We start from the raw sequence: 60,948 nt of genomic DNA, 5'->3' as shown, positions 1-60,948 counted from the left end.
CAGTTGCAGTTGGGAAGAAGAAAGCAGTGATGGAACCAGAGCTGATTTCTATACTGTGAAAACTAGAGAGAGGTAAAGGCAATATCTAGACATGTACTCTCTCTCTTTTTCTTCTTTTTTTTTCTGTTTTATTTTGAAAATTTGAAGAAAAATAAAGGACAAAATAGTCTTTTTTGTTTTTTTGTTAATGGAATATTAAGGGATGCTAACGGTAAAGGAAGTATTAGTCAATTGTTAAAAATAGTAAGGATAACATTAGTCAATTTTCAAATAGTAAAGATACACTTAATCAATTAGCTAAACCATAAGGGTAGTTTAAAAAACCTGTCCTAATAAAAATTAAAATAAAATAAAAACAAACAAAAATATAAAAATTACAAAAAAAATATAAAAACATTTGGATACATCTATAATATATTTATCATATTAAACAAAAATAATTGTGATAAATAAATTATAAAAATATAGAAAAATTTAAAAATATATAATTTACTATCATCATTATCATAAATTGTGCACACCTATCTGTAACAAAGAAAAAAATGAAAAAAGGAACTACTATTTATCTGCATGTCAATTTGTTGGGCAGCTCTTGCATGTGGATGATGAGTTTTCTGAGAGATTCATGAATGTGCATGAAGAGTTTTCTTAGAGATTCATGAATCTTGGTCACACCATCCAACGGTGTGGACCAGAGGAGTACATATTTCTCAAGAGTTAAGAGGACGTTAATATATATGTGAAAGGGATGTATATTAGTCGACCGTTTACTGGTAACAGTGTAACCACGTGGCCGATGCTTAGCCTCCCAAACAGGGAAGTATTGTAATTTGAAAAGATAAATTGGAGGAAGTATTGTAATTGAAAAGATAAATTGGAGGAGTCCAGATATCCTGCCCACGAGAATTCTGCCGATGTTTATCGGAATCATATATGGAGAATATCTCATCGTCTGCATAGTAGGGAAAGATGTTTCCGATGCACGGGGTAGTGTATTGTGGATACTCCGGATCCGGACTCAAGTTGGAGTCGTAATTCTCGTTTATACCGTTATGGGACGCAATGCCACAATCCAGTCTCCAGAACTAGAGTAAGCTCCCGCTCTCTCTCTCTCTTATATCTATCTATCTATAGAACACAAACACCTTTAATCCTCAGTCAAATCTGAGCAAAAATTTCTGGTTTCTCTTTTAATATATACAAAGAAATATCAAGCCCCAAGTTCTCAGTAGGACATAAGATTTCCGGCTATAAGCTTGCTTGAAAATGAAGTTTTTATGGTATTGAAAACTAAAAGAAGGCATTTGGGTACTTGAAAATTCTCATTTTTCTTTAATGGGTATGCTTAGTTTGAATTTTATAATTCCTTCTTCATGATCTCTCTCTAGATTTTTTCAAGTTTCAGGTGGTACTCCTTTCATTGCGTTGGATGATAATGAAATTACTCTTTTCATTCTCTTTCGCGGGATTGTAGTTTCATGAGTAGCATACCCATTAAAGAAAATCCTCGTTTTTCTTTAATGGGTATGCTTAATTGGAAATGGCTTTACTTATAGCTCCTTCATGGTCTCTATCTGTCCTCCTCTATCTCTCCCTATCTAGATTTTTCAAAGTTCAGGTGGTACTTCTTTCGTTGCGTTGGATGATAACGGAGTTCCTCTTTTCATCCTCTTTGGTAGGATTTTAGTTTCATAAGTATTATTCTCTTTCTCTCTGCGCGTAATTTTTTTTTCTGGTTTTATGCTCTGCATTTTTTGTTCCCTTCTCTTTTTAGTTTACAAACTTCAAGGATTCTGACATAGAAGTTTCAAGCATATCCTAATTGCAATGGTTAGGCTCCATTTCTAAAACCATGTGAGTTGTTTCTTTTCTATTCTCAAAGAAAAGTTGAGATACTAATAGGATTATGTTTGAGGAGTTGTGTTTTTAATTTGTTGAATCCTGTTCCCAGTTATTGGGTTTTGCGGGTAGCCCTGGTACGAGAACTTGAGTTAATAGCAGTCTTTGAAGAGAATTCTGTTTGTATATCATTATCATCCAAGCTTTATCCCAACTATATGGGGTAGAATTCTGCATGTATATGTAAACATTTTTTTTTCTTTTTCCTTAGTTTTTGTTCTAAAATAGTCAGCCAGGTAGATGTGTTCAAGATCAATATTGAGTTTTAGCATGGAATCCTGAGGTGGATTTGTTCAATCATATTTTAAAGAAATTAAATTGGATATCTTTATGAGGTTCAATGAATGGATTTCTGATGGCTGGAATATGAGAGTTTAGTGAAATTTCTAATAGGCCTTAAATATTTCTCAGAAATCCATTAATTATGTATATAGAAAAGCGGAATCTTAGACCTTCCTATAAAAATAGCTATGTTGGACTAACCTACATATTAAACATGTTGTTAAGTACATCCCAAATACTATTGCCATTGCATAATGTTTTCTTTAGGCTGAAGAAAGAAAATAAGAAAGAGAAAAAATGGATCTCACTCTGTCATTTGGACACCTTTCGTTGTTAGTCCTAAGTTTAAGTGGAGTACATCAACGTTACTGCATTGTCAATAGTTCTTTCTGAATCTATTTTAGTTTTGTAATGCTTATATAACTTCTTCGAAGGAGTCATTGCTTGATGCAATGGTAAAATCTTGGGCTGACAAGCATGAGAATGCAGATTTGAGTCTGAGAGTGTCTACTTCGTGCAGTAAATACTGTGGGCTAGGTCCATATAGAGGAAGATTCTTGATGTGATTCAGGACCTTAATGGTAAATGATGTCAGTCTACAATAGATTTTTATGGTTTTATGTGAAATGCTTGGGGATGATTATCAAGGAAGAGCTTATCTTGTTTATGAACAATTCCCATATGCATGTGATTATGAAAATTTTAGTTAGTCCTAGTGACACTTTGAAGAATCCAAAGAACTTTGTTTGTATGGCAAAAGGAAATGATCATTCACTGGGCTTGTCAATGGGCATAGGAGAGTGGGCTATCCTGGCTTTCTGCTTCAATTATGTTCTGTCCAGCATTACTTACTCATTTATCTACTATTTAGTGTGATAAGTTAATGAGAGCTATATTCCTGTATTCAGCTAATGCTGTCAGAGATACTTTAGTCTAAGGCAAACCTGTTCACTTTCTTTTTTTTTTTTCATTTCCATTATTTTTCTCTCTCTTTGTACAATGGAAAACATGTTCTTCATGTTGCTTTCAGGCACAAGTTATAACAGTATAGGCATGGAAGGTACTACCTTGGAGTCAATTGGCCTTCCAGGATTTCCTCCTGAACCAATTACATTGCCAAAGATGAACATTGAGAGCAATAATGGACAACCAAGGAAAGATGGATTTGTTCTGGATTCTTCCAATGAATCCACTCAGAGAGGGTTGAATAGTGATTATGGTGCAGGTGCAAATGCAGCTTCAAGGGCAGAGATGATGTTTGTCACTGTTAACCCCCTCTCAGAACTTGTCTGGTCCCCACGTAAAGGTTTGAGTCTTAAATCTGCTGAGTGTAGATTTGCTGAGAGAAAGCCCTCTCTTTTGTGGGGTGGTGGAAGTAACATGGTTCTTTCACTACCACAAAATACTACATCCAAGGAAATTATTAATAGTGGAGGTGGAGGTGGACTTGGGGCAGGAGGTAATTCAATCTCATGTCAGATGGCTTCCCATTTTGAGAATTCAGATGATAGGGTTATTTTGGAAAAGTCACCTAGAAGCACTATGAACATGGGATCAGTCGGTGAAAAAGCAAGTGATGGGCATACCCTTGGTAATTATACCTATTTCCAGGAACTCACAAATCATCATTGCAATGAAATTGTGGACATTGAATAGATTTCATTTACAAATTTTAACCTTCCAGATTCATTGAAATCTTTATTTCAGTGTCTTGATGGCCCAACTGGTTGAATCTAATCCTAGTGATTTCTTTTTCAGGATCAGGTGGAATGGGAGTTTTTAACAAAATAAAAGAAGAACCAGTCCTCAATACTAATCAGAAGTTGGTTGATTATTCAGACCAAAAAGTGACACCCAGCATTCAAACTGACACTTTCAAGACTAAAGAAAATACTATTTCAAGTTTACCCAGCAATGTTTGTATGCCGGGTAAGTGCTTGATTGCATTCTTTTCATGTTTTGATGTCTAATGGTATCTCATAGGACAGCATGGTTTCTCACAGGTCCAGAAAATGAGGGGATTGCTGATGTTTTATCTAAGGAGAATGAGTATAAGCCTGATTTATCTCAAGCAGAACCAGCATGTGGATACATCAACAATGGAGCAAGCACTGACCCTTTCAGCACAAATAGACAAGTTGGTAATGTGAATAGTGGTACAGCAGACATCGCAGTTGCTTTAGCCTCTGAATTTTCCCCAATGGAACAATGTAAATCTCCCAATACTTCCATCCCAAATTTGATAACCTCTTATTGGAAGCATAAGGGTGTTTCTTCAGCTAATGATGAGGACAACAAAGATAACATGAACGAGGCTGGGTCTACAAATGTCAGTTTGGAGATACGTGATCTAACAGATGTCTTACAACCCATGAAGGGTGAAAGTTCACGTGCAGAGGTTGATGTAGCTTTATCATCACAACCTACTGAAGAAGTTAAACATTACACTCAGCAGAATGAGGGGACACTTCTAAAGGAGCAGAGTTCTTCGAGTCAAACTTCTCCAAATAATAGTGCAACATGTCTTTATCAAAGAAAAGATAAAATAAAGGCTTTGTCTATTGGAGTAGTTAAAGAAGGAAATTCAAAGGAGGAGGACAGCTATGAGAGTGTTGAAAGTTGTAACGGTGCAGGTTTGTCTTCAGTAAGAAAGCGATCATGGAGTTTTAAACAGAAATTCTTAGTTGGGGGTAAAAGAATGAAGAAACAGATCCATGAAAATCCCAGTTCATCATCTTTCATGAGGCAAGATAGCTCTTTTGTGACATGGATTTCAAACATGATAAAGGGAATATCTCGGACCGATCCAGATGTACCACCTTCCTTGGCCCTTACTGTGAGATCTCATCATGAATATTTGGGTCAGGACCAATGTTGTATGGCATGTGACAACCACCAAAGTGCCAGGTATGGAAATATGGGTTTCCAAACTACTTTTCAGGCCCTCTGTCTCCCAAGCAAAAAGATACAAGAAACAAGAACTTCAGATCCTCATCATTCAAGAGAAAATTCTAAAGAAGAAAAACAAGTAGAAAAGATAAATGACAATAAATTTACTTCAGGCTATGGTGAAGATGACGCTAAATTTGGTAAAGAAATTATTATTTCGGGTCAAAATTTTAACTTGGAAACATCTAGAGGCAGAGAGGGCACTTCAAATATAGCAGATAATTCTTGTATGCATGCTGTTGTTCCACAGGCGAAGGATAAGATAGGTGCTGCTAAGACTAATACCTCATGCAAAATTGCACATGGTAGTGTGAAGTGTGGAATAAGCTCTTCAACTTCCTCTTCCCATAAAGATTATGACCCTCCATGTGAAGGGGAAGAAGCTTGTCAGCTTAGTTTGATGGGTCCAGACAAGTCTTCAGCTTCTGTCTCCAACAGAAACAGATTCCTTGGGAGTTCATGGATAACTCGGTTTTCTACCAAAGTTTCAAACCCTGTGTCAAGTTCACCTTCATGCGAGAAAATTTCATATATGCCTATTGGGGATTTGTCTGAGAGGACAAGGGTTCTTTCTAATCCTCAGGATTGTATATTTACCAAAGACCAAAACTATGAAGATGTCATGGAGCATTCTGCCAAAGACCAAATGGATATTTTAAGTAGAAATTTTCAGAAATCAGCAGTAAATACAGCTCTATCCTTAGATTTAAAAACAGCCACAAGACATACTGATCATAAGTTGAAATCTAAATTGAATCCTATTCTTCCTTCTCAAAGATTCAAAAATTCAGGGGATATGGCTTCAGTTTTTGCCAGGAGATTGTATGCTCTCAGACACATCATAACATCAGAAGTAGCCGATAATGCAACTTGTGCAACCACAACATGCCTGTTTTGTGGCATTAGAGGTCACAACTTACAAGATTGCTCAGAGATGATTGAATCTGAGATTGAGGATCTTATGAGAAATATTAGTTCATATGTTGGGGCAGAAGAATCTCCTTGCTTGTGTATCCGATGTTTTCAGCTTAATCATTGGGCTATTGCATGCCCTTATACATCCTTTAAAAGAGGTCATTTGTATGACAATACTTCTTTGCTCAACTTCAGAAGTGAGAAAATACATCACAATTCAGAGGATGATACTCTTATCCATGGCAATGACAGAAATCTAAAGCCTTCAGAAGATGAGGATAACCAATGCCGAGCTGGCAATAGACTCACAATTTGTGATGGACAAAGTTCAAGACTGGAGACTAAAACTTTGGACCATATAGACATCAAGAAAAACTTGAGTAGAAAGACGATGTTTAAAGGATGGTTTTTGGATTCGAATCCAGTTCAGAAGTTTCTAGGGAGTAACTTTTGTGAAGGATCAAAAATGCAGAGAGTTTCTAAAGAATTTGTGCTGAATGGAAAGAAGAATACCTCAAAGTCACCCTTAAGCAACTTTATCACTAGGCAGGTTCCAGAGGTTCCAACAGGAACATTTGAAGCAATAAGGAGACTCCGTATCTCTCGCACAGACATCCTTAAGTAAGAAAAGTTTCTCTTACTAGAAGAAAATGGAAAATGATTACTTTCTTAATTTTTATTTGAAATAAAAATTAGCAAGGAAAATTTCGTTTGAAATTAACTTATTGATAGTTGGTTTTCAAAATTCTGCACCATGTTTTAATGACTTTCAAGTGCTATTTACTATTTTTATATCCACTTTTTCATTTTTTATTCTTTTGTGCATATCCACTGCCATAGATAAACAAGTAATAGGTACAATGGATATTCAAAATTTAGTCATTTTAATTTCTTATTGAAAGAGAATAAAGTAGCCATTGTTTGTATAATTTTTTTATCTTTTTAATTATCTTACATATTTTGGCCAAGTTTTCTACCTCAAATTCACTGAAATGGATCAGTGGAATTCCAAAGTTTCATCCAAAATTTAGTCATTTTAATTTTTTCACTTTAATTAAAATCAAAGTTTCACAAAATATGGTAAACCATGTTGCTGATTTGAAGAAATGAACTGTTGCATTATAGTCTAAAAATGATTATAGTAGCTACATGAGGAAGGCACTTAGGGTGTTCTACAATTGGCTTAAAGAATTTAATTTATAATTAAGCTTGAGAGACAATTTTGATGTGCTTAGGATTGAAGGCTATGATAATGTAAAAAATTTATCATGTTTATCCAATAAGAAAGTTGAGGCTAGAAATTTGAGAATCAAGGTTAGGGATTGAATAACCAACCCAGGGCAGAACAAAAATTTTCTCTTGGGGTGGGGGAATGGAAATTCAAAATAGGATATCTTTTTGCTAAGTCATGCTGAAAAAATATTTAAAGTTAAAAATTAAAGATTTGATACATCAGTCGTGCATGAGTCATTCAATAATTTACCTAATTAACTTATCACCTCTGCTAATTTTGTTTTACAATCTCTTTTTTTTTTTTTTTGACTGAAGGTGAGGTAAAATTTTATTAATTCAGAGATAATAATACAAGAGAGTCTCCCCAATCTCTTAAATTTGAATGTGCTGCAAACATTTAAGAGATCTTTATCATAATGAAAAGGAATATTTTTTATCTGTGAACAATCAATTTTGTTAGGATATTAAAAGAATATTGTACAGCTCTGTGTCTTCCACCCCCTTGTAGGCTTGCTTCATACCTATCCTCAAATTAAAGTGCATATTTACAACTGGTCCCCCATTGGAACCACCCACAAAATAGTTTCTCCCTGTAGACTCCTTGTCTAGCCAAGGCATTGGCCATGCTATTGGCACCTCTAGGCGCCCAATGAAATGTAGCATTTAGTTCAGCAGCCAAACTTTTAACTTCCCACAAGATACATCTGTATTTCCTTGTTCCCATTGCATTGCATCTGAACCATCTGACCACTACTTTCGAATCACCTTCTACTATGATGTCTCTATAATTGAGGCTTTGCCCAATTTCAAATCGTGTAGGACTGCCATCAGTTCTGCCCCTATAGAATATCCATAACCCGCAGGACCTGAATGCATTGCCATTATGAATCCACTACATCTAATAAATACTCCCCCAAAGTTCTTCTCAATGAGAGGATGTCTATGAGGTATTCAAAAATCAAAATGAACATGAAAATTTTGAAACAATTGAAAACAAATAACATAGAATTTGTAAGGAATTTTATCCAATGATATCATTAATACATAATAAAATTCTAAAAAAGTATCTAAGTTAGATCTATCATATCAAGCCAACTATGATTATACAATGCAAAAAAATTAGATTTATGGAATGAAGGTCCATCCTAAACCAACATAATAATAAAAATTAAAAAGGGTAAATTACTTATAGCTCTCCTAGGATTTCAATCAAATACTAAGACCTCTCCTCATGTTTACCTATTAACTTACCCACCCCTTGTAGTTTGGAGTTAAGTTATTTATTCTACCCCTCCACTAATATGCCATTGGTTTTAGTGACTGAAAGTAATCAAGTAACATTTAAAATTTTCAAAATTTCTATTTTACCCTTTTGGCACCTTCTTGTATATCATATAGACAAAAATAACATTCTTGTCCTTATTGAAGGGGCAAACATTGTACACTATAGCATTAGTTTGGGAACAAAAAATTAAAATTGGGTTCATAAAAATAAAATAAAATAAAGGGTGAATTGCTAAAACCTCCCCTGAAGTTGACCACTGCTGAAACCTCCCTTGCAGTTTGGTAATTGCAATCACCTCCTCTGAACTTTCTGACACAGTTGCAAGTAGACCCCTCTGTTAGAATCCTCTAACAAGAGGCACGGAAATGTCCAAAATACCCATGCAGTTACTTTTGACCAAAATGTTTATTTTCCAAAATTTTTCTATATCAATCACTATGCCAAGCACTTACAATCACTTTTCCATTTTTTTTTAATTTGACCTTCATATCAATTGCTCAAAGGTAAAATTGCAACTTTAAAATCTCTTATTTTTGTTGTTCATAAAGTTTGTATTGATTTTTTTTTTTTTTTTGTAAAAACCAGCCTTGATAGTAATCACATGGGTATTTTGGACATTTTCGTGCCTCTTGTTAGAGGATTTTAACAGAGGGGTCTACTTGCAACTGTGTCAAAAAAGTTCAGGGGAGGTGATTGCAATTACCAAACTTAAGGGGAGGTTTCAGCAATGATTATCAACTTCAGGGAAGGTTTTAGCAATTTACCCTAAAATAAGATGGTAAAACTGTAATTAGTGTTTACAAGTGAGGTAACTTGTGTCATTTTCAAAATATGTTGAGAGTTTACTCTTTCAATGTTCACCTCTCTGATCTTGTAACACAGTCTCCAAGAACAGATGGATTTGATCCTGTTCCTCATCCATCTTATCACAGCCTAGGAACTATCAATTCATGTCCCCTGATAATCTATAGATACTAGTAGTCTGAAACCTATATCAATAGACAAATACTTGGTTCTCTCAGAATACTTTGTTCTGACAGGTCATAAGCTAGAGCCATGGACTCATGGCACTGTCTCCATTCCTGAAGATCCCTCCAAACCGTCATAGACAAAGGTTATTAGGGAACATACTATAAAGTTTAAATTAGTGTACTCACTAAGAGAGTATCATAAGCTAACTTTCTGTACTCTTTGACTAAGGATCTAATCACTGCAATCCACTTTCTGATGATCCAGTCAACCTTAATTCCTCTCAATAGGAATATCTCCAACTCCTATAGCCAATGGTAACCAAATCAATCATTGAATAAGAATATCTTGGAATTTTTCTTCTTCCTTTGTGCATTAAATCATTGCATATAATAATTATCTCCACAAAACCATTACCTTGTACTAGAGGTCTTTCATGATTGTATTTCTACCTTTGTATAAACACCCATACTCTATCCTTTTCATTTTCTAAGTTATCTGTGTTTACAATTGATTGAATTTTCATTTTATGTCTCTACTAGATGGATGACATCTCCAAGTTTAGCTTTTAGTCTTGAGGGGTTCTTCCTTCGTTTGCGTCTTGGGAAATGGGACGAAGGACTAGGGGGGACAGGTTACTATGTGGCTTGTATAAATGGTAAGCTTGGAATTATAGATAAAACTAAACAACTTTTTTGGTTCGTTTGTTTAAATATTTTGATGTAATTGTTCTAAACAGACAATCAAATAAGCATTTCTTTCTTTCTTTTTTTTGTTCATTTGTTTTGCAAATTTAATTTGTCTAAATATGAAAAAGGTTCACAATGCATATATTTAACAACTAAATTTTGTTTTAATTCATTATTTTCCTTTCTTTCTTTCTTTTCCTCACTTTTTACTCTTGAAATATTATAGGGGTGTCACAAGACAGATCATTTGGGAGTTCTGATATTCCTCTTTCTGTGGATATTGGAGGTTTCAAAAGCTTAGTTGAGAGTCACTATGTCTCTAACCATGATTTCCTTGAGGTAAAATCTCATCTGAAATATAGTGATGCATTTGAAAAGTATGGTCTCTGTTATGATTGAGATTTGATAAGAATGGAACTTTATGCATTAGATAAAATAACACTATACCATTTACTAGAGAAAGTACCTTCATGGGGATCTAGAATAATCCGAATAGGCAACAAAATGAGGGACAGTAGACTAAGATGGTTTAGACATGAACATAAGGAGTACCTGCTGCCTGGTAAAGAATATTTTGATGCAAGTAGATGGTTCTAGAAGAGCTAGAGAAAGGATGAAGAATATGGATTGACTTAAAGAAGAGATTTGAGGACTCAAAATTTGAATGGGGTGTCCCCTGATAAGGTAAAATGTGCAAACAGTATTGGCTCATTTAGCTGACCCTGTATAGTTTGAACGGGGCTTTGTTGAGTTGAGTTGTTACAGTGAGAAGCTGAAAATGTTTTATTGATAAAAAAACAGATAAAAATTGAATTCATAATCCTTGAAAAAGTCAAACTTAAGCCAAATATTATGAGGAGAAATTCCCCAAGATGACATCCATGTCCCCTCAAAGCCCACCCACTTAACCTTTGGGTTCTTTCCAACAAATACATCTCACAGATATCACTGCATATTATTCTGATATACATCCCATAGATATCACTGCAGAACATTGCAAGAGGTTGGGATACATCATCAAATATTCTTATTGTTACTTTTATCTCGATAATCCTCAAACTATGGAACTAACATGGTTATCCAACATATTTTATAGATTCTGTACTTTGAAATCATAATTACCTTTTACAATGTCTTTCTGTAGCTCAGTAACAGATGTTATGAATTCTGTAGTATTCTTCACATATTGAAGTAGATATTCCACTTTGGATATGTCATATCTTATTTCAAAATTATGTGGTTCTGCATTGGCCTTCACATATTGAAGGCAAGGTTCAAAGTATCGATACGTAACGGCCGATATGTATCGTATCGGGAGCTTCCCGATACGCCCCTACAGAGGGTGTATTGGGGTTTTGACCAGTTCAGGGGGGGTGGACGGACCTTAAACTGGCCCCTCTGAACCGGACTGGAAAAAAAAACTAAAAAAACTACCGATACGCCTCTACCGGCATGTCGGGCGTATCAATATTTTGAACCTTGATTGAAGGCCATTACCCAATGTAGGTTTGTCACTTTGTAATGGTTAGATTTTTTTGTCTAATAAAATAAGGTCACTAGGACATCAAACCAAAAATCATTGAGGAAGATTAAGAATCTACACCACCAAAAAGTGTTATAAATGTCCAACGTATGTCAAGTTAGCTTGTTTATGACCATATGGCGGAAATTTAGTGACAAGTAAAAATAAGAACAATGAATATCACAAATTCACATATCCGTTATTTTTCTTTCTAGATTGATAGAACCCTAAATCAACAGGTGTCTTAATAAAATGTATCTTGTCAAACTGGATTTTTGGCCATTTTGAATTTTGGTCAACTCAATTAAACTTAACAAAGCTTTGACCAAATATTTGGGGTTACTATTGAGAAATCCATTTTCAAACATTATTCTTGCACAGAACCACAACAAATACATATTTACATTCATACATAGATGAATCTGTTCTTTACTATGAAAGAGAATGGAGTATAGTACAAGCCTACTCAACAATTTCCCCTAAACTTTATCTCTATACCCTTGTAACCATTCTCTCTATCCTCTCTCCCATGCTAAATTACTACTTCCCCATAATTCAGGATGATCAAAGAACTTATCCTCTTCCAATTTTACTGTCAAATAGTTTTGTTATATGAAATTAGACCTTCCCAGTCCGGCAACAATTGGTTTTGACTCAGAAATATGTTCATACCAATAGGGCAAGCAGTGACTCAGTTGCAAAATACTGCTCTTGATATTAATAATGCATGTAATATTATTTGGGGCTAAAGAGATCTTATGAAAAAAGTAGAATGGCTCACAAGAAATATGTCAGTCAGTTTCCATTGGGTTAGTAGATCAGCAAATGCCTTGGCAGAATCCCTGGCTAAACAAGGGGCTTCTTGGGTTTCTTTGTAATGAGTTAACTTATAGTTTTGTTTACTGATAAGAGTTGGGTCTGTACTCATCCCAATGGGGGGGCAGCATCTCATGCCTCCTCCAAGGCTGATTGCTACTCTCCTTTTTTTCCCTTTAATAAAATTACTCATTCATAAAAAAAAAAAAAATATTGCATGTGATGATGCTTCTGAAAATATTTCCTCGGTGATATCTATATAAAAAACAGTGCATTTTGGGCCTAATATTCACCTCTTATATGCTGACTTTGCCTATTTTGTAGAAATATTTTTTTTTTGAAAAGTGGTAATAATTTCATTAGATAAAGAGAAGGAAAAGGCTGTAAAGGGAGAGATTTCCTTTAAATCTGACTACAAGGGAGCATACAAATGCCAAAGAAAAAGCATAATACAAAGAACAACATCAACCAGAAAAGGTGTCATCCCACAGAATAGAACCCCAATGATCTGTGAAATGATTATACTTTAGTCCCCTAAACATCTTGTTGATCAAGGCCCACTTTAGAACAGTCCTCTCGACCTTGCCACAATGCTCCTCAGTGGGCAGGGAGACATCTTCAAAGATCCGGTTGTGTCTTTCCCTCCATATGCACCAACAGATTGCAAAAGGTAACATATTCTAGAGAACTCTTCCCCTTCTGCAGAAAGCTTGCATTCTCCAAGTAGAGAACAGAGACTCCACATCAGGAGGGTTGACCCTGGACACCCCAAACAATTTCAAATCATGAAGCCACAATGCCTGTGAGTAGGTGCAGTTTTTTTACTAGGAGATGTAGGATATTCTCTTCATCTGTGTCACACAAACATCTATTGACAAGGTACAAACCTTTACTTCTTAAAAATGTCAATGGTAGGAGCATTCCTTTTGATTGCTGTCCAAGTAAAAAAGATCACCTTGGAGGGAATCTTTTACTTCCAAATCCAAATCCAAGGCGTGGTTTCAGCATCCACAGCCAAAAGGATATGTAGCATCGAATTGACTTTGAAAATTCCAGAATTAACATGCAGCCACCAAATCTGATCTTCCACACTTGGTTGAGGTTTAACTTGTTCAAGTACTGTAACAAGGATATTTAAGATTCAATATGATTGAAAAGTTGGTTATAATATTCAATTTTCAATTAAACATTCAATACAAGGATAACATGGATTTTAAAGAACAAAGAGGTTTATTGTATACATGTAAGATGATGCTAAATTTTTGTCTTAAAGTTTTGCAAAAACTGTAATAATAAAAAAAAATATTTGTAGCCTGTTTCACCATATAGCATTTGTTTGGTTGTATATAGCATTGCTGTCCAAGTAAAATGTTCTGCTGCAGAACATTATTAAACTAACTTCAATAGTTCAATTAAGAATTTTTTGTTGTAAATCCAATTGCTTATTATTGTTTCAGTTAGGCAGTGTATAGACACCTACTACCAATATCACACCGTTCTAAGTTGTTATGACTCCTTGATGTTTTACAGGATGAGCTTATGACATGGTGGAGTACAACTGCAAGAAGTGGCAGAAAACTGCCAACTATAGAAGAATTGAAAATAAAATTTGAAGAGAGGAAGAAGTTAGGATTTTAGAAATAGAAAACTGCCAACTCTATGGCTGTCTCTCGGTTTCTTTGTTGCCAGTGTGCATTGTGGTTACCTCTATCCAAGCAAATACAAGGCGCATAATGGTAAATGTGATCATCTTTGTACATAGAATTTTGTAAATCTGATAGAATGCTTAACCATCTATTGATGGATGGCATAAAAGCTCCTATGTGAGATGCTAAATCATCTAGGGGTGAAATGTAATCTCTTCTCTACCATCTTGAGTTATTGGAAAGAATGAGGGAGAAATTGCAGTTAGAAATATGTATCTTTCACCCATATTCAGTAACCAATTTTTGAAGCAAGGTTTAAACTATGATTTCAGTGTAAATTGTGGCCCAAGAGGAAGTGAACTCAATAAGTGAAAGTTTGTGGAAGCTTACTAAAACATTGCAAAGATAATATTGACATTTATATACATAGAAATAATTATACAGAAACTATCTAAAATTTAATCACAAAAGATAAAAAGCAATATAAATCACTATGCATATAATATTTTTAATATCAAACTATACATAAAAAGATTGTTTATAGCTTTATGGTCAAGATCATACAGTAATATTTATATAATTCTTAACAAATAAGAAAAATAATCGTTTTCCTTAAGTTTTAGAAAAACGTTCTTTTGTGTTATATGTTTTTTAGAGTTGTAATGTTTCAATTAGAGTATTCAAAACCAATTGAGACAAAAAATTATAGAAGTGTGATATTATACTTTAATCGGGTAGGTAGTACTTTGGTTGCCATAGAATTGGAATTTGAGTCTTTATAATTGAATTAGTTTGGTTTTGGTGGAAGTTAATACCATATTTTGAGGAAGCTTCTTATTTTCCTACATAGGCCTAGGATTGATACTTTAAGATCAATTTACTTGTTTTTCATATCTAAGATTTTTATTTGGAACATGCTAAGGTACATCTTCTGCAACATAAAGCTTACCTCATATAGCCACACACACCCTGTGGACCTACCAAATAAGTTTGCCTACCTATAACCTCACCCTCCTTGCTATTTCTATATGGGGTAGGCTTTACATTGCAGCACTGCACCATAGTAGGACTCTTTATTTTATTTTTTTTTGTTTAAGCAAAAGGTAAAGTATAATTATATTAATGAAAAAGTCTTTTGTACAATGAGAAGCTGTACAAAAAGCCAGCAAGACACTTTATTTTTACAGTTGTTCTTCACCAAAATTTGAAGGTTGTATTGTCTTCTTCTCTCCTCTTCTCTTTGATTTCTGGGTTATTCTTTCAACATAAAAATTCTGCTAACAGCAGTAACTTCAATTTGGTATCAGAGCAGGTTTAGTTCTGCTTGTGAATCTCATGTGAGCTCTTCCCAGCCGGCTGCATGAAATTTTATTAGGGCTGGAGACTTAGCTCTCTTCGTGGCCTGATTCTTGGAGATTGGTGGAGTTTGAAGCTTACCCAAGACACTTCTGCTCTTGGAGATTGCCCAGCAGTCAAGAAGAACCAGAGAAACTTAGTTTGAGTGAGATTTAGGGCTTAAATCTCATATTGAAGGTGCCACCCAGAAGTTTCTGGGTAGATTTTCAGTTTCCCTGAAGTTTTGTAACAGGAGGTAGGGTTCTTGGAATCCCTATGAGGAGCGGCTGCTCTTTTTTTAACTTTCTCCAAGACTGTTTCTAGGGTTTGTTTTAAGAAAAACAAAAAACCTACTGGATTGTTGTCCCTATTCTTAGTTTTGGGGGTTTTTTTGTATTCAAAAGGGGAGCTGATTGTGTCCTTTTTCTTCTCTTTGTTGAGTCCAGCATGGAGTTCTTTGGGAGTGAACAAAAATCTGCTAGAGAAGGTGCTGGAGGGGCTGTTAGTATGACTGATAACAATCCTTTTCAGATTACCACAATCAGGTTTGATGGTTCAAACTATTTGGAGTGGACTCAATCTGCCATGACGGCCATTGGAGGAAGGGGAAAGTTAGGCTATGTGACTGGAGACACTAAGAAACCAGCCAAGGAAGACCCTTCTTATGCAAAATGGATTTAAGAAAATTATCTTGTGATGACATGGTTGTGCAATTCGATGCAGCCCCATATTAGTAGAAATTACCTTTGGGCAAAGACAGCCGAGGATATTTGGGATAGTATGAAAGAGACTTACTCGCAGCCACTTGATGTGGCTAGGGATTATGAGTTGAAAACTAAAGTGAACAATCTGAAGCAGGGGAAGAAACCTGTATCGGTTTATTTCTATACTCTGAAATCCTTATGGCATGAGATAGATCACCTTGAAACAATTGAGTAGGAGAGCAATGTTGTAACATGTGGCAGCCCAGTAAGGGAAGTTTTGGTTTTTTCCTAAGTTATTTGTTATAAGCTGTCACCCTAAGTATAAATATTAACTTAGGGCGCCGCCAGCCATACAATAGAACAAAACACTCTTTCTTCTCTCTCCCTTCTCTCTTCCTTCTCTTTTCCTTCTTCTTTTCTCTTTTATTACTGTCGAACTACATGGTATCAGAGCACTGATTTGGGCACAACCTTCTCAGATCGTGTTCTTCATCTGAAAACCTTTTTTGATTGGAAGAGGAGGTGAAGACTCCATCGTGTTCTTCATCTGGGTGCAACCTTTAGTCCTTGTTTTTTCCTCTCTTCTCTCTTGGTCGCTGTACCAAGAAGAAGTCTGTGGTGGCAGTGTGGTGGCAAACGAATGCAGTAAGGAGTCTTCCTAGGTTTGTGGTGGCAGCCGAATGCAGTAAGGAGTTTTTTCCTAAGGTTTTTCTATGGGCTGTAAGTCGTGGAAGCCAGGTATGTACTGTTACATTTATATCTAAGTGTATGACCACTGTGAATGTCACAGTTTTGAAGTTGTAGGTGCTGGTTGTCTTCTTCTCTTATAAGCTGAAATGTTTCGGCTAAGGTTTATTGACCTACAGTCTAGCTAAAACTATATTGGGGACCTTTTTAAACTACATAAGTACAAACGTTCTATCTTAGTCTGTTTTTGAAAAATCAGCAGTAAAGTTTTTTTGAGAAAAATGGCTACTGAGGATTTAGCAACCTCTGGTATTACTTCCCATCAAGGAAACCTAAACGGGGGAATGGAAAACATGAAATTCTCTATGTCTATTACCCCCTTTGATGGCCTAAATGATCTAGAATGGTCCAAAGGCATCAAGCTGTATATCACAGCTAGGGGGAAGGCAAAGTGGAAAAATAAAAGAACCAAAGTCTGGTACTGCTGAACATGATCGATGGGATCAAGAAAACAGCATGGTTATGTCATGGCTGTTAGGTTCCATGCTGCCTCATGTGAAGAAAAATTTCATATGGGATGACACAATTTGTGAAATTTGGGAACAAGCCAAGGCAACCTATTTTGAACAGAGGCACTTTGACAAAATTTATCAGCTTCAAGCAGAATCATCTACTTGTAAGCAAGGGGGCCTAGCCTATCTACATATTTTCCAGCCCTTACATCTGTCTGGAAGGAGCTGGACTATTATCAGACTATTGAGTGGAAGAATGATGAGGATAGCATACAAAAAACTTGTCTCCCAACAGCGAGTATTTGCTTTCTTGCATGGGTTGAATCTTGCTTATAAGCCTCTTCAGATACAAATTTTAGGAAGTAGGGAACTTCCTTCAGTTCAGGAAGTATATGCCCTAGTCCAATCTGAAGAGTGTGGAGACTCTATAACTTGATGTATCTTATTAGTATAGTCCTTGTTGTACGTTACTTATACTTCTTATTCTTCTTTTCTCTTTCAGCCCTATATGGGCATTCTTATAATTGTACATATCTTTTAATATATAAAAGACTCTTTGAGGTGGGGGTCCTTCATTCTTGACACCTCTAAGATTATTCCTGTTCTTCTCTCTATTTAGACAAGAGTATTGACATGGTATCAAAGCAGGTTACTCTTTGATCTATTTTCTCTCTCTCGTGAAACTCACTAGAAGTAGTAATCCTGTCATATTAGGGCTGTTTTGATCAACCCTTTTCTGTTCAGTCTTCTTTGCTTAACTAGCAGGGGAGATTTTGTTATATCTCTCTTGTGAGACATTGGTTTGAGACCAAACTTCAGATCTGGTGTCACCTAGACCTGATCTACTCTTCCTACAAACATCATCTGATTTGGTGAAGTTTTCGAAGGAGTTCTGATCTTCTTCCTGGGGCGGCAACAATGTACAGTTTCCTTTTTTGGACCACAACAACTTTGGACTTCAGATCTGGTGTCGCCTAGACCTGATCTATTCTACTTACAAACAACATCTGATTTGGTGAAATTTTCGAAGGAGTTCTAATCTTCTTAGGGCTATAACACTGTACAGTTTCCTTTTTTAGACTGTAACTTTTTTTTGGACTTCTGGCCTTCTACATCAGCCTGCGATCTAAGTTCTTTCTCTCTAGATTGAAGGGTCCTCTCAAGCTCTTCTTAATACTACACTCAGTTTCTGGTTTGGAGATTTCTAGGGACTGTTTCTATCAGCACAAGATATCTCATTCTTGAAAAAGACACCTGTTGTGTTGATAAATCATAGTTTTCTCTCAATTGGCTGACTCGATTAACCTATAACCCTAGATTTGGTGTCGTCCTAGGGTTTTCTTGCTTCCCATTTATTTGATTCAGACTTCAGATTCATATTTGAAGGGATGTAGACTTAACAGTCTTAAAACTTGCCTTTTTTGGATTGTCATCCTGAGTTCTTGATTGCTGAATTTGGTTGTCTCTAATATCCTTGTACCTGGACTGTTGTTTTCTTGCTGAAATGGCCTCCAATAGAGAAGATATTATTCCTATAAAGCTGGAAGGATCAACCAATGGAATTGACACTGCTGTTGTAGCACATGGGAGTAAGAAATCTACTACTGGTGGTGATTCTTTTGTTAAAGGTGATTCTCTGGCATCTATGGTTGAGGAAAACATTCAACAACTGGTAACTTCTGCTATTTCTTCTGCTCTTTCTGCTATTGGCTTACTTGGTGAGTTTTCCGGTTATTGTGTTTCTTCTTCTCATACTTGGATCATTGACTCCGGAGCTACCAACCACATGACAGGAGCCTACCCTAACCAACCAAGCAACCTTACTAAAACCCATCACAAACAAATTGTTACTACAAATGATGTTTAACTTTTCACCATTACCCACTGTCTCTTAAGCTTTCACCCACTGCATCTTTCCTTCTTACCAAGACCCTTCTTGTTCCTAATCTCACTACAAACTTGATTTTTGTTGGCCAATTAATTGATGAAGGAAACATTCTCATTTTCTCTCAAGATGGATGTTTAGTTCAAGACCGGAACACTAGGAAGGTGAAAGGGAAGGGGCGCAGGTTGGGCCGTATGTTTGCATTGGAGTTTGAGAAGCCTCAAATAGTAGCATGATCAGTTTATTTCAGTTCCTCCACTTATAGTTCCTTTCTGAGTCATAGAAATAATGTTTGGGACTTATGGCATAAACGTTTAGGTCATTTACATTCTAAAAAATTAAAGTTTTTGTTTGATTCAGGCCTTATTAAGAATAAAGTTCCTTCTTTGCACACCTTTGATACATCTTGTGTTTCTTGTTGCTTAAGTAAGAGTCGTACCTTACCATTTCCTCACATATCTGAGCACACTACCTCTCCCTTCGAGCTTATACATAGTGATGTCTAGACTACTTCTATCTCTTTTCGGCTTGGATACAAACATTTTGTGTCGTCCATTGATGATTGTACCAGGTACACATGGATATGCTTTCTTCGCCACAAGTTTGAGGTTTTCCCAACATTTAAGTTGTTTCATGCTATGGTGCGGGTTCGATTTCAATCACAAGTGCGTATTCTCCGTTCGGATTCAGGGGGAGAATACACTGGTGGAGATTTTTTATCCTATTTGAAGGACCACGGAATATAAGTGCAACGAAGTTGTCCAGATACTCCTCAACAAAATGGTGTGGCTGAGTGCAAGAATGGACATATCCTCAGTGTTGTGAGGACATTATTGTAGGAGTCTCATACTCCACCTTCCTTTTGGGTAGAGGCAGCCAATACAGCGGTGTTTTTGATCAACTATATTCCTTCCTCAGTTCTTGGTAATATGTCTCCCTTTCAGAAGTTATTTGGTTGTTCTCTAGATTTATCTATGCTTCATGTTTTTGGATGTCTGTGCTTTGTTCATCTTCCCTCTCGTGAATGTTCTAAATTGTCTGCACAGTTTGTCATGTGTGCCTTTGTGGGTTACAGTCCTGTCCACAAAGGATTTCTTTGTTATGATCCCTCTATTCGTCGCATTTGTATATCAGGTAATGTTGTTCTCCTTGAGCACATTTCATTTTTTGTTGGAATTGCTAGACTGTCTACACCGTCTGTTTCTATTTTGCCAAACTTTGATTCACAGGATGCTCCACCTTCTTCTACTGAGAAGAACTTTCTCGTCTTCTCTCGCAAGCGGTTACGTGCTTTAGCCCCTGCACCTGTGACTCTCCTTCATCCCGGTTCAGATCATCATCCTATCACTGCTCTTGTAAGTGATATCTCTACTTCAGACACTCTTCATACTTCTATTCCGCTTCGTCGTTCTACTCGTATATCTAGACCTCCTGACCGCTATGATTTTCCTTTAAACCATAGCTCTTTGTCTATTGTCCTATCCTCCACAGATGTTCCTCGCTCCTACTAGGAAGCTAATAGTAGCCCTCATTGGAAGGAAGCCATGGATGCAGAGATTCATGCTTTACATGAGAATGACACTTGGGATCTTGTGCCTGCTCCTCCAGATGCATCCATTGTTGGGAGTCGTTGGGTTTACAACATTAAGCTAAAGTCTGATGGATCTCTTGATCGATACAAGGCACCTTTAGTTGCCCAGGGATATAGTCAGGAGTATGGTATTGACTATGAAGAAACCTTTGCTCCTGTTGCAAAGATCACCACAGTTCGTGTTCTTTTAGCAGTGTTTGCTGCTCCGTCTTGGACCATATGCCAGCTTGATGTGAAGAATGTCTTTCTTCATGGTCAGTTGAAGGATACGGTCTACATGAAGCCTCCACCTGGATATTGCAATGATCCTTTTTTAGTATGCTGCCTCAAAAAATCTCTATATGGTCTAAAACAAACTCCTAGGGCATGGTTTGAACGCTTTCACGATGTTGTAGTTGCTGAAGGCATTCGTGAATTGAAACTATTACTTCATAATTCCTTCCACACGAAGGACTTGGGCCCTCTCACATATTTCTTGGGACTAGAAGTACATCGTAGTGATCGAGGGTATTTTGTTTGTTAGCAGAAGTATGCTTCTGACCTTGTTAAATTTGTTGGTCTTAATGATGAAAAGCATGTCGATACACCTATGGAGAAGAATCTTAAGCTATCTAAATTTGAAGGTCCATTACTTCCTGATACTACCTTATATCGCTAGCTTGTGGGGTCCCTCATTTATCTCACTATGAACGGCCTGGTATTTCTCATGTTATTCAGGTTGTTAGTCAATTTGTTTCTGCTCCTCATCAACCTCATATGACTATTGTTCATCGCATCATTTGATATGTTAGAAACACAACTCTCTAGGGGTTGTTCTTCTCCTCCTCCTCTCCTATTCAGTTGAGAGCATATGCTGATATGGATTGGGCTAGTTGTCTAGACACTCGTAGGTCCACTTCTGGGTGGTGTGTTTTTATGGGTGGTTCACTCATCTCTTGGAAGTGTAAGAAACAAAAAATAGTCTCCAAGTCTTCCACTGAAGCAGAGTATAGGGCCATGTCTTCGGTTTGCAATGAGATTGTTTGGTTACAGTCTCTCTTTATGGATCTTGGCATTCATCCCTCTACTCCTATTCCTCTCTATGCAGACAATACCAGTGCTATCAAGATTGCATCTAACCCTATCTTCCTTGAGAGGACCAAGCACATCGAGGTGGACTGCCACTTTATTCAATATCTCTTCACTACTAGGTCTATATTGCTTCCTCATGTAGCCTCAGACATGTAGATTGTTGATATCTTCACCAAAGCTATGACTAGAGTTTGACATCTCTTTCTTATAGACAAACTGATGCTTATGTCTAGGCATTAGTTTGAGGGGGGTGTGGAGACTCTATAACTTGATGTATCTTATTAGTATAGTCCTTGTTGTACATTACTTATACTTCTTATTCTTCTTTTCTCTTTCAGCCCTATATGGGCATTCTTGTAATTGTACATATCTTTTAATATATAAGAGACTCTTTGAGGCGGAGGTCATTCATTTTTGACACCTCTAAGATTATTCTTTTTCTTCTCTCTATCTTGTTCTTTTTTCTATTCAGACAAGAGTGTTGACAAAGAGAGCAAAAAAAATCTAATGAATGTTTCTGAGGGGGAGCAACCTATTGCCCTGACTGCAAGAGGGGATAACATCGGAATGAAAAAGAGAGAATCAAGGAAAAGTGAGGACAAGGACAAATTGTGGTGCACGCACTGTCAAAAGCCTAGACACACTTGAAAAACATGTTGGGAGTTAGTGGGGAAGCCCAAGTGGGCAACCAAGAATCAAAACACTACAAAGAAGCCTCCTCAGAAGAAATTTACTTCTACAAATCTGGCTGCACAAGATTACCAACCAAATAATTTGGCTACTGGATTTTCCTAAGAGCATTGTAGTGATTCTGATCCCAAGGAAGACATCATTAACTCCTTTTGAGATCATTTGGAACTGTACGGTAGGACTCTTGGGTAGATGGATAGGTTGGTTTCGACCCCTTCTACTTCATTTGCTTCTACATCAGGTAAAGGTGCTTCCGCATTTCATGTGTGTACCTCTGCTCCCAATTCACCTTGGATCATTGACTCAGGGGCATCAAACCATATGATTGGTAAGTTAAATTTATTTCAAAATAAATTGCTGATGTGTCTTTATCCACTATTGCTGGTCAGGGATCTATATCCCTTCCTGATGGCCTTCATGTTCCAAAACTTCCTATTAATTTGTAATCAATAAGCAGTATTACTCAATCCTTAAACTGTTGTGTAACTTTTTTCCTCATTCTTGTGTTTTCCAAGATTTAACCTCGGGGAGGACGATTGGTAAAGGAAATATGGTTGATGGCCTCTACATCTTGGAGAATAAAGTTGGTCCTGTGGCATTGGCTTCTGTGAGTCTTATGAGTCAGTCTACAAAAAGTCAGTTGTGGTTGTGGCATAATTGCCTTGGTCATTTTTCCTTTGAGTCTTTGAAAGTTATGTTCCTTGAATTATTTAAGTTTGTGTCTATCATTAGTTTACATTGTCAAACATGTTAGTTAAGTAAGCATTGTAGAACAACTTTTCCATCAAATAATAAAATATCTACTTTGCATTTCCATGTTGTCTTTTCTGATTTTTGGGGCCTTGTAAACATACCTACTAAGGGTGGATACAAGTATTTTATCAGCTTTATTGATGATTATTTGAGATACACTTGGATATATCCTATGCATTCTAGAGAAGAAGTACCCAAGATTGTGCAAGATTTCCACCGCATGGTTTTACTCAATTTCATATTGAGGTCCAAATTTTCCAATCGGATAATGCAAAGGAATACTTCCATCATGACTTAGTTGAATTTTTCTCCTACCATGGATCTCTTCATAGAAGCTCGTGTGCCCGAACACCACAACAGAATGGCATTGCCGAAAGGGAGAACAGACATCTTCTTGAAGTTGCCCACAGTATGATGCCTAACATGCATGTTCCAAAACATTTTTTGGGTTGATGTTGTGATGGTTGCAGCTTATGTTATCAATCGTATGCCATCACGCCTCTTGCAATACAAGGCCCCACATCAACTTCTTTTCCCTCAATCCCCTTTATTCTCTATTCCCCTACGTGTATTTGGTTGTAAGTGTTTTGTTCATGATCTATCTCCAAACAGAGGTAAATTGGATCTTAAATTTGTTCCATGTGTTTTCTTGGGTTATCCATCTTCCCAAAAGGGATACAAATGCTTTAATCCTGTCACTCATAAATACTTTGTATCGATGGATGTGTCCTTTTTTTAATCTGAATCCTTCTTCCAGGGGGGAGAATAGTGTGAAGGAAGAGAAGCAAGCTCCTCAAATTCCTCTTCCCTTTATTCTTGAGACTATACATCCAGCACCATCTGACTCCTTGAAGGAAAACCCAGGTACCCTTGTTCCCTTTGACATTACTGAACCTATTGCTATTGATGATTCTACTAATAATCTTGATGTCCCGATTGCTCATAAGTAAGGAGTTAGATCATGTACTACTAAGCATCCTATTGCCCAGTTTTTGTCCTATGAAAACATTGCACCCTCATTTCGTGCCTTTTTGACTGTCATTGATTGTGTCTCCATTCCTAAAAGTGTTGTAGAGGCCTTATTTATACCTGAATGGGCAGAGGCAATGAAGGAAGAAATTTGTGCTCTACACAAAAACAACACCTGGGAGTTGGTGAATCTTCTTGAAGGCAAGGAGCTAGTGGAGTGCAAATGGGTATTCATAGTAAAGCACAAAGCAGATGGGTCAGTTGAAGATATAAAGCCAGGTTAGTTGTAAAAGGGTATACATAGGTTGGGGTCGATTATGCACAAACATTTGCCCTAATTGCTAAAATGAACACTATTCACAAACCACAAGGGTGTGAAGGGAAAGTTTGCAAACTAAAATAATCTTTATATGGTTTGAAACAATCCCTAAGGGCCTGGTTCAGCAGATTTCACTTGGCTCTTCAACAAATTGGGTTCAAGCAGTGCCAATCTAACCATACCCTATTTGTCAAAAGAAACCAGAAGAATGTTGTGGTATTGATTGTCTATGTTGATGACATTGTGATTACTAGGAATTGGGATTCTGAGATTCAAAAGGTTAAAGAATCCCTTGCTATGTAGTTTGAGGTGAAAGATCTAGGACAACTACATTATTTCCTTGGTATTGAGATTGCCCCCTCAAAAAAGGGCATCTTCATTTCCCAAAGGAAGTATGTCCTAGATCTCTTGCAAGACATGGGAAAGTTAGGAACAAAGCTCGTAGATTCCCCTATTGAGGAAAACCATCGGCTTGGTGATTGTACTGAAAAACCGGTGACAGATGTCAAGAAGTTTCAAAGGTTGGTAGGAAGACTTCTTTACCTATCAATGACTCGGCCAGATATAGCTTATGTTGTTGGTGTCCTTAGTCAGTTTATGCATGAACCAACATCCTTCCATTTAGAGGCAACTAAGAGAATACTCAAATATTTAAAGAAATATCCAAGAACTGGGTTACTTTTCAAGAAACATGGTCATATGAAAGTGGAAGTCTACACGGATGTAGATTGGGCTGGAGCAGTTGATGATAGAAAATCAACTAGTGGATATTGTACCTTTGTTGATGGAAACTTGGTCACTTGGAGAAGCAAAAAACAAAGTGTAGTGGCTAGATCTAGTGTTGAGGCCGAGTATAGGGCCATGTCACATGGAGTTGCTGAATTGCTATGGGTAAAGAATTTGATTGGAGAGTTGGGTTTCTCTATTGATGGTCCAATGTCTCTCTACTATGACAACAAGATTGCCATTAATATTGCAGCCAATCCCATTCTTCATGATAGGACCAAGCATATTGAAGTTGACAAGCATTTCATAAGGGAAAAACTAGAAAAGGGGGAAGTTTGTACTCCTTACATCAGTTCCAAGGAACAATTAGCTGATGTCCTTACAAAGGGTCTTCACTATTTGCAATATAATGAATTATGTGGCAAGTTGGGCATGTTTGACATATATGCTCCAACTTGAGGGGGAGTGTTGTAAGATATGGCGGCCCAGTGAGGGAATTTTCGGTTTTTTGCTACATTATTTGTTAAGATATCGCCCTAAGTATAAATATTAACTTAGGACACCACCAGCCATACAATAGAACAGAACACTCTTTCTTCTCTTTTCCTCCTTTTCTCTTTCATTACTATCGAACTACAAGTAATAAGGATGTAGCAACTTATAATAAGTTGGTTGAGAGAAATAGAGTTTTTGAATTCCTTGCGGGTCTGAGTTCTGATTTTGGCATTGTTAGACAACTTCTTCACTAGGGAAAATGTTACATTTCCCAAGCCTACTCCCTAGTGCATAATGAAGAGAGTAGGAGGAAGGTTATGCTACAAAATTCTCAAATGGAAGTAGCACTAGCAACTGCAAGACAAAAGCATGGTGGTGAGAGGGAGAAAGAGATGAAGAATAAAGGAAAGAAATGGGTGTTTTGTGAGTATTGCAAGATACCTAGGCATACAAAAGACACTTGTTGGAAGTTTCATCCTAATCTTGTACCAGAAAGACTCAGGAATAAGAAGGGAAATGCAAATGCAGCTATTACATCAGATGGTTCTTCCCTTCTTGGACCTTGACCAATTTCTTTGGAGGCCTTAGCTGCAGACAGGGCATCTTTGGCACAGTTGGAGAATGAAGCTGGACTTACAGATTCATCTCAGCCTACCTCTGTTACCACTGCACCTCCCTCGTCCACATCGGCTTTTGCCCACTTAGGTACAAGAGCCACTGCTTTTCATGCCTCAACTCTAGGTAACACTAATCTTACTTGGATTATAGACTGGTGCATCAGATCATATGACAAGCTTGTCTTTATTATTTACTTCATATAATTTGTCTTTAGGCAGAGATAAAGTATCCATAGTTGATGGCTCCCTTATTCCTATTTTTGGCAAGGGAAACATCAAAGTTTCTAATGCCATTACCTTGTCCTCGATTTTGCATGTACCTAGACTTAGCACTAATTTACTTTCAGTTAGTAGTCTTACAAGAAGCCAAAATTGCTTAGTAACTTTCTTTCTTGACCATTGTATTTTCTAAGATCTTGTGACAAAGAAGGTGATTGGGACTAGCCATGAGATGAATGTAATCTACCTTCTCGAACACCCACCTAGAAGTGATAAAGGAGTCGTGAAGTCTTTTGTTTCTCAGTCTATGAGTCAGATTATGCTTTGGCATAATCGTTTGGGTCTTTAAAAAGCTTGTTTCATACTTTATTTAAGTCAGTTCAAATGTCTTTTTTAAAATGTGAGAATTGTAAACTTGCAAAACATTGTAAATTATCATATTTTTTAAATAATAAAAAAAACAATAATTATTTTGAAATTATGCATACTGATGTGTGGGGGCCATATCATATTCCTTCTATGGGGGGTATAACTATTTCTTACTATTCGTTGATGATTACTCCCATTTCTCATGGGTTTATCTTATGTGTTCTTGAGATGAGGTTCCCACTTTAACTTGCGCTTTTCACCAAATGGTCATCACTCAATTCGAAGTTAGAATCAAAATTTTCATATCCAATAATGCCAAAGAGTACTTCACTAAACTCCTGAATTCATATTTTCTTGAGTATGGGGTTGTTCACTAAAGTACTTATCCTTATACACCTTAGCAAAATGGGGTGGTTGAGAGAAAAAATAGGGATATCTGGGAAGTTGCAAGAAGCACTATGTTGAATTCTAATGTTCCCATTCATTTTTGGGGGGATGCTATTCATACAGCTATGTATCTCATCAACCGAGTCCCTTCCTGTGTTCTGGATATGAAAGTTTTTTTTTTCATTATTGCATCCTGAAAAAGATTTGTATACCATCCCTCTTAAAATTTTTGGATGCACTTGTTTTATTCAAATTTTGGGATCTCATCGTTCTAAGTATGATCCTAAGGCTGCTAAATGTATATTTATTGGTTTTAGTGTCGAGAATGTAGGGGTATTTCAGTCTTTATGCTTATGTTGAGGTTGCTGATGTGTAAGATTATGCTATAACTAGTGTCCCTCACTTAAGTAGGGGCACATGTGTCTTTTCCATTATATTAAAATACATCTGGCCGAATGGGAGAGGTAATCTTTTCTCTCATTCGAACCAGATCTTTCTCTCCCTTTCTTCTCTTCTTTTCTTCTCCTTCCTCTCTCTCTCTCTCTCTCTCTCTCTTTTTTTCTTATTTCTTCTTCTCTCTTCTTGACTGTTATCAGAGTAACAGGACTCAAGGGTAGGTAGAATCAAAATACGGTATCAAAGCTCAACTAAGCAACTCGGTTCTGCCCAGATTTTTGTTTTCTGCACACCCAATCTAGGGTTTTCTCTTGGTTTCTTTGCCATCAATTGGGGATAAGGAAAGGGCTGAAAAGGAGTGGTTGCCCTTTTCCCTTGAAGGTTTCTATGCCTCCAGTTGTGCTGTTTGTGGTTGGTTGTTGTAGTTTCTAAAAAGCCCTCCCCTGATCGATGAAGAAAAGAGGGCTGATTCGTGTGGTGCAGTGGGTGTCTTGTGTGGACTAATTTTCGGGTGATTAGGTAAGAGATTTCTATGCATTTTTTTTGTTGTGAATCAAATAATAAATATGTTTAAGATCGTATGGTGGGATTTCGGACTGTAGTGTGCTAGGGTTTATGCTGTTTTCAGTGTGATTCGAAGGGGGAATGGTCCTTATACAGTGTCGTGAGATTTCAAATAGTCATGGGGTAGGGTTTGTAGTGTAAAGAGTGCAACTTTCAGCAATAACAAGTGCTGAAACTTGTTTGATCAGTGCGTGGTGTGGTCTAGTGCGTAGTGTGCCAAATTCAGCAAAGGGAGACAACAGTGATAGCAAGTCTAGTGTGATGGTCCCTACTAACTACCTAAATGTTCAAATGACCTCCATTAAACTGAATGGAGAAAATTATGTACCTTGGGCTAAATCTATAGAAGTTTATCTTAAGGCAAAGAAGAAAGTGAAACACATAAGGGAGGAAAAGTATGGAACCTAAGATTAGTGTAAATTTCATGTTTCTTGACACTGCCAAAGATGTGTGGGACCATGCTAAGAAGTTGTATTCTGGCCAAGACAATACAACTAGAGTATATCAGTTGTATTAGGAATACTTTAATATGCAACAGGGCAATCAGAGTCATGAAGAGTACTATGCTAGTATGAGAAACATTCGTAATGAGTTGAATGTTTATCACCCCCTCACTTCTGATGTCAAAGTTCAAAAACAACAGAAAGAACAACTTGATGTGACTCGATTTTTGGTGGGGCTGAAATCTGAGTATGAACCGGTGCAGGCTCAGATACTAGGAGGGTCAGTTCTTCCTTCCTTAGAAGAGGTGTTTTATCGACTTCGGAGGATTTCCATTGGATCTACTGAGAACTCTAGTGTTTTCGACAAATCAGCCTTTGTAGTGTCGAGGGGCCATGGTGTTAGAGGTGGAGCTCGAGGAGCTCAGTCTGGCCGTAGTGGTAGCAGTGGACTGGTATATGGCCGGAGTGGTGGTGATGGATGGACATACCATTAATTATTGCTATGACTTGCATGGTCCACCCTCAACTTGGGCCAATCATGCCATGACTAGTGACAGCAGTTTCAGACAGGAAAGTCATTTAGGTGATCAGATGCTTCCTACATCCACAGATGTTCCCAGGAAGGAGATGATGAGTGTCCCCCGTGATGAGTATGAGAGGATTGTCCAAGTCACATCTTAGCAGAACACGACCACTCTTACACACTCAGGTATGGCTTGTCAGGCATCCACACGCAATCCCTGGATTATTGACTTTGGAGCCTCTGATCACATGACTGGAACTCAAGGTGTGTTTTCTTTCCTCTCTCATTGCTCAACATCACAATCTGTTACCCTTGTTAATGGCTTCACATCCTCCATTTGTGGTGTTGGCAATGTTAACATGACCCCCTTACCTTTATCCTTAGTTTTGTATGTCCCTAAATTTTCGTTTAACCTTATGTATGTTAGTAACTTGACCAAGTTACTTAATTGCTCTATTACTTTTAACCCTTCTTCGTGTGTTTTTCAGGATCTCAAGACAGAGATAAAGATTGATGGAGGGCATGAAGCTGGTAGATTGTATTATCTTGACGGTGGTGGAAGAACATCAACAGCTCTCTAGTCATCTCTCTCTCCTCTCTAGTGGCACTGTCGATTTGGTCATCCTTCGCTGAAAGTTTTGAAGTCTTTGGTTCCTTCGTTGAGTCAACTTTCTGTTTTGGATTGTGAGCTGTGTCAATTGGAGAAACATCGTCGTATTCCCTTTAGTCCTGGGGTTGATAACCATATGTCGAATCCTTTTTCTTTGGCTCATTCAGATGTTTAGGATCCTTATAAAGTGATGCCATACAATGGATATAAATATTTTGTCATTTTTGTTGATGATTATTCAAGGATGATGTGACTCTATTTAATAAAAGAAAGGAGTGAATTGTTTACCATTTTCCAAAAATTTTATGCTGAGATTCGCAACCAATTTGGTCATCCTTCGCTGAAAGTTTTGAAGTCTTTGGTTCCTTCGTTGAGTCAACTTTCTGTTTTGGATTGTGAGCTGTGTCAATTGGAGAAACATCGTCGTATTCCCTTTAGTCCTGGGGTTGATAACCGTATGTCGAATCCTTTTTCTTTGGCTCATTCAGATGTTTAGGATCCTTATAAAGTGATGCCATACAATGGATATAAATATTTTGTCATTTTTGTTGATGATTATTCAAGGATGATGTGACTCTATTTAATAAAAGAAAGGAGTGAATTGTTTACCATTTTCCAAAAATCTTATGCTGAGATTCGCAACCAATTTGGTCATCCTTCGCTGAAAGTTTTGAAGTCTTTGGTTCCTTCGTTGAGTCAACTTTCTGTTTTGGATTGTGAGCTGTGTCAATTGGAGAAACATCGTCGTATTCCCTTTAGTCCTGGGGTTGATAACCGTATGTCGAATCCTTTTTCTTTGGCTCATTCAGATGTTTAGGATCCTTATAAAGTGATGCCATACAATGGATATAAATATTTTGTCATTTTTGTTGATGATTATTCAAGGATGATGTAACTCTATTTAATAAAAGAAAGGAGTGAATTGTTTACCATTTTCCAAAAATTTTATGCTGAGATTCACAACCAATTTGGTGTTCACGTTAAAATTTTTCATTCCGTTAATGACCGTGAATACTTCTCTTCATCATTTCAAGAATACTTGGACCAATATGGCATTATACATCATACTTCATGCACCTACACCCCACAACAAAATGGGGTGGCTGAGAGAAAGAATCATCTTTTGGTAATAACTCGATCTCTCATGCATCACTTGAATGTTCCCAGACCCTTTTGGATTTATGTGGTGCTTACTTCTTGCTTCTTGATTAATCGGATGCCCACTTCTCTCCTTGATGGTCATTCCCCATTCACTACTTTGTTTCCTATTGTGTCTTTGTTTCCACTTTCTCCTCGGGTTTTTGGGTGTGTCTGCTTCATCCACAATCTAGGCCTCGAGAGGGACAAGTTAGATGCACAATCCATTAAGTGCATCTTTTTTGGCTATTCCCGAACTCAGAAAAGGTACAAGTGTTATTATCCTAGTTCTTGATGTTCCTTTGTGTGTGTTGATGTTACTTTCTTTGAATCTACTCCATTTTTTTTAGGGTCCGGTGATGTTTCTTCCTCCTCATCACCTCATCATTTTCCTCTTCCAGTTGCAGATTTTGTTCCTCTTGTTCTAGCTGTGACCAAGTCCTTGCCTCCGGTGCCACCACTTGTTGAACGACCACCTATCTGTCAAGCGTATACACATTGCCCACATGTACCGGTTGTTCCTCCTCTAGCTTCATCAACGTCGACAGATCCGACAGTTGTCCCCACACCAGCCCCACCCCCAATATTTGATCTTAATCTTCTCATTGCCTTGCGGAAAGGTAAGCACACTTGTACCCTTCATCCTATTTCTAATTATGTTTCACTCACTCACCTTTCCGCTTCTCATCGCCAGTTTATCTCTTTGTTATCCTCTGTTGTTATCCCTAAGGATGTCCAAGAAGCCCTTGCCTCTCCAGGATGGCGTCGTGCAATGGAAGAAGAACTCGCAGCTCTAACTCATAATCATACTTGGGACCTCACCACTCTTCCTCCTGAGAAGTAGGTTGTCGGTTGTAAGTGGGTTTATACTATTAAGTACTTACCCGATGGTAGTGTAGAGTGGCTGAAAGCTAGATTGGTTGCAAAAGGGTACTCCCAAACCTATGGTATTGACTACACAGAGACCTCCCCGGTTGTTAAGATTAGTTCGATTCGTGTTGTGATCTCTCTTGCTGCTATGTATGATTGGCCTCTCTATCAGCTTGATATCAAGAATGCTTTCTTGCATGGTGATTTGCGCGAGGAGGTCTATATGGAGAAACCATTGGGGTTTGTTGCTCGGGGGGAGTATGGTAATGTATGTAAGCTAAACAAGGCCATTTATGGGCTTAAACAGTCTCCTCAAGAATGGTTTGGTAGGTTCGGTGAGGTGGTAAAGAAGTTTGGTATGAAATAGTGCCAAGTTGACCATCATGACTCTAAGGCAGGAAAGATTCTATTGGTGGTGTATGTAGATGATATAGTTATTACTGGGAATGATAAAATGGGCAATATAGGTTGAAGACTTTTCTGTAGGAACATTTTCAGACAAAGGACCTTGGTAAATTGAAATATTTCTTGGGGATAGAAGTGGCAAGGTCTAAGCATGGTATTAACTTGTGTCAAAAGAAATATGTTCTTGATTTGTTGGAAGAAGCAAGTTTGTTAAATGTTAAACCAGCTGAAACATCTATAGAAACAAACACTGAGCTGAGCAGTAATATGGGTGAAGTGTTTGAAGACCCTAGCAGATACCGGTGACTTGTAGGTAAACTGAACTACCTAACCATTATTCGGCAAGACATTTCATTTGCAGTTAGTGTGGTAAGTCAGTTCATGCAAAAAACCTCTGGTTCCTCATTAGGATGCGGTTCTAAGATTTGTGAGGTATTTAAAGGGGGTTGTTGGTCATGTTTGATATACAAAAGTGGTGGAAAACTTGAAATAGAAGGATATACTGATGTTGATTGGGCCGGTTCTATGTCTAATAGAAGATCTACCACAAGCTATTGCATTTTTCTTAGGGGTAAGCTGGTGACATGGAAAAGTAAGAAGCAGATAGTTGTGGCAAGAAGCAGTGCAGAGGCAAAATATAGAGCTATGGCACATACTACTTGTGAATTAGTGTGGCTAAGGAACATTCTACAGGAGATGGGATACAATGTTAACACTCTAATGAAGCTCTACTGTGACAATCAGGCTACAATTCATATTTCTTCTAATCCGGTGTTTCAAGAAAAAACCAAGCACATAGAGGTTGATTGTCACTTTGTGAGAGAAAATGTGCTGAGTAGAGTGATAGACATTGCATATGTTAACATAGGGAACTAGTGGGCAGACTTATTTACCAAAGGGTTGAGTCAGGGAAGAGTGGACTACATATGTAACAAGTCGGGATTATATGATATATACTCACCAGCTTGAGCGAGAGTCGAGAGTATTAGTGTCGAGTATGTAGGGGTAGTTCTGTCTTTATGCTTATGTTGAGGTTGTTGATGTGTAAGATTATGTTAAAACTACTATCCCTCACTTATGTAGGGGCACATGTGTTTTTCCATTATATTAGTAATATAAAATACATATGTCCGAATGGGAGAGGTAATATTTTCTCTCATTCGAACAAGATCTTTCTCTCCCTTTCCTCTCTTCTTTTCTTCTCCTTCCTCTCTCTCTTTCTTTCTTCTTTCTTCTTCTCTCTTCTTGACTGTTATCAGACTAATAGGAGGACTCAAGGGAAGGCCGAATCATAATACTTGGGTATGCACAGAATCAAAAGGGATATTGTTGTTATGATCCTCGTTCTAGCTCACGGTTTGTGTCCATGGATGTTACCTTTTTTGAGGATGTTCCTTATTATCCAGATGTTTCTTCTCAGGGGAGAATAGTGAGAGAGATTTTCTAGTCTTGAAGTCCCCCTGCCTATTCCTATTCTTGAAGGAGAGTTGTGTAATGAGGGTGCTTGTGGGAGGTGTAAGGAGCTGAGAGTTTACCACAGGAGGTGGAGGTAGGTTGATTTTGGCGCTCATAATCAGTCAAGGCCAATTCCTCTCACCTCTATAGTTCTAGATTCAGGTACCTCACCTTCTAATCCCCCTCCCCCCCCCCCCCCCCCATTGCAGTCCACAAAGGGAAGCGCTGGTGCACTTTATCTACTGCCCATTGCATATTTCAGTTTATCACTTATGATCATCTTTCACCATCCTATAGGTCCTACTTGGCATCTATCTCTGTTGTATCTATTCCTAGGTCTATCTAGGAAGCTCTTATGGTACCTGAGTGGAAAAATGCAATGGAGGAAAAGATGGTTGCTCTCCTTAAGAATAAGACCTGGGAGTTAATTGACAAGCTAGAAGGGAAGAAACCAGTTGGGTGTAGATGGGTATTCACTGTGAAGCATAATGGAGATGGTTTAGTTGAAAGGTATAAAGCTCGGCTGGTCGCAAAGGGGTATACTCAGACTTATGGCATTGACTACCTAGAAACCTTTGCACCTATTGCCAAGATGAATACAATTAGAGTTCTGTTTTCCCTTGCAGCAAATGTTTCATGGATGTCAAGATGCTTTCCTTAATGGTGATTTGCAGGAGGAGGTGTATATGGAGTTACCTCCTGGTTTTTATGATGAAGCTATAGGGAAGAAAGCTTACAATTTGCAAAAGGCCCTATATGGTTTAAAACAATCTCCAAGAGCTTGGTTTGACAAATTTAGATCGGCTCTTGAAAGTTTTGGTTATGTATAGGCCCATTCCGATCACACTCTCTTCATTAAGAGAAATGGTGTTTCTCTTATCCTTCTTGTAGTGTATCTTAATGACATTGTTGTGACCAGTTGTGATGCTGATGAGATTTATTCTCTCAAACAATTTCTTAATAAGGAATTTGAAGTGAAAGACTTTGGTGACCTACGATATTTCTTGGGAATTAAAGTACCCCTCTCTAGACATGGTATCTTCATTTCACAAAGGAAATATGTCCTTGATCTCCTTGAGGATATTGGGAAACTATGAGTTAAACCAGCAGACACACCCATTGAATTGAATCATAAGATAAGTGTCAAAGGGGGAGAGCCTCTTAAAGAAAAAAGCCATGTACCAACGGCTAGTAGGAAAGTTCCTTTACCTATGTTTTACCCGTCCTAACATCTCCTATGATGTTAGTGTTGTCAACCAATACATGCATTCTCCTAGAACCACTCATCTATTGGCTGTAGAAAGAATCCTTGCTTACTTGAAGAGATGTCCAGGTCGTGGCATACTCTTTAAAAGCAACTTCAGGGTACTGTGCCGATGCTGATTGGGTCGGATGTGTTGATGATAGAAGATCAACTTTAGGGTACTGTGCTTTTGTTGGAGGTAACCTAGTGTCATGGCATAACAAGAAACAAAATGTTGTTGCTCATTCAAGTGCTAAGGTAGAATATAGGTCCATGGCTCATGGTGTGGCTGAAGTGTTATGGCTAAGATCCCTTCTTGAGGAATTAGGGATTGATTATGAGAAACCATTGAAGTTGTATTGTGATAATTAGATTACCATTAATATTTCTCACAACCCCATCCAGCATGACAGAACTAAACATATTAAGGTTGACCGTCACTTCATCCGAGAGAAAGTTGCTTCTCAAGATGTTTACCTGCCCTATGTTGCCTTTGATATGCAGCTTGTTGATCTCTTCACCAAAGAAATTGGAATCAGATTTGTGCAAGCTGGGAATGATCAACATCTATTCCAACTTGAGGGGGAGTGTAGTGATACAGTGGACCAGACTTGATATTTTTACTAGTGGTCCCCATAGTTCAGTTATTTTTGTTACTTATTGTTTGCCTTATGCTTGCTTTCTTGTACTGTTATAGGTAGCAGGGCATTTCTATCATTTTACCTCATGTTATGTTAAACATAGGGCAGCAGCAATATAACATTCTGCCCCCATTCCTCTCATATTCTTCTTCTCTCTTCTCTTTGATTTCTGGGTTATTCTTTAAACATAAAAGTTCTGCTAACAACTGTAACTTCAAACCATTTTGACACTCGATGTTTGAACTGGATTTATGTTACCTATCTGATCTTGGTTCTGTAATGAATATTTTTCTAATTAATTTTAACTGAAATGATTTAGTTTGATGCTTATGTTTGTAGAGTTCTTGAGGCCTTTTGCCTGACACCTTCAGATTTTAGAACATCACTTACAAGAGCCCTTGAAAAATACAAAATAGACCATTGAAAATAACAGAAAAAGAAAGCAATTATTTGTCATATTGTCTCCAAAGCTTTGAAGCTTCTTTGGATGGTCTCTTAATGCCTTCTTTCCTTGTTATCACTTATTTTGTACCTTTTGTTTCATCTTTTATTTATTATTCTTCATCTCTTTTTTCTTGCAATTAGATTGCCTTAAGATATCAGAAGTGCGCTTTTAGATCATCCCACATGGTTTTTGGTATGAGATCTTAGTAGTTTGGAGCTAGGGGTTTTCCCATGATTTGGAATTACAATTACCAAACCCTCATTAAAGAGAAAAAGCTTAGGATTTATTGATTGTGTGATGAGAATGAGATGGAAATGCTTCTTCACAATTCAAAGCTTAGGTTATATTGATACAACTTCATTCAAAACAATTTCATCCACTTTACGTTGCACTGTCACCCTTAACTGTACCTTGATAAACCGATCCTTTGATCTTATTGTTCTCAGTTGAAAAAACCAATAGCCATCTATCTGTAACTCTTCAAACTTGTAAATGGTCAAAGGTTCTATTTAAAAAGATTTTTTTTTGTCTTTTCTTGTTTTGTCCTTCAAAAGAAACAACAGCCTGCTTTGTTGCTAGCAGTAGTGATAGAAGTGTATTGCCTTGATCTGGAAAGGCTTGCTTCCAATTCTTGTTCCAACAAATACCCATTTCTCTGAAGACTGATTCTCTCAATATGGATGTAGAATAGAAAATATCAACACACCAAACTGAAGGACCGAGTAGATGCAGAGGTGGACGGATGAGATCTTGGCATACCAAACCTGCATACAAGGAGAAAAAGAGTAGCTACACAATATAGGATCTGAGACACCTATCTCTCAAACAAAATGCAAGAGAGAACTGTCAAATCTGGATGGGGCCGAGATTTGGAGATTGCTTGACCTTCCAAGTTATCTTGATTTGCACACACTTTGCTATCTTTGTGATAGCCATATATATAGGTCTTTCCCCCAACGTTCCCTTCCTTGTTTTGAGGAGGGAATTTAACCAACTTGAACGTTTAGAGGGAAGACCAAGTTAAGGCCTCTCCAGATTGAGACAAATGTCTCATACTGACCAAGGATCTAGCCACATGGTCATCCAGTCTAAACTAGGTCAAATGGATATCCATTAACCCAATAAGAGCTAGAATTTAGATCCAGAATAATCCAACAATATTGGTATCTCCATGCATAAAAACATTTTCAAATAAACAATCAAATAAATTTATTTTTATAGAAAATAATAAATAGGTAATAATTCAAAATGAACGATTGTGTGTGAGAGTGTTGCATGGAGATAACCATAAAATAATCATCTTTCATCAACCTGTGGCTTGTCACATGGCCATTGGATATTCCAACATGTTGAGGATTAAACGAGGGCCTATGGCCACTCTACCAACATCTCCCACTTGGCCACTTAGGCCCAAGATGAATAAGTGCCAACCAATCCTATTGCTTTGACGTGCCTTATATAATATGTAATTGCAATGGGTTTAGTCATTGAGTCGGCAGTCATTTCTTTTGTAGGCACGTATTCTACTAGGATCTATTTCGTTGGTAGACATGATATAAGTACCGGTACCAGATATCAATATGTTTCACTTCAAGGCATGCCATGGTAGCATAACTGAGTATCTTCACAGTTCTTCCTCAATATATCAAGAACTTTCACACCTTTTGAACCCACAAATCTACAAATAATGAACTCAGTATGCAGAACTTTAGGTACTACGTAGCTTTGCTTTCTTGCTCATCAATGAGACAATTGATCCTCCTAAGAGGAATCAGCACCCAATGGTGAATCTGCTATTGTTTGGGTCACCTGCAAGAATTAGCAGCACACTAATCTAACACTTCCAAGTCATATGGGTTTGAAGCGCTTTACCAATTTTAAATAAGCAACCATTCTTTTAATGGTTCTCTAAAGGGTTCCTTAGGTATTTACTTACAAGACCAACAACACATTATATATTAGGTCTTATATAATGCATTGCATACATCAAGCCGACTATAGATTTAAGCACAATATCTGCTTTTCATCTTTAGTATTTCTTCATTAATGGGAGCCATATCTAAATCTGATTATCTAGCAGATTTGAATCTCAACCCCATAGCATTCTTTGACATAAACTATTTCAAAATATTTCGGGAGTAATGCTCTTGTGAAAGAGCTAATTTCTGGCATTCTTGTCCATTTTTCAAGCATCTTACATTATCAAATTGGTTTTCAACGAGTCATTCATTTCATTGATTGTGGACACATCACTACTAGCAATTAGGATGTACTCTACACACAAGAGAACAATAATAAATATACTCCCACTATTCAAAGAATAAGCATAAGGAATTATGAATAAACTCTTTTTTTTAATTGCATCACAAAATGTATGCTATCAAATCTTGGGAGGATTATTTTAAGCCATATGTAGTAAATCAAATAAGTTGAGTCATATATGTTTCTTCATGAAGAAATGCAGTTAACTGATGAGGTAAATCTCTTCATAATCAATGCTTCTATTAGAGTATATCTTTCTTGATATACAAATCTTGATTTATAATTCTTTATATATAGATCCTTCAATATTCATTTGTACCCTATAGGTTTTTGTTTTGATAAAATCAATTAATTCCCAAACACAAGGGGTTACTTATTTAGATGTAATAGTCCATTATTCCTAATGAAGGAAACATTTTTCTTTGAAGAGGTAAAGTATTGTATTAGACTCAAAAGTGTAAGGTCAAGTACTATGGGAATTTGTACAAGAATGACCAAAACTAGAACTTCCAATAAGGTTTGCCCTCCTTGAAATTTGCTTTCCAATGATACAATTTCTTTTACTCTCCATTAATACAATAGCCCCATCAAAATTTGTAATTAACAAATATGTAACATTTGATATTTTCACTATATGAATAGTATATAAAGGTACACTCAAAGCTCATTATTATCCATCTTGCCCTCTTTTTTTTTTTTTGATTTGGTACAGAAATCATTAAACAAGTTGGGCATATATTCTCCACTATTTCTCTTAAGAGATTTTTTTTTTATTTTGCATTTATCTAATCAGATTTTTCTTGACCAAGTACACATGTCCAAGTCTAGGATCCATAGCACATTCCCTTTCCCTATGTGTTTCTGCATTCAAGTTGCCACATTCATCTGAAAGGATAATTGCTAATGATGTATTTGATATCTTTCCTTTCCTAAAAGGGAAATAATTTTCACTGAGACATGGTTCATAACATTAATATTGCATTCCCATTTTATGTATTCAATCATTAGAACTCATTCTTTCTATTTTATCCTCATATACAAGAGTTTCAATATGCATTATCATCTATATGACAAACACAATAAACATCTATTTTATTAATAGTCAAAATGTTTACTCCCACCATCCTTATGCAACCTGAACTAATATGGATAATAATTTCCCTCTTAGTTTTTCTTCGTATTTTAAGCTTCGGGAGTATGATTCCAACTCCTAATTTTACAATTATGGGGAGCAAAAAGTTACAGCCTAGGAACTAAAGAGTGATTTCCCAAACAAGAACTAAGCAATAATTGATTTAAACAATTCAGGTATTATCTTCCAATTAGAATTGAATATCACTCAACAATAGTTCACAATATTATATGGTAATTAGATTTTGTTTTATCAAGACATGAAACTATTCAATGATTAAATTAACAAGGATGCCATTGTATAATTTTCACAAAAAAACCAAGAAAGTGGATCATACATATTATGATTGAATGAGAAACCTTTTATTTCAAGAACTAGTGAGAGAGACCAAAAAAAAAATGTTGGGTCTCTTCTGCCTAGTGGCTAATAAAATTTAATTGATTCAAAGAGTCCAAATATTAGTGTCTTTATAAAAACACAATAGTAAGTAGGTAGAATATCAATTAACTTCTTAGGAATCAAATGTTCAGATATAGTGGATTATCAATTGACTTCCCCACAATCAAATGTTCAAACAACTATTGATCAACTTATTTTAAGCCATTGTTGTTCATCACCAAAAAATAGCAATATTATGAGGAAAGATCAGTAGTCAAAATAGACATGCTATCCTCTAGCACAACAATTCAACAAAATAAGAGACTCAAATCAAACATGTGTTCTAGTAAACATGCATCAAATATTTTTAAAGCTTGAAGATATGAGGGAAAAATGAGACAACTCCTAATATATTGCAAGTCTCTAAAACAGCTTCAAAACTTCAAATGTTTTAGGAACAAGTCTCCTATTTGCAACAAAACTTAATGCAATCCATAAATTAGGCAAGAATTTCAATTAAAATCCCCAAGGTAATTGGTTATACAAAACTAATTTAAACCAATAATTCTAAACTGCTCATCCATAGACATATCTTGAGAATAGAATAAATAAAGGCAAAGAGAAAAGCTTAGTTGTTTTTGCTGAAATGCCTCAAGCAATCTGCTCTCAGAAGTAGCGGTAATCCAGTTCACCATCATTGACTCGTGCATAACATCAGGTCCAAACTAAATCTTGATTGTTTGCAGTCTTGGATGCAATAGGATGGTACCCGGTTTGTCCCTTAGTTTGATTCACTGCTTCAATCTCTGGCCCTTTTATTATACCTTTTCTCTGATGGAATCTGGTGTAGGCAGATGTAGGAGCTCAATGTTGCAATAAAACAAAACAGTTACCATAGATAGTCCTTTCCAAGATGAATACGTCTAGGTTTGAACAATCACACTAGGTTGGAGATGTTTGAGTTCTAGTTTGTTAGAAGCCAATGCGTACTGAAGCCAATGACAATGTGTTATGGTTTTATGCATATTGCTGCCTTATGCACAGTGACGTTCGACTGAAGCTAGTACGCAAAAGAAGATGGGCGCTGATACTTGGGCGCTCAAAACAGGTCCAGAGGCTTGAACGACTTCATGCATCGAATAGCTCTCATCTCATCTTTAAGTGGTATTAATCCTAAATAATTAATTAAGATGGGTAAGTAAAGAGAGAATGGACCATTCAAGAATCCCAAAAAATAAATGGAATCAAACCAATAAATAAATAAGGGTTTTTAATACCCGATTTGGATTTGGGACTGATTTCCAGCTTTCAATTCTCTAGGATGAGCAAATCTTGTTCTTAGATGCGTAGAGGATAAAAAAACCCAAATATACGTAGGGTTTCTTGACCAGAAACTCTGATCTGCAATACGAGTCATGGTTGTATCCTTGGCCGAAGTAAATCACCAATATATGCTTTCATTTGCAGTGATTTAAACAACTATAGCTGGATGTCGCCGGTTCATTTGGAGATGAGAAGAAAGAAAAACTCGAACAGGTGCTTCATGGAAGGTATACTACATCTTAGTGGTTTTAAACCATACAATGATTTCTTTAATTTATACACTTTATTTTCTTGTCCCTTTGCTACATGACCTTTAGGTTGAGTCATGTATATTTCTTCATTCAACTTTTTATTGAAGAAAGCAGTTTTAACATCTAATTGGCACAACTCTAAGTCCAAAAAGGCAATTAAAAACATTAGGATTCTAATAGAAGTAAACTTGGTAACTGGAGAAAAAGTCTCCTCATAATAAACATTTTCTTCATCAAGTATCATTTTAATCCTACGTTTCTAGAGAGCATAATTGGTGCCATTCAGTTTCTTAGTTTTACCGAGTTTTTGGGATAAGGCAATAATAGACATTGTTCAAAATAGCAAGAGTATTCAAAAATAAATAAAGCAAATACAGATATCAGTTGGTTGTATTTTATGAGACTGCCATTCAAGTTCGGAGGCCAAAAATAAATAAATAAAGTAAATGCAAATAAAGTACTTAACTGTTTACGCAAAAATACTAATCAGCAGCTAAGTTATCCAGCAGATTTAATTTGTCCAGCTCCAACTACTCCTTTTAATTCAGCGTCAACTTTGGCATTCGACAATGATACTTCTAAGTGGTTTGGAGCCTCAAAAAAAATTATCCTAAAAAAAATGACAGTAAATAATTAATAAGATGTTGGGGGAAAGACCTATATATATGGCTATCACAAAGATAGCAAAGTGTGTGCAAATCAAGATAACTTGGAAGGTCAAGCAACCTCCAAATCTCGGCCCCATCCAGATTTGACAAATGTCTCATACTGACTAAGGATCTAGCCACATGATCATCTAGTCTAGACTGGGCCAAATAGATATCCATTAACCCAATAAGAGCTGGAATTTGGATCTAGAATAATCCAACAATATTTGTATCTCCATGCATAAAAACATTTTCAAATAAACAATCAAATAAATTTATTTTTATAAAAAGTAAATAAATAGATAATAATTTAAAATGAATGATTGTGTGTGAGGGTGTTGCATGGAGATAACCATAAAATAATCATCATCCATCAACACGTGGCTTGTCACATGGCCATTAGATATTCCAACATGTTGATGATTAAACGAGGGCCTATAGCCACCCTACCAACACAAACAACTTGTGTGCATGGTGTTCAGTGCATCAAAACTAAACAAATCACCAATTAAAGAAATATCATCACCCCTTTTAATCAAACAAGTCAGCAAGAACTTGACACCACTTGTTGTCAGGTTTCTGGCAGGACAAACACATCTCTAAGGGACTAACAGTTGTAGACTGTCAGACAAGTTTTGTCTCTCATAGGGGTTCTGATTCATCAAAAGGTTTGGTAAACAGTTAAAACTTGATAAGTGTTGTTCACCACTTCAAAGTTTCGAACTTGTGCTGGTTGAAATTACCTGAACAGGAGCAGAACAGTTTACTGGGACAATGAGCTAGCGATCGTTACAACTATTAAAGTATTCTAAGGAGCCCAAGATTTGGAAGATGACATAGGATTGGAAGGATCTCCAAGAACCATTGCATTTGCAGACGTACCACCTCCATGGGAAACAGAAAGGTTGTTGCAACAAGCGAGATGCTTAGTGTTGATGTAAATTGTAAGCTTGTTGGATATGCGAGAGACCAGACAAGAAAACACAAGAAGTAGGTAAGGTTGGTGATGTGTGTGTGTGTGAGAGAGAGAGAGAGAGGAATGATTGGGTACACTTGACACTTGTGTTGGGCTCACCAGCTGGCCCAGTAAATACCCATACCGGCCAGCTGTGCAGGTCAGGTTTAGTTTGGGATAGGGTGGACCAGTCCCAAACCGATTATTAATTGGTTCTATAACCAGAACCAAACCAATTATTAATCAGGATAATTGGGTCTAGGCGTGATCATGAAAAATCGAAAAACCAAAAAAACTAACCGAACCGATGAGGCCAAATAAAAAATTCCCATTAACCAAATCAACCGATATACATACATACAAACATATATATATATATATATATATACTTATAAATGAATATATATACATTATATATTATAAAATATATTATTTATTATATATAAATATATAATATTACGAAAATCAAAAGAAATGGCATTTATATTAGGATAAATTACAAAGACCCTCTCATACTATGGGGTCTGTGATAAAGACCCCTATACTTTGTTTTGCGATAAAGATCCTCTTGTACTATGACCGTAAGACAACCCCCTTTAACCGCTAAGTCAAATAACGAAATGCATTAAATTACCAAAATATCCCACTAAATTTTTTCTATTTCTTTTCTTTGCCGTTTTTTTATGTTAAATTGTTTTTCCTCTATTCTCTTTTTTTTTCTCTATTTAACCCATTTCTCATCTTCCCTTTTTTCTCTTCTCCGTCTTCAATCTTTCATGGGAAAGGTCGCTGCCTCACTTTCTGGGTGCATATGGACCGGCATTACCTGCGACAACGCCAACTGTCTCGAAGATGGGCTCTTGCTTTTCCTCTGAATCCAGCAATTCCTCTGTTTCCCCAACAATCAAAGTCATCTCCGCGGACGGCAAGCTCCGCGACTACATATCCCCCGTTACGGTATCCGACTATCCCGGGCCCTCGAAATGGAGACGTCGCTGTGCTTCATCTGCAGCTCCGACAAGCTTTTCTACGACTCCCTCATTCCACCCTTGCACCCTGCCCAGCAACTCCAGTCTGGACAACTCTACTTCGTCCTTCCCCTCACCCGGATGCACTACCGCCTGACGGCTTCCGACATGGCAGCATTGGCTGTGAAAGCCAGTACTGCCCATTCTTACGACTTCCGACTCAGAGCAGAGATCTCTGCCAAGAAAACTGTTCAACATCGTCCCAGAGATCTCTGGCTGTTGAAATGGGCTTATCGTCCCAGAGATCTGCCAAGCGAACTGTTCAACAGAGAGATCTCCGTCGAAATGGACTCAAGAATCGTGTGCTTGAACATTTCAACAGCACATAAGCGAAACTGTTGAACTAGAGATCTAGTACACATCCCCCATTGCGGTATCCCACTATCGCAGGCCCTCGAAATGGAGACGTCGTCGTGCTTCATCTGCAACTCCGGCAAGCTTTTCTACGGCTCTCTCATTCCACCCTATTTAACTTATTTAACCAATCTCAGATGTCATAGACCCCGGTTTTGTTTGTTGACGACAAAGACTCCGACAAGCTTCTCTTTATTTTGTGGTGATATGTGACCATTAAGTCAGATGACGGTATCCCCCTGTATTTTGCTTCTCTTTATTTTGTTTGTTGCAGGTTGAACTAAAGCCAATGGCTGCCGGTAATTCCTCCTCCAGAAGAAAATCTTTTTCATCTCACAAGAAGAAGCACGTTAAGCCTTCCTCCGAGGTCTCCTATTGCTCTCTTTCTCTCTGTCTTCCATAATTTTGTTTTCTTTTAGGGTTTTTCTGATTTAATTTTATGATTCTTGTCGTCTGTTGTTGGAACCCGTGAAGGACTTGTAGTTGACGGAGCCGGAGACTCTCCTGCAGCACTTGCAGAGCCGGAGCCGCCTCCCCTGCAACACTTGGGGAGTTCGAGCCGGTGTTAGATCCTACGGTCATAGTACAAGGGTAGTATCGAAAGGTCGGGAAAGATGAATAGTGTTTTTCTGGGATTAAAAAATATTGTAACAGCCTTTTTAGACGGAAGGCTAAGGGAAGAGGTCTTTCACTTGGGGTCTTTGTCGCAAAACAAAATAAAGAGGTCTTTATCACATACTCTATAATACAGGGGTGTCTTTGTATTTTACCCTTTATAGTATCGACTCTTAATCGGTTTGAAAAACCCAATCATTAATTGGAACACAAACCACAGAACCAGAAGTGACAAAACCGGTCTAATTGGTTGGGTTCTATTAGGCAGATTCGACCCATTGACAACTCTAACTTAGAATGATGGTTTTCATCTTGTGGCCCGGCAAAAATTTTAGTTTCAGATCTATTTAACACAGCTGGACCTTATTCCACCTTATTTGGCCGAATGGTCCATAGTAGACCTCATATTATTTATAGATTGCTTGAAACACTTTTCAATTAACAGATAGCCATGGTTCAAAGTATCAATATGATATGTTTGATATGGGGCGTATCGTATCATATTTTTTAAAAAAGATATGGTCCAAAATGCCTGTTTCCAAGTGTTTTGAATCCCCAATTTTCTTTAAAAATAAAAAACATGCTAAAAGCTTCTCAAAAATTCAAAATATAAAAAAAACTAAAAAAATAAAATTCTGGCCGTTTCTAAGCACCGATACAATACGACCGGAACTCGTATCGTATCGATACTTTGAACCTTCCAGATAGCCAACTGGTTTGCACCTTTTGATTATAGGCTTGGCCTAGACTTATTTTATGGCCCATTTGTAAAATGGGCTACACCCAGGGCGCTCTTCACATCTATCTCTGCAGATTTTTCTGTACATCAAATCAGAGGGTATCATGTCGATACCTTTTCATGCATGAAACTGGTATGTGTTAGTGATATTAATGGAGTTTCAAACCAAACGTCCTCCCATCCCAATTTTGATATATTAAAATTTACATTAAATTCTAAAACAGGGGAATTCGTATTGAAGAACCCATGTACCATCATGTTAACACCAACCATGTTTTCAAGTGTATTCCATGTCACACATATTACAGAATGAGAATTCATACTTACCACACTTACCATGTATTATGTATTTAAATGCAAATTGTTATATACATATTTTGGTTTCTAAGTGTTAATCATTGAAAGAAATTGTGGACTGATTTGTTTTATGGTTGAAAATTCAAGATTGATGTACTAATGATCTTGGTCTCTTGATGGATCCTGGTTAGTCAGTTAAAGGTGTAGTGGGTTGATTGGAAGTCATTTCTAAGGTCCTTTCCTTTTGTTTTTTATTGGACACTAATTTTTTCAAGAATTTGATAGAATGTTAGATACCTTTTCTTATCCTTCAAATAGAATAGTAGATATTTAGGCTGAGTTTGAAAGGAGTATAAATGCAAATATGTAGAGTGTAAAACTTTATATTTTATATTATTTTATATATATGTATTTACGCTGTACATATTCACATTTGTACCGCTTCCAATCTGAGCCTTAATCATCAACCCAGATTGAACAGATGGAGAAAAACAAAATGGTCATGCATACATATAAAGGAGAAAAAGTAGTTACTTTCTCCTTTTATGTAAGTTTGCATAGAGGATTAATGTGAATTAAGAACTCAACTTTTGTCTCCAAGCATAGCCAAACAGAGGTTTGTATGTGATTTTTTTTTATCATTTTTTCATAGAGAAATAGTAATGCTTGTCAGTATGGTCTCATAGGCCAAGCAGTAAAGTAACCAGTTGCAATGTTTTGAATGAAGTATTATATTGGATAGGAGAATTGAATGATTACTAATAAGGCTTAGTTTTGTAGGAATACAGATACAAACATGTGCAGTATAAATATATACAAAATATAAGGTTTTGCACTCTATATATTTGTATTTACATTGTTTCTAAGGTTCAGTTTGGAAGGATTACAAATAAAATTATAAATAGTGTAAATACATACAAAATACAAGATTTTGCACTCTTCAAATTTGCATTTGTACTCTTTTCAAACTGAGCCTAAGGCTCCGTTTGGATGCAGTGCAAACTATACAATTTTTGCAGAACCGGTCCAAGTGTATGCAAAGTAGGGCCGGTTGTCTGGGGGTGCTATTTGCACTCTTGTTATTTGTTTGGAAATGCAAATTTCGATTGAACATATTTGTGCATGTTTGGCTTATTGATGGATGCAAAAATAGTGGCCCAAACTCCCGTAAAACTGATCAACCCAATTTTTGTGCCATAATCGACCACTTAAAGTTGTACCATGACCGTTATAGATGCCATGAAGAATTATGAAACAAGTTCCATTCTGTTACAGATGTACAATGACCAGTGACCACTACAGCTGAGCTCTATAAAATACAAAACAACTTTCATTCTGCCTACAACTGATAGGATTAAGGATTTACCACTCTTCTCAAATATGGGGATTGCTTTTCACTTGTTGCATTGATACATATCAGAGAAAACACCTTTAAACAATAATATAGAATATAATCCAGGTTCCACAGAACCTATTTTAAAAAATCTTCTTTGGAATTAATGCCTTAAAGATAAGACAGAACCATGCTTAAGTCATGATCACACAAGGATGGAATATAGATGAATGACCATGCAACATTATCTTAAATCATAATTTTTTGTATATAGAAGAAACAGATTGCTCAGCCCAACCCTGTGGAATGCTTCATCCTTTCAAGAAGGAAACCTTCTTCTTATAGAGTGTTATTATGCCTTTATAACTTCTTGGACTTCTTCATAAGTTGGAAAGCGAGATGCTGTAAACTAGGACCTTGATGAAGAGGCAGGCACTCATATCTTAATAAAGGGGGGCCATTGCTTGGTGCAAAATCTTGGACCAACAACCATGAGAATGCAAGTTCAAGTCTGGCAGTGAGCACTTTGTACAATAAAGTTCCAAATATTAGGTCCATATCTAGTCCACCCATCCCAAGACCCCAAATTAGGTCCATCAATTATGAATTTTTGAACTATCAAATTGGAGGCAACCATACACAAGAAGTTAGTATGAAATTATGAAATATAGAAAAAGGATCATTTTAATTTCACTTCCCATGATGAACTTCATATTCAGCATATTTGATACAGTGGAAGTTGCTCAGGTCGTATTTACATGCCATGAACTTGGTAGAAAGAGCATTCATGAGGGTTTTATCCAAATCAACACAATCCAAAAATTGTATCAAGTGTCAAGTAGTGGAATTGAAGTATAACTAGAAAAAGAGAGTCAAAGGAATTCGATCTGTATAGAAAAACCTAGTGGTTTTGGAAAGAGAAAAGAATATACTATTAGAATACCATTGGAAATACCCTACTTACAAATGGAACACAAATTAGGTTCCAAATGATATAGGCATCCTACAATGCTCAAAGTCAAGAAGATATCCAATGTCCAGAAACCAACAAAGAATTCAGCAAGCCTTTCAATCAGATGTGTTTCTCCCACTACTCAACATGCACCCACAAAAAGAAGAAGAGTCAATAGATCGGTTATTTATAAACACAATTAGCCAAAGCATGAAATGGACAAAATTAGAGATAAGAGTGGTTTAAACTTGTCTACATTGGTAAAGTATCTCCCCTCGCTATCAAGTCAGATTACTAAGGCAATTTAGAGATGATGGAATGGACCATTTTGACCCTACGAGACTTATCTCTGGTAAAAAATATTTTGGCTTTCCTATCATTTCGAGCAAAGTAGCCAAACACATCATCCAATTCTTTGTGATCAAAACCATCCAAATCCATGACCTCATTCCACAGCTCCTTGAGAAATTCTTACTCACTTTGAACTGTGAGAGTAGTTGTAATCTTGTTCATTGTTTCATTCATTGTAACAATTGCATGTATAAACTCATCGTCAAATTTCGTCTTACTCCCATGAACCCTTTTTTTTGAACTTGTTGAAGATGTTTCCTTATGCCATGTAGTGGGCTCTAATTGGGTCCCATCACTGATAAACATTGGTGTTGATGCATCATCATCAATATCTGCATCATTTTCATCATAACCAATTCCTTTAATCTCTATTTCATTTACCAACTCAATACATTCTCCAGCATCTTCACCTAATGCTTGGTCAGTTCCCAATACCATTTGCATTTCATCATACATCTCCATGACACAACCCTTTACATTAGGTACAAGTGGATTGGCTTATATTGTACAATTCATAATCAATACATGCTTCACTAACCAATTTTTTATAAATGAAGACTTACATAAATATATGTTTACCTGTAAATACTCCTTCCAAACTTCATGATTTGCTTCAATTTGATTTTTTGCTTCATTCCAATAACTGAAGCCACTTGTACCTAACAACTTCTTAGCCTCTGCGTAAATTGGCTTCAAGGTTCTCATCCTACTTTTAATGTGTGGTGTTTTCAGCTCAACTCCAAATCGACTAATCATTTCCTTGCATACATATGTGTATGCTAATGTTTGAACCCTTTGTCAATCTTGTTGCCTAAGGCAACTTGATCAACAAGTAGTTCAATTAGTACTTTATCCATTGCATCACTCTACCGAATTTGTCAAGTTCTTTCATGCTTAGTAGAGGTAGAGTGAGAGGCTGATAGGATATCCTTACCCTTATCCTTTTTGCTTCCAATAGATGAAACTTGGGTATTCTTTCCAGAAACCTTCCCTAACAAGCATTATATCCCACAAATAAATAGCATACACGTGATTAACAAATACATTAAGAAATAGAACACAGATGAGTCATAAATCCAATTAACATATTGACAAATCCAATAAAAGATGTTTTTAATACAAGTAACATGTTCAAAAAACTAATTAAAGAATACATGCAATAATAAAAACATTGGTTTAACATCGACGAGGTTCTAATAATTAAGACACATCATCAAATAAGACCTCGACACATTCTCTTTCAGTCACAGAACATGTTTGATCCAATTTGATCCCTAAATGATGACCACCTTGCTAATTCATTCACTTGGAGTCTTTGTATTAGCGATTATGGGAGGGGGGTCATTATCTACATCTTCAACTTCATCTACCATAACATGTCTATCTGCTTCTCGGATCCCTTTTCGAGTAACTTGGTCGAATGGATCAACTCCCATTATGTGATTATGGAGCACACAACATGCCACAACAATCTTATATAGGAAAGTCAAAGTGTTGGGTGGCATTAAGAATGGCCCATCGCTTTTTAAAACACCAAAAACACGCTCCACTGCATTTCTCAGTGAGAAATGTTGATGATTAAATATCTCTCTTGGAGATTCTGGCAACCGACCTTGTACCTCATTGAGGTGGTATCTTGTGGCTCGATAAGGAGATAGGAATCCCGGCATGTTTCTACATCCAACATCTACGATGTAGTGCTTCCTTATATTTACACCAAACACAATTTTGAAAGAAATCAGCTCAAAATTTATATAATGATTAGTGGTAAATTAAAGATGATTAGTTAACTATACAAAGGATTGTAACATCTGTAATTGAACCCTCCCACCCGACCAATACATAGGTAAATTTTAGATCAAATGTGACTACGACCATCACATTTTGCGTTGTCTTTCCCTTCCTTCCAAGAAATTTGCCTTGCTTTTCAACAAACACCTCCTATGGGATATGAGTGTCATCTATTGCACCTATGTAACCCAACAATTACACTAAAATAGGGTCACTATTATTGTGTATTGGTTCTCTCTCTCTCTATTGGAACATACCTTGAAATAGGAAATGAAACAAGGGTCATTGTTGGGGGGGGGGGGGGGGGGGGGGTGTATGTGCTCTCTAGGTGGTTGTATGACCAATATGGGATATAATCTAAGAACAACGCGACTTACGGTCTCTTGAGAACGTCCAAACCTTGCATAAATAACACTATTCCAGACATTATGTCCAATAGTGTGTAAAAATATTGCAACTTGCTCCTCTACATTCATATGATTGGTTGGTTGAAATCCGCCATGTAGTGCAAGCAAATCACACAAGGTGAAGAAACATACTCTTCTCATCCTAATTTGTGAAAGACACTTTGTATCACTCATAAGTATGCATTCGAAATAAACTGATCCTCTACATAGACTTCTAATCTCTTTTGTTCTCTAACTTGCAACCAATTTTTATATCATATCATGACAACTACCATGAAGCTAAATATGGCTGCAATGACCCCACCAACCCTCCTCCGTATGGTATTGTCTAATATAATGGGGGTCTCTTATCTAGTGAAAAAACAACAAAAAGATAGTAGAACAACAAATAATACTCTATCAAAGTCTAATAAAATTAGAGTAAAGGTAAAAGCAATCCATAATTTTATAGCTAGGAGTAACACCAATTAATACTCGAAAATTGAAGTAACAAATTATTAAGCATCCGGGATCTCCGGAGGTTAGGCATCATACCAAACTAGACGTTCTGTGAGAGTTTTAGCTAATTGGAACCTCTTAACAATCCAGGCAAATCAAAAGATCATCCCAGTTGTTTATAGCTGCAATGAATCAGTCCAAGTCTCTCTCTCTCTCTAACTTGTTACTCAAAACTAAGGCTGATCATCTTAATCTATTTGACTAAAATTCAGCATTTGCCTTATAAACAAAAAAAGGACGTCCTCATCAACAGTTGGGAGAAGTTCATGCACTGAATATGGTCAAACATTAAGTCCAAGATTTGAACTACATTCCAGGAGGATCCAAATTAAACATACATGTTATATATGACAAATGATTTGTTCTAGGCCGTGGATAAAAATTAGGTAAGGGTCCATTGTCCACCATGATGATGTGAGGCAGCCTCATGGCCATATAAATCAGTATTTGCTGATGTGACTTCCTTCTCTTATCTTCAAGGTCCAAAGAATCATATATATGACATTGTAGGATATGTATTGGTTGTTAGGGTCATCAATATGGAAAATACATTGAATTTGGGCTTTTTAATAATAATAATAATAAGGTCTCCCTTAATATATATCTTAATGCAATGTATAATTAACATGAAATATATAACCTCTACATATAGTCCTGAAATCAATTCAGCATCTTAATTTCTAAATCTGTTTAGTTCATTTCTAGAATCGAATCAGAATCGGAATGGGATTTATCTATTCCCATTGTCTGTTTGGTTCAGGCGGGCATTGAAATTGGAATTATAGTAAGTTGGAATGAGATCTCATTCCCAAGGGAGAGGGAGGGAATGGCCATTCCTTCAAATGGGGGAATATCGATCATTCCACCAGGAATGAGAATGGAATTGTGATTTTGATTCTGTCCAATCCATTCCAGTTCTAATTCCAGACCCCTATTCCCATGAACCAAACGAGTTGGATGGCCAGATTAAAGAGCAAAGCGTCGTCTATATATAGCTGCCCACTCTCATCAATGTTGTTACAGTCAATATATGTCACCAATGTGGTAATAGAATTTTGATTTTCACAGAAACCAACTTGAAGCAAAAAATGGGTAAAAATATAGTTCAATTACAAATATAGAAATGAGGGATTTTTCCATTCCTTTTGTTTGAATCCTTTCATACAATTTCTTTATGCAGAAAAAAGGACTGAAGAGAACAAGGCTCAAACCTCTAAACTTATAGTCTGTACAAATGTATATCTATAGCAATGTTTTTATTTTTTTTACAGTAAAAATGTTTTAGATTTGATGTATGGCACATCCAATTTTTTGCATTTTCATGTAAGCTTTTGTGTGTCTATATCTATATATGTATTAATTATACTTGTTCTCCTTTGAAATTAGCATTGGATACCAAATGAAGATGGCCTTACCCTTTTTTTTACTTGGTCATGTTAAATTGTTTTATTTTCTTCTTCTAAAACTTGAGATAAATGAGATTTTTTTAGTTTTATCTCTCTCTCTCTCTTTGGTAATACCCTAGAAGGTTTTAAAGTTTTCATGCTGGGTTGGAGCTGGCCAAGCCTAGCCCTAAGGTTCACCCTTACTTAGGTGGGTTTTGGTTTTCTTTTGGGATTACCTTATCCTCCATGATAAGAGTACAGCTTTTCAATTCTGGATATTTAAAATCCTTGTAATATATAGCAAACGACTAGTAGCCTTGATCTCCCCAATGGTTCTGGCTCAATTTCCTTTTAACTATTCTGAGCTTCCAACAGGATTATGACCTTCTGTTGGAACATGTCAATTGCAGATTTCAGATCTTGTAACTGAACTTCAGGGGACATTGTTTTCACTTGATGCATCAAAGAAGCAAGTTGGTGATTAAGTGATTGCTTTACTCCAGCAGGAAAGAAAATTTAACAGCAATTACTATGACAATAATGAGCTTGAAACCTTTTACCAAGCTGCCTCAAAGCTTGGAATTTCTTCTTCAAGACCAACTCTGACAGAGGGAAGAGCTCTAAAGAAGCTGATTGAAATTGGCATTGTCTTGTAGGTGGGGATGCCTCCACAACTTCACCATTGACTTTCTCTAGACATTTTTCCCTAAATAAAGAGTGCTTACCATTGTATATGAGATAACTTCATGATTCTGTGGATAAATGTTTTGGAGCATCAATCACAAATGATGGTAATGGAGGATTTGGAAGTTGGAACTATTGTGGATTATATAATAGATATACTTATTTGGAGTTATAAGTTGTGATTTGTGAGGTTAGTTTTATCAATGACATAGGACTACTTAACACACATGTTGAAGATTGAAGGGACCAAAAAGAAATATGGAAGACTTTTAGTTGGGGAGAAGGTAAATGTCATGAATGCGACAATTTCTGTTCTTGGAGATTTAGGTTTAATGGGATGCAATATTATTGGTCTCAGTTAGGGTTCTCACTTAATGCTTGGGCATAAGGTCTCTCCAAATATCATTTTAGGTTTCTTTTAAATCTAAGAATTTTCTCTCTTTCTTGATTGGTAAGAGAGTAACTTATATTAAGAAAAGAATGAGAGGCAAGGAACAATAAAGAAAATAGGCATTCATCTATCATAAAGAAACAGAAACGAAGAGCCAACCCCATTATTGCTCATCTGACTTGTATTCTTCTATAATATTGATGTTAAAATAAAGTAAAGACTGGAATAAAGCCTTTAAACTAAAATGGTGGTTTGTTTTAATATTTCTCGAGGAAGTTCCGTGCACTTTAATTGTTTTAACTACTCTCTACCGATTTAATAATTTTGAATTAAGATGGATACAATATTCAATTCCTTAATGAGACCAAGTTTTTTCCCTAGTGGTAGGTCTTTCCTATCATCTAGAGAACGAGTTCAAAATGTATCTTCACCATCTCACTTCCAAGGAAGGATTGGTGCTCCATTATATTATGGAAAAACCTAACTTATGATAAAAGATATAATAAGCAGATTTGGGGCATTGTGCCCCCCTCAAAGGTTAAGTTATTCACTTGGTTGGTGGTGTTGAACAAGTGCTTGTCCAAGAATTGCATGCTATGTGATGGAGGGTGATTTGGCCCGACCTAGTAATAAGGGGACACGTGGATGTGACTCGGCATAGGAGACAACTCGGCATAGCCAGCTCGCTATAAAGTAGACTCCACTACCCCGAGCTAAGGATCCTTCGAGCTGAAATCATCCCGAGCTAAGAGCACCTTCGTACTCATCCCAAGCTAAGAGCACCTCGGTACTAGGTCGCGGCATCAATTCATAATTTAGTTCGGGGTGTACGACCCTTAGCTTGAGAACATCAATTCGAGGTAGAAACCAGCTCGGGTATACCGATCTACCCTCAACGCAAACCCAAAAGTCACTCCAATGGTTCCCGAATTCTGCGGGATCATGTCTCGCAACAGTTAAGCATTATCTCCCCGTCCAATTCGGGCGGAAGTGATTAGCCTTATCAACTGATAACGATTATCTCCAGATACTTGTAATGAGTATTAGATCTACAGCCATGGTAGCATGCAAGGAAGAAAGAGAAATCATTTCCGATAGTGTATGTGACCTAAAAATATAAAAAATGCATTATCAGATACAATGACTGGTAGGTTTGAGAACAAATACAAATTTGAGGTAAAATATTACCATTGGAAGTGCAAATGCAATGAAGGGAAACCCGATTTGGAGAAATGAACATGAACCTGAAAAAAAGAAGAACCACAATAATAGAACATTAGTGGCTATACTTCCAAATCGGAAACACATGAAGCAAATCTAATAGGACTTACCGTTGAGAATGGAGCCACGATGATGAAGTTCTAGGCTCATATTTGAGTCTATTTGTGATGAGAAAGGCTAAGATCGAAATAAGAATAAGAAATTTATTCTAACGAGGGAAGTGACTTGGAAATGAAAAGAAATCAAAATAAGAGTTCAATAGATAAATCAAAAAGAAAATTGAACTCTCAAACAGGAAATCAAACTCTTGAACTCTCAAAGAGGAAATTGAAATCAAAGGCAGACCTCTATCGCAGCTCAGAACCAGTCTCTTCTCTCTCGAACTACTGAAGAGGGCTCAGAAAAAATATTCGAAATCAATGCAATAGGTATACCTGTTTACTTCGACTGATTAGGAACGCAAATTTTACTTTGGTTTATTGAAAACAAAATTCCCTCTTATTTTCGTTGCAAATCTTGGTCTCTAAACATTTTTGCATTAAAATCAATGTAAATTATCATAATATATTAATATATGGTTGAAAATTTATCATTATGAATTAAATTTTGTAAATACTACATTTTATATTATTTATTATACACATAAATATTAAAATAAAAATAAATGATCAAATCGCTTAAGTAACTCGATGGTCAAGTGAGGCCATGGCTCTTGTAACCATGTGTGTTTGGGCTCAAATATTCAAATCCTTAAAATTATTTTGGGGTTTATTTAAAGGTAAGTCTGGTTCCAAGGTTGGTTCTACCAAGGCCGGTTCATTGGGTCAGTTTGGGTAGAAAACAATGCCATCTTCACTTCTAGTGTCCTCAACAGCAGTGGAGTTTACACAGTTAAATCAGCAATATCAAGCTTTCCTCTCTACGAATCCATCATCATCCACTCCCCACTTGAGATGGTCAATACTCTGGACCCTCAAAATACCATACCGTTGTATTTTGTTGACATGGAAACTCCTATGGGAGGAACTGCTAACAAAGGAGACAAGTGTAAACAATGGCTCAAGGAGGATGATCTTCTCTGCATTTTCTGTAAACAAACCATAGAACGAGCACTGGTTTGTTTTTTTTCTTGTCCTTTCGCAAGAGCAATATGGTGTGCGAGTCAACTGGGTACCAACCCCGAGTTAGCTGAAAACAAACCTCCACATGTCTTCATTTCGCAATGGGTGAAATACTTGAAAATTCACTTGGATAAAACAACAATATCCAACTACGTGGCAAAGTTTTGTATCCTCTTGTACATGATCTGGGCCGCTAGGAACAAGGCGACCTTTCAAAGCAAAAAATATTCACCATTAATGGACATTATCAAGAAAGCTCAGTCTTACATTAGTCCACAAAACCAACCACATTGCCAGGCAAATTAATGTCAGTACAGGGAACAACCAGAATCTACCTCCAACCTCAACGCCTCACTTGCATTTTGATGGCTCTAATTATGATGCAAACACAGGTCATGCAAGGAGACCTTGTTGAGCCGTCTGTGGTTACGATACAGAAATTCAGGCTCTTATAGATGGCCTGGAAGCAGCCCAAAGAGAAGGAATCCAAAAGCTAATTATCTCTTTAGACTCTCTACAGCTAGTAACTGTTTTGAATAGTAATATGAAGACCTCATACTGGCTAGAAACACAGCACTGCTTCTGTATTAGAAATCTTCTGTCTACTTTTCAAAACTTCTCTATCAATCATGTAAATAAAAGCTCAAACCTAGCAGCTCACATCCTAGCCTACACGGCTTGCAAGGGACAGCTAGTAATCTGTCAAAAAGAGATGAATGATGTAACCTTCTAAATAAGGAAATCTTTTGTTGTCAAAGAGTAATTTTTCCACGAGGAATCGTTTGTCTTTTCAAAGAATAAAAAAAATAGTTTATACTTTCGGTAGGCTAACCCACTTCTTCCTACACAAATTGCCGTCCTCACATTTAGGCCAATGATGCTGGCTCAGCTTCATCAATGTACCAACTAAAACGATATATAATGGGAAAGGAGCACTTGCCACTCCTTTGAAATTATATAAATAGACAAGCTCCGTTGTCGGTTGTACCAAACATTAGTTGAAATTTTTTAATAATCCAATATTTTATTCCTTCTTGGAAAGGCAACCTTCACCAGACCAAATCAGCCCCCGACAAATTGTCCCCCACAATATCCTACAGCACATTCCTGCCGGCCGCCGTATATTGAGAACATCTCTCGATAATAATCCTTAAAATGATGGTGTTATCATCGGGAGATGCTCTCACTAAACGGTGGAGATGCGCTGTGAGACGTTGTGGGGGATAATCTCATAGGGGGCTGATTTGAACTCAACCTTCACCATAGGCAAAATACAGTAGCACAACCAGAGGATGCCAACTGGCTGGTTAATAGGGTCTCAGGTTGGTTGTAACGGTGACTTAGGATCAAATCCCACCTGCACCAGCATTGAAGGTTATGAGTTTGGGGGATGAGCATCAAAATATAGGTATAAATACAGCAGCATAACCTATTATGGTTGTTTTTCTGTTTTGATCTGAAACATTTTGGATTGATTATCTGAAACATTTTAGTCGATCCAATACGTTTCAAATTGAAATATCAATGATACCCAACACAACCTAAATTCTCAATCATTATTTGGAACTTTTTTGTTTCTTGTAATGAGATTATAGATGTAGACATCATCATTATCCAACTTCAAACCTGAGATCTTATTAGATTAAGTTGATCATCTGAATTTGGACTTTGTGGAAACATAGATTGACCCTAATCCAATTTGATAAGATCCAATCAACAATGCTGCAATATACATGCATATCTCTATGTGAGGCAATGGATTTATGTAAGTACATAGGCCCGGCTAATCCAGAATTTTTCAGAATAACAATTAAGGGCATGTATATTAATCTATATCTATACTATTTATAAAAGTGCGAATGGGGAGGTATTGGCTTCTGAAATTTTTCTTTACTGAAATACCCCTCTTCCTGAATTTAGTTCATTTCCATTGGAAGGGCAGAAAATGTAATTAAAAGAATACCATTAAGTACATTCAATTACCTCTCATTAAGCTTCACATTTAAGTCATTAAATAAATCACATTCTCTCTCATTGAATCCAACATTTATACTTTTTTTTATCATCATTAAATTCCATTAATAAATCCATAATTCCATACACAATAATTAATTAATAGAGTGGAATTTTATATTCTTAAAATAAACATAGAAATGAAATCATATTTTTCATCTAGGTGGTGGGTAAGTAATTCAACCATTTGGGTCAAATGGATAATTCCATGATGTCATAAATAAATAATATAAATTTAGAAATATAAAAAATACTTTTATTTATCATCATTAAATTCCACTAATAAATCCATACACAATAATTATTAATGGAATAAAATTTTATATTTTTAAAATAAACCTAGAAATGAAATCATATTTTGCATCTAGGCCGTGGGTAAGTATTTCAACCATTTGGGTCAAATGGATAATTTCATGATGTCATAAATAAATAATACAAATTTAGAAATATAAAAAATACAAAAATATAAAAAAAATTAAAAAAAAAAATTGGAGATGTTTCTATTATTATATTTTTCATATTAAAAAATAACTATGATAAAATAGATATAATTATATTAATGATCGACATCAACTATACAATGTAAAACCGATGAGAAATTAAATCATCTTCCTATCTAAGGGGTGGGATAGTGGTTCAACCTTTCAGGTCAAATAGATTAACCCATGATGCATAATTAAAAATATTTTTTTTTTAAATAGAGTAGTACAAAAAATATGAAACAATTTTGGGCAGATCTGTATATACTAATAATATAAACAAAAATAAGTATGATAAATAATAATTATTTTATCAATGATATAAATGAAATGCAAAACTTAAAATCACTTTGAAAGTGAAACATTTCCATATCTAGATGGTAGGTTGGTTAATGATATAACATTCCGGGTCAAATGGGTCAATCTATGATGTCATAACTAAGTAACGAATATTAAATATACATACGTACATGCATACATACATACATACATACATACATACATACATACATACATACATACATACATACATACATACATACATACATACATACATACATACATACATACATACATACATACATACATACATATATATATATATATATATAAAGTCAAAGAAAAATATAAGATTTGTATAAAGCATTTCGATACAATTCTATGTTATATATTCACCATATTAAACAAAAATAAATGTGAAAATAAGAATTACTTTTATCTATGATGAAAATGGAATCCATGATTTAAAATCAACTGAAAAAGCAAAATGGTTTTTAAATCTAAGTGGTGGGTTAGTGATTAAGCTATCCATGTCAAATGGATGTTATTAATAAATAAGAAAATACATAAAATTCTAGAAAATATAGAAATTTTTCAATAATTTTGGGTATATTCTATAATATTATATATTCATCATATAAAAAAGTGTAATTAATGTGAATTATTTTCATTAGTGATAGAAATGGGATAAAAAATAAAGAGCATAAATGTCTAACACGTGACCCGACTAACCATGTCATCAAATGGTTCAATAATTTAATTAGTTAGGTCATTGTAGGCAATTAGTTTGGCAGAGATGCAAACAGATCAGATCATATTTGAAATAGAGTAAAAAATAAAGAGCATTAATGTCTAATACATGACCCCACTAACCATGTCAAGTGGTTCAATGATTTAATTAGCTATGTCATTGTAGGAAAGTGGTTTAGTAGGGATGCAAATAGATCGGATTGGATTTGAATCAGGGTATATTTAAATTCGATTCGATCTGAAGATCTGATCGGATCTCATAAATATTGATTCAAATCTGAATCTGATCAAGATGTTGGATATCCGAATCTAGTACGATTTGATTTAATTTAAAAAATAATAATAAATTATTAAAAGGAAAATAAAATATAATAGTTGAAATAAAAAAAATATAAGTATTTTTTCAACTATTTTCATCATATAAGAAGTTTACAAAAATGCAATATAAATAACATATTTATAAACAAATAATAAATAACATATATAGTATATATAAATGACATATATATATATATATAATTGATTGGACCACAATATTAAAAGCCAATATTCAAATAATATATTGGAATTGCATTTCCCCTTGGTAAATAAGTAATTTTTATTATCTCATAAATTAAATAATAAATATATATATATATATATATTGTTATAAATTTTATCAAAAATTTTGAACATGCATTAATATTATATATTCTTCATATTAAATAAAAATATGTTTGAAAAATAAGAATTATTGTTAGTAAATATAGAAATAGCTAAAATACAAAGAAAAAAATGAATTAATCTCTTAATCATAGTCCATTTTCCTAATTAAATATGTTAATGGTTCAACCAGTAAGGTCATTTGGTTGCTAACTATTATCATCATCATCATTTGATATTGCCACTTGCAACGCGCGTACACTTTTACTAGTTAAGTATAAGGACAAAATAAGCAAGGAAGAAAATATGAAAAGATTCTAGAAAATAAAAGCCCAAAACAGTATGAATAAGCCCTAATAATCATATGAGTACCCATTAACATCCAGACAACCTTTTCCCAGGAA

General features: G+C 36.3%; 1 protein-coding gene across 14 annotated transcripts; it reads left to right on the top strand.

Moving 5' to 3' along the window:
* The first annotated feature begins 875 nt into the window (after positions 1-875).
* Positions 876-30,892, top strand: LOC104609531 (uncharacterized). 14 transcript variants are annotated; one of them, XR_016083968.1, is made up of 10 exons: positions 1,099-1,584; positions 1,620-1,675; positions 3,212-3,772; positions 3,940-4,110; positions 4,185-6,666; positions 10,075-10,190; positions 10,448-10,560; positions 14,090-14,295; positions 19,900-20,252; positions 20,375-22,981. XR_016083968.1 is itself a non-coding variant. In XM_088900890.1 (8 exons), the coding sequence occupies exons 1-8, from the start codon at positions 1,541-1,543 to the stop codon at positions 14,195-14,197; spliced, it is 3,645 nt and encodes a 1,214-aa protein (XP_088757016.1). In that variant the 5' UTR covers positions 1,098-1,540; the 3' UTR covers positions 14,198-14,528. The 14 variants fall into 14 exon arrangements, 8 of the variants coding, with proteins under 8 accessions (XP_088757019.1, XP_088757021.1, XP_088757016.1 ...); XR_016083965.1 differs by having other exon boundaries at positions 19,900-20,683; positions 20,820-22,981; XR_016083966.1 differs by lacking the exons at positions 19,900-20,252; positions 20,375-22,981 and adding exons at positions 15,513-15,796; positions 15,987-19,851.
* The last annotated feature ends 30,056 nt before the right edge of the window (positions 30,893-60,948 follow it).

Source organism: Nelumbo nucifera, chromosome 3 (genome assembly GCF_055504915.1).
Source record: "Nelumbo nucifera cultivar China Antique chromosome 3, China Antique-T2T, whole genome shotgun sequence".
Taxonomy (NCBI): domain Eukaryota; kingdom Viridiplantae; phylum Streptophyta; class Magnoliopsida; order Proteales; family Nelumbonaceae; genus Nelumbo; species Nelumbo nucifera.
The sequence above is the reverse complement of the archived record's forward strand: the minus strand, read 5'-3'. Positions and strand labels throughout refer to the sequence as shown.

Coding starts and splice junctions, on each gene's coding strand:
- LOC104609531 (XM_088900889.1), top strand. CDS start 1,541: ATGGCTTTACTTATAGCTCCTTCATGGTCTCTATCTGTCCTCCT. Junction 1,676..3,211: donor TCCTCTTTTCATCCTCTTTG/GTAGGATTTTAG, acceptor TGTTGCTTTCAG/GCACAAGTTATAACAGTATA. Junction 4,111..4,184: donor CAGCAATGTTTGTATGCCGG/GTAAGTGCTTGA, acceptor GGTTTCTCACAG/GTCCAGAAAATGAGGGGATT.